This window comes from Amblyomma maculatum, chromosome 10 (assembly GCF_055883805.1).
Source record: "Amblyomma maculatum isolate TAMU_Amacu chromosome 10, ASM5588380v1, whole genome shotgun sequence".
NCBI classification, from domain to species: Eukaryota; Metazoa; Arthropoda; class Arachnida; order Ixodida; family Ixodidae; genus Amblyomma; species Amblyomma maculatum.
In genome coordinates, this window is record NC_139353.1 from 107,141,986 (window position 1) to 107,214,074 (window position 72,089).

Consider the following 72,089-nt stretch of genomic DNA (forward strand, 5'->3'; position numbering starts at 1 on the left):
GGTGGAAACACACATTCAGCTCTCGAGGGCCACTCCGGAGGTGAACAATCACCTTCTGCACCTCTGGTATGTGCGGCACAGCCTCGTCCGCAGATGGCGCTGCCAAAAACGTATCATAAAGCTCAATATTCCTATCGCCGAGCTCACCCAGCGAGCGGCAGAGTACATGGCCCAACTCGCTGACTCGAACTGGGTAGACCGCTGCAACACGAAAGCCAGACAAATGTTTAGCCGGAGCACGTGGCCCCTTTTCTGCGCCCACACTGACCCGACTCAATGTCGCGCCGAGACAGAAAAACATCTCCAACGAGCTATTCATCGCTTCAATGGAAATACATCAAAATTAGCATGCAAACTGAGCGACAGTACCTTTGCACTAGGCAGGACCTCGGAAGATCAATGTACTGGTATGCAGGTCCAGAAAACGCGGATCTAGATCAACCGTTCCAGCTGTACGACCTGAAGGCGACCATGGCTAAAATAAAACAAGGAATGGCACCGGGCCGGGACACGATAACTATGAAACTGCTTGCCAATCTTTCCGACCCCACCTACGAAACCCTCCTTGCTTTCATCAATTCGATTTGGCATGGTGAGGCACCTCAAGCAATTGAATTGAAGGCCGCCCTGGTAATTTTCATTTCAAAATCCAGCACAGCCATAAACACAGACAACCTCCGCCCCATCTCCCTCCCGTATTTTGCGGGAAAGCTGATGAAGACCATGGTTCGGGAAAGGCTCTCTGGGTTTCTAGAAAATAAAGATGCATTCGCAGACACCATGTTCGGTTTCCGACCGCAGAGGTACACTCAAGATGTTCTGCTTCAACTCGACCGAGAAATTCTCAAAATTGAAGATCTCTTCAACGATCAGATAGAACTCGCCCTTAAATTGAAGGAGGCTTTGGACAATGTAAAACATGAAATCATTCTGCGACGCATCTCCCACCTAAACTGTGGAAACAACATATTTCAGTATCTCAAGCAATTTCTCTCGAATCGACAATCTTTCATCCGACTACGAGATGAAGAACACGGCCCATATAAACTGGGAACGAGAGGAACCCCACAGTGCCCGGTTCTCTCGCCGTTACTTTTAAATCTGGCCATGGTGGAACTCAAGGCTTAGCTGGCGAAGGTCGTCGGCATCCAGCACGCGCTGTACGCCGACGACATTATCATCTGGGCCGCCCACGAATCGGTTGAAGACTATGAGGCCAACCTGCAGCCAACAGATTGTATTGGTCAGCGACGTCCCCGCTGACCAGCAAAAAACCGTCCTCCTGGCGGCTGAGGCCGCGAGTAGCCAATGTATATATTCGCCACTCCTTCATCGCGGAGGTTCCAGCCCCCGTTCCTCAGGCCTGCGTGCCAGGAGCACAGAGTAGGGGGCCTCCTAAATCCGTGGAAATTAAAGTTTGAATCAATCAATCACGCATATACGAGAGATTCCGACGTCGACCAAGCTGGACAGCGGACGTGCAATCGATAGGCTCCATCGACCACGAATGCTCGTGCCCTACCTCGGCCACTGGAGTTTGGATTTCCTCTGGGAATCGGCTCTATTTTGGAAGCACTCACCGTGGATGATCAAGCTTCCAAGGTGGGCCGAATGTTTCATTTTTGAGGCTTTGAAGAGCTTGGCAAGCCACGGCAGACGCTAGGCCTAGTTAGGCCTAGCAAACAAAATCACCTCCGCAGGTCGAGGCCGCTTTGCAGCTCAACAAAAATGGTGGAAACCGTGAGGGAACAGGCATAGACCTGCGGAGGTGAACGAGCCCGGTCAGTGGTTCGTCAGCAAGAGGAAAGGCGGTGCCACTTGAAAACGAGGCACGCTGCGCCATCAAAGTTCAAATGAGGGAGCGCGCCGCCTCCAAGCTAGCTGAAAAGCGAATGGCAGTGAAATCAGTTGAAAGGCAAATAGTCAAGATACCCGACGGAACTGATAAAATAATGCTTCGCCCACGGGAAGGAGTCAGCCGTCTACTTAAGTGCAACCACATAGAACTTGCTGAGTTGATCGCTCGCATCACGAACGTAAACATCAGAGAGGCCGCGGAAGACACCTTATCGGACAACACAAAACAACAATCCATCCTCATCGCAATAGAAAGCGAAGATCAGAAAAGGAAATACGTCGCACTACGCATCCTCGATTTCGAGGGCCAGAAAATTGAAACCACGTCGTATGTCCCTATGGCCGAAGACTGCGGAAAGACGGTAGTACATAACATCCCCCTTCGCATCATCGAGGAGGAAATACTTCAACGGCTCTGCACCGTCAAAGCCAACCCGCCCGTGCTAGGAGCCAGGCGCCTGGGTAAGAGCTCAACCACAGTCCTTATTCTGTTTCAAAAAACCAGAGGTTCCGAGGTGGGTGAAGCTCTCACTTACAGTGAAAAAATGTACTCTATACAGAGAGAAGTACGACATTTGTAACGCATTCGTGCGCCTAGGGCATCGCGAATATGTTTGCCCATATCCCAAGAGCACTAAGTGCAGATGATGTGGAGTGAAACGCCCGGACCTAGATCATACCTGCGAAGACAAAAGCCAGCTGTGTGTTAAAGATCATCCGCTCGGCGACAGAAAATGCAGAGAGCTATAAAGGACTCCCTATGAGACCGAAAAACGGCAATGGCAAAAGAAAATCGCCCGACAGCAGCAGCAGCAGCAGCAACAGGAAAACGAACAGCAGCAAACATCCAGCCCTGCATTAGAGTCTCTCCGTCGGAGTCGCCCCAAAGACAGACGCGGAGTCAACATATTGTGAAATCGTTGAGAATTATAGATTAAACACAAAAACTACTGTCACCAGCGGATAAGACACTAAATAACATAGAGGCGACCGCATGGCGGCGACTGCAAACTGGAAGTTTCGTTAACCCAGTATTGGCCTTTCACATACTACCAGGGGAACACGAAAATGATCTTTGTAAAGCTTGTGGGGAGAGGGGTACTCTCGGCCACATTATATGGAAATGCGTCGACTCCCCTGGAGGCGAGGAAAAGAAATTGGCAGTGGCTTAGGAGGGTTAAGCCTGGTAATGGCGAAAGCAATACCTATGGCTACGCCTAGGTTCAGCTGGTGGTGTAGCTGGTTGTGGTGCTTGTGGTTATGCTTATGGTTATGCAGTGACTCACTCTGACCACGGCATACGGTTCAACTATTGTTTATTGCGGGTTGCTACCTGGTTATTCTATGTATAACTAGTAGCGAGGCAAGGAGTGCAATGGCTGCACCGATATACTTGGTTGTAGGTGAGGTTAAGGCAGAATGTACAACTGCCGCTCCGGCACCGGCTGCAACGGCATTCTTTTATGCCAGCAGAAATGAAAGCATCCCTGGATACTGCGTTGGTTCCACCTGCCGTTACACCACCTCCTATAGCATCGAACGTTGCACCCCCGGCGGTAGCTGCGGTAGGAGCGAGAGTTAGGCCGCGGTTGGTAGCTATCGCCTCGCGAATTGACGGCGCGAGTTTTTTTTTTTTTTTTTTTTGTACGCAAACTTGCCATAAGGCATATTATATAAACTCATGTAAATGGCTTTCCGTGAGGAACCGGAGCAGGCTCCCGCTCTTAGCGTTGTCGGTGAGACATTTAGAAAAGTCCTCTTTCCTTGTTGTGGTTAGTCCCACTTCGTGCAGAATCTGTGTCCTTGATTCCCTTGCCCCTGCACAAGTCCATAGCAGGTGGCGAACATCCACTTCTGCAGCTGGTGTGAAACACTTTGGGCATGTGGTTGGTCCGATGTCAGCTTGCGATTCCCATCGGCATTTTACCGACGGGGTAAGGGCCGCCCCAGCTCTTATCCTTCTAAGGGAAACCTCCTCCAATCTCGTTAAGTTACGAGGGAGTTACGAGGGAGCTTCCCGTACTTTGAAAGATGCCCAGCCCATATCTCTCTGTACCGCCTCATTTGTAGTTTTGCCGTGGGCACCTAGTGCTAATCGTCCAACGGATCTATGATTTGTTTCTAATGTCCACTGTACCTCTGATTTTAGGCACAAAACCGCATTTCTATTTTTGCGGCAGATGGGATGACGGACGGATGGATGGATGGATGGATGGATGGATGGATGGATGGATGGATGGATGGATGGATGGATGGATGGATGGATGGATGGATGGAATATAGGAGCGTCCCCTTTGAAACGGGGTGGTAGCAGTAGCTATCGCGCTCATTTTTCTCCCTATAACTTAATTATTGATTTAGAATGGTTAACTAAACCATCATTCTATATATTAAATTTTGTTCCTACATTACTAACATTATGTCACTTCTCTGCTTTTAAGCCACCAATCTTCCAGTCGTTTTTTGCTAGTTTCCACCGCCAGTTTATCCACCTGGCCACTGTTATCTCTAAACCCCAGAGCTTCAGGAACAGTGATTGCGCCTGCACCAACTTCCGGATGGATACCATTACATTCGCCATTACATTCGAGTATAATATGGTCAATTGTTTCACGGGAGTTTCCAAATACAGCACATGCGTCATCTCCATTGTTAAATTTATTTTTGTAGCTGCATGTTCTAACGCACCCTGATCTAGCTTCAAAATGTAGGGCACTGCCTCTTGAGTTATCAAAGAAATCTTCCTTCCTGATCTGCATTTTCCTCTTTTGGTATATTTCCACACTCTGTTTCTTTTCCATCCAATTTATCCAATTTTTACCTTCTCTGTTTTTCACCTGTTGCTTAATGCTCTTTATTTCTCCGTCCTTGTTACTAGCATACTTTCTAGTTAGTTTTCTAGTTCTTTTCCTCCATTGTGAGTCAACGCTTTTTAGGTTCAGGTATTTAAATAATTTAGCTGCCCATCTGTTACTGTCCAATTTCCTCAGGCGTTCCTCATATAATATTTTACTGTGAGCTTCCCGTACTTCGAAAGATGCCCAGCCCATATCTCCCTGTACCGCCTCATTTGTAGTTTTGCCGTGGGCACCTAGTGCTAATCGTCCAACGGATCTATGATTTGTTTCTAATGTCGACTGTACCTCTGATTTTAGGCACAAAACCGCATTTCCGAAAGTACGTCCGGGCACCATAATTCCTTTCCAAGTACCCCTCAAAACCTCATACCTATTGTATCCCCACAATGCCTTATGCTTCATTATCCCGGCATTCCTTCGCCTTTTGGACTTACTCCGGCTCCGGCTGTAGCCTCCCTCACGGAGGGAGCGGGAGTTAGGCCGCGTTTGGTAGCTACCGTCTAGAAGGGGGCAGTGCGACGGACGGGAGCCGGCGAGGCGCAAAGGGCAACGATGAAAGCTATAGATGGCGCTACTTGCAGCTGGCGTGCAAAACTACAAATGAGGCGGTACAGGGAGATATGGGCTGAGCATCTTTCGAAGTACGGGAAGCTCAGAGTAAAATATTATATGAGGAACGCCTGAGGAAATTGGACAGTAACAGATGGGCAGCTAAACTATTTAAATACCTGTACCTAAAAAGCATTGACTCACAATGCAGGAAAAGAACTAGGAAACTAACTAGTAAGTATGCTAGTAACAAGGACGGAGAAATAAACAGCATTAAGCAACAGGTGAAAAACAGAGAAGGTAAAAATTAGATAAATTGGATGGAAAAGAAACAGAGTGTGGAATTATACCGAAAGTGGAAAATGCAGATCAGGAAGGAAGATTTCTTTGATAGCTCAAGAGGCAGTGTCCTACTTTTTGAAGCTAGATCAGGGTGCCTTAGAACACGCAGCTACAAAAAGAAATTTAACAATGGAGATGACGCATGTGCTGTATTTGGAAACTCCAGTGAAACAATTGACCATATTATACTCGAATGTAATGGTATCCATCCGGAAGTTGGTGCAGGCGCAATCACTGTTCCTGAAGCTCTGGGGTTTAGAGATACCAGTGGTCCGGGTGAATAAACCGGCGGTGGAAACTAGCAAAAAACGACTGGAACATTGGTGGCTTAAAAGCAGAGAACTGACATAATGTTAGTAATGTAGGAACAAAAATTTAATAAACAGAATGATGGTTTATTTAACCGTTCTAAATCAATAATTAAGATATAGGGAGAAAAATGAGCATGATAGCTACTGCTACCACCCCGTTTCAAAGGGGACGCTCCTATATTCCATCCATCCGTGCAGCCATCGCGGCGGCTGGAGGGGGCTGCATAGGGCACCAGTATAGCACCAGGCACGCGTGTCGCGTGAATTTTGCGTCACGTTTGAATTTTTATTCTGGTGCGATGCCAACATGACAAAATGTTTGCACATCAGAGATGCAAAGATGCATTGTTTTCTCCATCAGTACGCGCAAATGGTGTTTAGCCACGCAATTTAGGAAAAGCAAGCTTTAATAGAACGCATATCAGAATATTAACTCTGTACGCGTTTAGTTTTCACTTAAAGCTTGATAGCACAAGTGAACATGGACAACGAACACGGACAATTTAGAACTCTGACCGAGAGCTTTGGAGTTCGGCTCCAGCCGCGGCAAATATAATGAGTGGCCACAGAAAAAAAAAAGGACGTACTAGCAAATTGGTTCTCAGCGCGCTACGACACGCTAACAAGTAGACGAACGTAAAACAGGCAGGACGACGAACAGAGCGCTGTCTGTTCGTCGGGCTGCATGCTCCAGCAACATGCCGTTTATGGCTACATTACATGGAAACTGTAGCTCATAAATAATAGGTGCACTTGTGGATGTTCTGGCGCATCTCATATCATGCACTAAATATTTTCCATCACTGCTTTTGCGGGACAAATCCACAAGACCAAAGGAAACACTTCATTACAATTAAGGCAAAGAAATCATTTGCACAAAATGTCCACAAGAGCATAAATGATGTTTGTTTTATTAATACAATATACAAATGCCGACGTCAGAGCGACCGAACAACGAATTAATGGCTCTGCTTCAAATTCACTCTGTTTATAACTTCAAATGTTTCTGGCGCTCATTTTGAAGAGCCTTGTCCATTATTCAAAGAGTAAAAAAAATATGAATCCATAGTTAGCACCACCAACTGGAAACATTTTGCAGTAACCTCTTTACGGTGAACATCGCGCATCCCACTTGGTGGAGTTTGTTAGACTGCTGAGAAACTGTGAGACATCATGCACACTGAAAGCACAAAACGTTTTCTTTTTCTTTAACAAAAAATGTGAATGCGTCCCCTACTAACGCCGGCCACCATAGTTCTATATGCTACAGCCAGGAACAAACGTTTGGGGGAGGGATTTGTGGGAAAATTTTATTTTTTCGTTGCCTCGCTAGTGTGTCTTCTGATTTTTTTCCTCTGAATATAGCGTGCATGTCCCCTCGTGACTCCACAAATTTCTTTCTTCATAATTGCCCGACCACGGACGCACGCACGCACGCACACACACACACACACACACACGCACACACACACACACACACACACACACACACACACACACAAAACTCCACGAGCCAGCATCCCTCAAACTTTTGTCCCTGGCTGTAAAATAAGCCTCCCCTATCAAATTGTTGTGTGCACAGCGATCTTAATTGAATTTAGCTGCTGCCTTTGAGGCCAGAATCACAATTCTGGCAAGGAATTGTGCTGCTAAGCTTCTGTGTCACACATCCTGCCATATAAAAGATAAGCTGGCTATCCCTTGTTTCACCCTCATTATTGTGGCCTGAACTGAGGCACAGCTGAATAAAAGAGCCAGCATCACAATGCTCCCCGCATTGGTCCTCAAATATAAACATGTCCAGCGTATTAAAATATTATTTTCAGCTGTTGATCAGCAAAGGCATAGCGTAACAATTAAGTTTGACTTGAATATTTTTCTGTTTCTGTGGACGGGCAATGTTAAACTAGGGCAGATGATAGTTACGAGCAACTTCGCAGGTCTTGGGTGAAGATTTGTCTCGATCGAGTATTCTATACCGAAAAAGTTGTCGACTTAGTATGCCATGCGTTCGCAAACGAGACACAATTAGTCGTCAGCTCCTTGTCAGCACGTTTGATATTTCGCAACCTCGGTTCGCGTTAAGCTACATACTTAGGTGGTCTGAAAAGGGGGTTTCGGCTTTGCGCGCTTTGCACACGCTACTGCGCACGGGTGCAAAACATGTTCGCGCTTTTGCGCCACGAGAGCGCACAGCGTTATCTACTGCATAACGCAGGATCAGCTCAAAATCACCCACTTCGCACTTCAAAAGGATCACTGTGGTACATGTGCGACTACCAGCTTCGAATCGTTCGCGGTCCACGTGCAAACAAGCGCAGTCCACGCGTCCCAGGCCTCGCCCGCACCCGCGCTGCTGCGCTCAATCGCGCGGCAGCGGCTAGTTCCCCATGCACACCAGAGAGCTGCAGCGCTCCTTGCGGCGCCGGGAAATTTCATCGCGGATCGCGGCTCCCTCTCGCGAGGCGCGGATACGTCGCCCGTCACACTGCCCCCTTCTAGCCACCATACTACCGTCTACTACCGCCTCGCAAGTTGACGGCGCGAGTTCGATCCCTATTAACGCGGTAGCGTTAAGGAGCTCGTGTCGCAGAAAAGCCGGTGTCGGCTGCGTTGGCCGTAAACGATAAATCCCGGCATGCACTTCATAAATAAAAAGCACCTTCCAAGATGGGGCTGGGTGGGAATCGAACCACGGTCTCCGGAGTGTGAGACGGAGACGCTACCACTCAGCCACGAGTTCGCTGTTTGAAAGCGGTACAAAAGCGCTTCTAGTGAATGCGGTGTTGCCTTAGAAATGTGCCGTAGAAAGTTATACTGCGGTGTATATCGGTAATTATGAGCAGGTTACTTACAGAAGTCGCAGTTACACGATTAGCGAAGTACGTTTCCGCTACATTTCTTCTGCGCTCTGCGCACATGCAGAGCCATCTTGCGGCAAACACAGAAGAACCCCTCCTCGCAATGTGCGGCGCTGCCCCGACACGTGGCGCGGCACTCGCCCCTGACGTTTCGCCGTGCACCCTCACGGGTTGTAGAATCAAGCGTCTTTCCTTTCTTTAGATCACTATCTTCTCTCACCCGCTTCTCCCCTCCGGGCCGCGCCGGTACCGGTGCGAGGATGCCCCATTACCCTTGCGTTTAATAAGTTTTCTCGCTCTCTCCCCTTCCAACATCCAGCGTGCGTCACTCGAACAGTGGTGTTTAGGCGACGCGGCTCCTCTTTCCGCTCACAGCGCGATTGCTAGGTGCAGCGTCTGATGCCGGACGCCCCTGACGTGATCGCTGCGCCGTAGCGCTTCTGCTGGGAAAGCGTCCCCTGCGATGTGTGCCGAGCTGCTTCCGAGGAATCATGCTTCTGCTTGGTGCTCCCAAGCAATATAGAGGACGATCCCATCAAGGCGTCAGCCCCATGATCGCGTCCGCCTTCATGGCGCGTCGCTGCCCGGCTTTCTCCCTCCGAGACACCGAGTTCTTGGGTTCGTTCCGCTTGCTCAGGCGCACGTTTCGTTGCCGCGCCGAACGCTGCGTTGCTCGGCGCTCACCGCGTGATTCGTGAGTGCTAAGTCCGACGCGGGGCGCCTCATCAGTGATTGCTGCGCCATAGCGCATTGTCTTACACTCCTTGGCAGGTCGACGGGTGTTGTATTGCAGGGCCCAGCGCGCTCGCTTTTGAGACGCGTGTGATGGAAGCGGCGCCGTCTACCAGTGCCGATAGCTCTACAGTGTCTTGCTCATCAGTGTCTTCCTCGCCGGCGAGCACTGATGGACCATCGACTCAAGAGCATACCGAGCGAATGAGTGGGCGGTGCGAACGAGGTGCAATAATGCTATCGCGTTCCACTCTTGAAGGCGAAGCTAAAGCGTCCTCCTATTTTTTTTCGGCAGATGGCATGCCGTCACTCCCGCTGTAGCGCTCCTTCACGGAGGGAGCGGGAGTTAGGCCGCGTTTGGTAGCTACCGCCTCCTGAGTTGACGGCGCGAGTTGGGGCCCCTGTTTTTGCGCAGCTGTGCTTGGCTGCGCGCCAAAGGTCACGCTAAAGGTAAATGGTAGCTACCGCCTCGCTAAGCGAAGGGCTGAAAAGTGAAAGTAGTATTGCTTTCGCAATAACATCAATAGCAAAGAGAGCTGGGAAGCCCTGCTACGGAGCGAAGATCCCGCTCGGCAGCACCAAGCCGTCCTCCTGGGGGCCGAGGCCACTAAGAGAGAACATCTTTGTTTGCCTTTCGTTGTAGTTGTTGTTGTTGTTGTGGCTGTAGGAAGAAGGAAAAGAAAATTCACGGGCCAGCTACTGGCTCTGTAGCTGAGCCACCTCCGCTGCCTCGTGCAGGCAGAAGAGAAACTAGAGAAGAAAGAAAAGAAAGAGGGAAAGAAAGACGCGCACGGCAACAGCAGCCGCCGTCCACCACCGAAGCGGTGGCGGGTGCAATGACGGCCTACAACAGATAAAAAAATTCGGTGGCAGGCTAGCCCCCGCCTCAAGCGGCGGTGACTTCCTTGCTCCAGCCCCATCAGGGGAGTGACTGCCTTTCGTCGCGGAGGCTCCAGCCCCCAACTACTAGTCCTGCGTGCTGGGGGTGGGAAGATAGGGGCTTCTATTTAAGGTGTACAATAAAAGTTATCCATCCATCCATCATGCATAAAAGAAGCTAACCGCACCGAGCGTTCCATCCCTGTGTCCGTGCGGCGGCTTTCATTTCGCATTTCCTGGAACGCCGCATCGCAAAGCATATATAGAAATATACTAAATATACTTAGGTCACTAAATTAGGGTGACATCAAAGATGTGACGTTACCCATCTGCCGTCAGCTAGGGGACCAAGCGGTAACGAGTTTCCTCCGACGCCGCCGGGTGGCGCTTCTTGTCTAAAGTGAGTAACAGATGCTGCGCCTTTCATTTCCTGCAAATGAATTATAGAACACCTGTGAAGTAGTAGTAGTAAAAAACATTTATTTTAACACAGGAGTTCAGGGCGCGCAGGCTCCTAGGCCCTCGCACGGCCCCACTACACTCAAACGTTCATGTTCCTACGGTTCATGACGTCGGCAACTCGGTCTGTGGCGGCCTTTGCCGGACCGGGTCCTTAGAGCGTAGCAGGGTCTCCCATTCCTCCCAGGTGGTGAAGTGCTCCAGACCCCGCGAGGGAGGATCCGCCGGGCATTGGAATGGAATGAGTGCGAGGGTGGCAGTGGGGTGGTTGCAAAGGTTGCAGGAGGGTCGGTAAGAGTGGGGTGGTAACGGGACCTAATATAAGGGATGAGAGGGTTCGCGTCTGCAGGCGGCGCCATAGTGTTTGGTGGTGATTGCTGAGGGAGGAGTGAGGAGGGGGTAGATCTATCTCTCGACCCGGTAGGCCTGAGTAATCTCTTTAAACGTGTGCATGCGCTCCCGGGAGAACTCCGATGTGGGGACCGCCCGTGCCCGGCGTATTAGACCTCGGGCTAAGCTGTTGGCGGCCTCGTTGCCAGGGTTCCCAGAGTGCGCAGGCACCCAGATAAGCTCCACATGGCGGGGCGGGTTGGCAGTGGACGAGGTCAATATGCAAAAAGCAGAAACATGAACTCACCCACGTGCGAAATTTTGTAGTGCAGTTTTTGAGTCTGTGAGTACATAATTAGCTTCCGTGTGGTCAATTGCAAGGGCGATCGCTGCCTCCTCGGCCACTTCTGAGGAGGTAACAGAGGGGAGGGGGAGATATGCAATGGACTGAAGGGTATTGTTCACCGCGGCTGCCGCCGCCTCATCGCTCGAGCTTTGCGGCGTCCACCCACACGGCATCCGTCTCGGAGCCGTAATATTTGTGGAGCGCCTTTGCCCGGGCTCGGCGGCGGGGCTCGTGGTGTTGTGGATGGGAGTTTCGGGGAAGGGGTTTGACAAGAAGGTTAGAGTGGATAGGGCGTAGGGTGAGGAGGAGTGTGGGGTCGTTAGCTGGGATGTGAACATCGAGAGTTCTGAGGATGTGACGTCCAGTGCCAGTCTGTGTTAATCGGATATACTGGGTCTGTCTGTGGGCCTCCACAAGCTCCCCAACAGTATTGTGGAGACCCAGCTTAAGTAATTTCTCTGTTGAAGTGTTGAGGGGTAGGTGGAGGGTGGTTTTGAACGCGGTACGAAGCATCGCGTCCAAGGTGGAGATCTCTTCACCTCTAAGTCTGAGGTAAGGGAGTGTGTATAAGAATCGGCTGAGGATAAAGGTATGAATGAGACGACATAGATCGTGCTCCGTCATGCCCCTATGGTGGCCCGAATCTCTGCGGATGAGGTGCGAGATCGCACCTGTCACCCGCTTGAGTTTCATTATTGTGAGGGCGTTTCTACCATTGCTTTGGATATGAAGCCCCAGGACCCGGAGAGTGTCCACCTCCGTAATGGGGCGATCATCCAAAGCAAACGGTTAGGGGGGCGCTGGGATGGTTACGGGTGGTGGGGCGAAGGATGAGAAGCTCGGAATTCTCTGGGGAGCATGAGAGTCCGATGTTTCGTGCGTGTTCTTGTGTTAATGTGGCGCCGCTTTGTAGTGTGCCTTCTTTGTTGCCATCACTGCCGTGGGTGGTCCAGAACGTTATGTCGTCGGTATAGAGGGTGTGCCGGAGGTGTGGTATCGTGGTAAGTTTGCGGGCGAGTGAGATCATTGTCGCGTTGAACAGTTAAGGGGAGAGGACAGAGCCCTGGGAAGTACCGACCCCTTTAAGGGAGTAAGGAGGTGATGTGTGTGGGCCAAAGTGGACCTCAGCCGTGCGGTTGTTAAGGAAAGCTCCGATATAGGTGTGCGTACGAACACCCACATCAAGACAGGGAAGGGCTGTCATGATCGCGGTGTGATCAACTCGATCAAATGCTTTAGATAAATCCAAACGCAGGACGGCCTTTGTATGGCCCGGGATAGCCGGGTCAAAATGTCGGTGGTGAGCTGCAGCATGGCATCCTGCGCGGACAAACAGGAGCGGAAGCCGACCATGCTGTGGGGGTAGAGGTCATTGTCCGTCATGTGCTGAGTGTCTAGCCAGCACGACGCGTCCGAAAAGTTTTCCCAGGCACGAAGTGAGGAAGATGGGTCGGAGGTTTGCTAGTGTGAGTGGTCTATTTGGTTTAGGAATATATTGTTACGCCCTTAGCGTCGCGACGGAGACGTTCTAGTCGGTTCAGTACGCTAGGTACACACGGCTAGCGGGAACGACACAAGTGCCACCAGACAAAGGTCGAACGGGCGCGCACACTTCTTCTTCATCTTCCTTCTTTCTTCCTCCGTGCTGTGTTTGAGAACAAGTCCGTAACACTTCCTCCGTCGCAGGCGAAGCCCTCCGGGCGAGTCAATCGTCAGCACGAGGATGACAGGGTTTCAGACGCACGACGTGGGCAAGCTCAGTTCGTGAAGAACGTCGGCCACTTTTTGTAAGGCGCGCAATCCGATAGGTGAGGTCACTAATTGCCTCGAGGATAACATAGGGACCGATATAATGCGCGAGCAGTTTCTGACTTAAGCCACGCTTCCTTAGTGGACGCCAAAGCCAGACCATATCTCCAGGGAGGTAGGTGACGTGGCGATGGTGGTCGTCGTAGCGGGATTTAGAGCGCTTTTGTGAGGCGAGAGTTCTCAGGCGGGCTATTCGGCGGGCTTCTTCAGCCCGGCACAGGATCTCAGCAATCTCAGGTTCGTCATCTGTGGAGAACGGGAGGATGGTGTCGAGGATGTGTCGAGGAGACCGGGCATAGAGGAGAAAGAATGGACTGTAACTTGTTGTTTCCTGTTAAGCGGTGTTGTATGCGTATGTTATAAATGGTAGCACAGTGTCCCAGTCCTTGTGGTCGGCGGCGATGTACATTGAAAGCATGTTGGTGAGTGTCCAGTTGGTTCGCTCGGTCAACCCATTTGTTTGCGGATGATACGGGGTAGAATGTCGGAAATGCGTTTGGCACAAACGAAGGAGTTATTCGACAACATCAGCGGTGAACTGATGCCCTCGGTCGCTGATCAACACTCGGGGAGGTCCATGGCGCAGTATAACAAAGTACAGCAGGAAGAGGGAGACTTGGTGTGCAGTAGCCGATGGAAGGGCAGCCGTCTCACAGTAACGAGTGTGGTAATCAGTGCAGATGACAATCCAGCGGTTGCAAGAATGAGACTTGGGAAAAGGTTCCAAGAGGTCTACCCCGACTTTATCAAAAGGGGATCTTGGAGGCGTCACCGGATGAAGAAGACCAGGAAGAGTGCCGGCGGGGCGTTTGTGACTCGCACATTGAGCACAGCTAGCCACATACTTCTCAGTGGTTTCACGCATCCAGGGCCAGTAGAAACGTTCTTGGATGCGATAGAGCGTCCGCGCAAATCCGAGGTGTCCCGAAGTGGGGTCGTCGTGCATAACGCGCAAAACAGAGGAGCGTAGGCTGACGGGCACCACCAGAAGGTAGCGGAGACCAGTGGGAGAATAGTCCTTTTTGTACAAAAGACCACTCTGTATACAACAGGGAGAGGAAGCTGTAGGGTCCCTTGCAGCGGTAAAGAATGGTTGGAGATTCTCATCTTTCCTCTGCTCAGTGTGGAATGTACAGGTATCGGGGAATGGAGGTAAAACCGCAGCGATGTAATGATCAAAATTGTCGGCGTCACATTCCGTTGTGGGAAGCGGTAAACGTGAGAGACAGTCCGCGTCAGCGTGCCGGCGTCCACTCTTGTACGAAACTGTATAATCAAACTCTTGTAAACGAATTGCCCACCGTGCAAGACGGCCAGATGGGTCACGGAGGTTTATCAGCCAGCACAGGGAATGATGATCAGTGACCACTGTGAAGGGCCGCCCGTATAGATAACAGCGAAATCGCTGAATGGCGAAAACTACCGCGAGGCATTCTTGCTCAGTGATTGTGTAATTTCGTTCAGGTTTGCTTAAGGAACGACTGGCGTAAGCAATAACATGTTCCTTGTCGCCGTAACGCTGAATCAGCACAGCACCAATGCCAACACCACTGGCGTCCGTATGCAGTTCCGTTGGAGCAGAAGGGTTGAAATCCCGGAGAATCGGATGGGACGTTAGTAAAAACTTGAGCTGGCAAAAAGAAGAGTCACACTCTGAAGTCCACTCGAAGGGAGCGTCTTTGTGGAGAAGGCACGTAAGCGGGTTAGCAATGTCAGCAAAACGGGGAATGAAGCGACGGAAATATGAGCACAGTCCTAGGAAACTTCGGAGTTCCTTCACGTTCTGAGGTGTTGGAAACGATGCAACGGCCGCAGTCTTTTGAGGGTCAGGTCTGACGCCTTCACGATCGACAAGGTGTCCTAGTACCAAAATCTGGCGCTCATCGAAGCGACACTTCTTCGAATTAAGTACTAGACCGGCGTTGTTGAAGCAGTCAAGCACGAGAGCGAGGCGTTCGTTGTGCTCTTCGAATGTCCGGCCAAAAATGACGACATCATCGAGGCAGCACATACATATTTGCCATTTTAGTCCCCGTAGGATAGAGTCCATAAATCTCGAAAGTTGCAGGAGCATTGCAGAGCCCAAAAGGCATTACATTAAATTCAAACAGGCTGTCGGGTGTGATAAATGCCGTTTTTTCCTTGTCGTCAGGGTGCATAGGGATCTTCCAATATCCCGATCGCAGATCGACGGATGAAAAATATGGTGCCGAGAACAGACAATCTATGGCGTCATCGATCCGCGGAAGGGGATACACATCCTTCTTTGTTGCAGCATTCAGACGGCGATAGTCGACGCAAAAGCGAAATGTACCATCTTTCTTCTTCACCAGAATTACAGGGGCGGCCCAGGGACTGCATGACTCTTGAATAACACTCTTTTCCAGCATATCCCGAACCTGCTCACTGATGACCTGGCGTTCTGTTGGTGACACTCTGTACGGCTTCTGTCGAATTGGGTATGAGTAGCCTGTGTCAATGCGATGCCGGGTACGTGTCACGGGAATGCACCGTGAGCCGCTAGGCTCGGAAAAATCAAATATGAAAGAATACTTGACCAGTAAGGCCTCCAAAGCGTCACGCTGGTCCCTGGTTAGAGAGCGGCTGATCATCCGATGTAGTTGCGAGTCAGGGGCTGGAGCGGCAGCACTTTCGCCAGGTGCATCAGTAACCAAAGCCACCGACGGGGCGTCGTCTTGGCTACAGGTCGCAATCTTCATATTCACAGGCAAAACTACTGGTTGCGAAGAACAATTAATGGCCCAGAGCCGTGAGCAGCCCTTGACCACCGACAGTAGGCAATGAGGAACCAGAATGTATTTCTTTGCACAGTTAGAATGAAGCGGTGCCACTGTAGCGTCGAAGGTGTCGGAAGCATGGTTGGGGCACAAAACTGGGACGCACACCATAGACAAGGCTGGCACATTGGTATCCTTTGTTACACAGAACACATCTTCACGGACATGCGGCTTCTCTAAGAGTCCAGAAGGAAGGGAACCATCAACGCAGAGTTCCCCAGAGCGGCAGTCGACCGTAGCGCCACACATTCTCAAAACGTCAATACCTAGAATTATGTCATGCGTGCATCGCGAAAGCACTGCAAACTCCGCTGCGAATACCGTTCCACCCAGGGACACGGAAGCAGTACACATTCCCAGGGGACACAACACCTCACCACCCGCGCCATGAAAATTCACATTTCTGTCCCAAACAAACATAACTTTGCGTCCTAACCGCTTCTTAAACGATAAACTCCTTATTGAAATGGTTGCCCCGGTATCCACTAAAGCCATTGTCGCCACACCATCCACAAGCACATAGACCGCGTTCTTTAACATAACAACAGATGGAGGAATTTCTTCAGGCAGCGCACAGTCTCCAGCGGCCTGACCTCCAGCAGCCGCGCTGACTAGTTTTCCGGCAAAGGCGATGCCGACCGCCTTCGTGGCCGTGGTGACGGAGAGCGGCGCGCAGAAGAGGCAGGTGGTGGTGAGATACTTCGTTCGGAAGAAGGAGAGTTGTTGCGCGGTCCATTGGTCTGGGGATATTCATACGAAGATGGGGGCCATTGCCAATTAGAGTCGTAGAAACGGTTACGTGGCGGAGCATTTTGGACGGGCCGATCGTAACGGGTGAGTGGGCGGCTGCGGCAGTATCTAGCTATGTGCCCCTCAATGCCGCAGCGTCGGCACACGGGGGCTGTGCGACGAAAAACTTGTTCCCTGGAGTGCTCCGAGGAGACAGGGTGCATTGGGTAGCGAAACTTACCTTCAGGTCTTCGGGTTGGACGCCGGAAATAGCGAGCAGGTGGTGGTTGAGGATGGTACTCATAGTGCTGATCATAGAGCGACAAGAAGTTAGTCGGACGCGAGTCGTAGCGAGGCGGGTGACCAGGGCTATCGAACCTTGGCGTCGGGCTGTTGGAGTAAGCGTCCGCCTGTGCCGTATTGATAGAATTCACAACGGGCATCGACGGGAGCAAGGAGGGAGGCCCTCGAGAGCCGACAACGTCAGAGGGCAAAGATGATGGAGACCGTACAGGGGGCTCAAACCGCTGCAATTCCTCACGAACTATTTGCCGGATCGTCGACGACAAGTCCATGAAGTTGTCTTCAATGCTCGCCACAGATGGAACGTTGGCGAGCCACCCAAATTTTGGCGTTATGCTACGAGTCCTCAATGTCTCGAATGTGCGAACATGCCGAATGACATCACAGACAGCGTTCAGGTCACCTTTGGCAATTAGAAAGTTATAAACATCATCTGCGATGCCCTTCAGAAGATGTCCTACTTTATCTTCCTCGGTCATGTTAGCGCTTGCAGTTTTACATAGCTTTAGGACCTCCTCTATGTAAGTTGTGCATGTTTCCCCAGGTAGCTGAGCTCTGTGCGTAAGCGTGTGTTCAGCTCGCTTCCTTCGTGCAAGACAGTCACCGAAGCACTGCCGCAATTCAGTAACGAAACGGTCCCAGGTGGTAAGAGAGTCTTCGTGGTTTTCGAACCAAACAAGAGCGGTATGGGTTAGGAAGAAAACCATGTTTGCGAGCTTAGCGGCGGCGTCCCATCGATTGTAGCGGCTCACCCGTTGGTAGTGAGTCAACTACTCGTCAACGTCCTCGCCTGGCGCTCCCGAGAAAGTCCGGGGCTCCCGATAGTGATGCGAAGAACTGTTCGCTGCACCCGCAGGCCGATCTTCAGCCTGGATCACCGCGTCACCATGGGCTGCTTGCGGGTAATTGGCCGATTGCATGGCGCTGGTTTGCGGTTCGAGGCCCGCAAGGCGACGACTCCGGCGAGGCTCCAGTTGTGTCGGTGCTGTCTGTAGCGCCAGGGATCGTTACACCGCACCTCCACCACAATGTTACGCCCTTAGCATCGCGACGGAGACGTTCTAGTCGGTTCAGTACGCTAGGTACACACGGCTAGCGGGAACGACACAAGCAAGTTCTAAGAAGGGCCGGGTGGGAATCGAACCAGGGTCTCCGGAGTGTGAGACGGAGACGCTACCACTCAGCCACGAGTTTTTTTTTTTTATTTCCTGGCTTTGGTACTCAGCCACGAGTTCGATGCTTGAAAGCGGTACAAAAGCGCTTCTAGTGAATGCGGTGTTGCCTTAGAAACATGCCGTAGAACGTTATACTGCAGTGTATATTGGTAATTATGAGCATGTTATTTACAGAAGTCGCAGTTACACGAGTAGCGAAGTACGTTTCCGCTACACTTCTTCTGCGCTCTGCGCACATGCAGAGCCATCTTGCGGCAAACACAGAAGAACCCCTCCTCGCAATTTGCGGCGCTTCCCCGACACGTGGCGCGCCACTCGCCCCTGACGTTTCGCCGTGCACCCTCACAGGTTGTAGAATCAAGCGTCTTTCCTTTCTTTAGATCACTATCTTCGCTCACCCGCTTCTCCCCTTCGGGCCGCGCGGGTACCGGTGCGAGGATGCCCCAATACCCTTGCGTTTAGTAAGTTTTCTCGACGAGGTGCAATAACGCTATCGCGTTCCACTCTTGAAGGCGAAGCTTAAGCGTCTTCCAAATTTTTTCTTTTCCTTCTTCTGACCGCCACAAGAACAACTGCTTCGTGCTGACAGAAGAGAAAATAGAGAAGGACGGAAAAAGAAGAGGGAGAGAAAACTCTGGCACAGTAGTCGGGCGTCTTACCACTGCACCACCCCGGCTGCTTCGTGCTGACAGAAGAGAAAACAGAGAAGGAAGGAAAAAGAAGAGGGAGAAAAAAACGCGGGCTCCGCAACAACAGCCGTCGTCCACCACACAATGTAACCACCACATGGGGAGGTGGTTAAGGGTCGCAGTTCCTGGCCCTACGGGGCTGGGACGGTAGGTCAACGCCGCTTGCGGCGGGGGCTAGCCTGCTACTGATGTTTATCTGTGGTAGGCTGTCATTGCACCCGCCACCGCTTCAGTGGTGGTGGACGACGGCTATTTATGTGGCGCACGCCTTTCTCTTCCCCTTCTTTTCTTTCTTGTCTATTTTCTCTTCTGTCCGCATGAGGCAGCGGAGGTGGATTAGCTACAGAGCCAGTAGCAGGCCCATGCATTTTCTTTTCTTTCTTGCTACAGCCACAACAACAACAAAGCAGTGGCAGGTGCAACGACGGCCTACACAGATAACATTCAGTGGCTGGCGAGCGCCCGCGGCAAGCAGCGTTGCTACTATTGCTACTACTACTATTGCTACTATACTGCTACTACTACTACTACTACTACTACTACTACTACTACTATTATTATTATTATTATTATTATTATTATTATTATTATTATTATTATTATTATTATTATTATTATTATTAATAGTATAGTAGTAGTAGTAGTATAGAGGAAGACTCGTTTCACGAAGTTGACACTGAATTGTCTGTATGTAACGGGCGAATTAACTGGCTAAATATTTTCACAGTTTTAATTATTAATAATAATAGTAATTGATTCACAGGAAGGGAAAGGCGCAGTATCTGTCACACTTGTGTCTGTGGGCACCTGAACCGCGCTGTAAGGGAAGGGATGAAGGTGGGAGTAAACAAGGATAGAGAGAAAGAGGAGCCATAGTGGAGGGCTTCGGAGTAGTTCAGGTGTCCACAGACACAAGTGTGACAGATACTGCGCCTTTCCCTTCACGTGAACCAATTAATATTATTCTTATTATTATTATTAATTAAAACTGTGAAGATAATATTTAGCCAGTTAATTCGGCCGTTACCTACAGAGAATTCAGTGCCAACTTCGTGAAACGAGTCTTCCTCTATACTACTACTACTACTACTACTACTACTACTACTACTACTACTACTACTACTACTAATACCACTACTACTACTACTACTACTACTACTACTACTAATACCACTACTACTACTACTACTACTACTAATAATAATAATAATAATAATAATAATAATAATAATCATTAGCAGAGAAATATTACGTTGTGTATTATTATTATTATTATTTAGTAGTAGTAGTAGTAGTAGTAGTAGTAGTAGTAGTAGTAGTAATATTATTATAGGCTCTCTCAAGCTAGTGCCGCGTCTAATATAACGCCCATTGAAAAAGCATGCGCCGCTAATCGCTAGGCTGCTCGGCTCCTGGGGGCGGTAGATGCTAGTCGGAACAGCCCGCTTTCTTCGTCTCTTCTGTCGTTTTGTCCCTTGCGGAGCCACCGTACCGCGCAAACCCAAATACGCTGAGCCACCTCCGCTGCCTCGTGCGGGCAGAAGAGCAAATAGACAAGAAAGAAAAAAAGAAGAGGGAGAGAATGACGCGCGCCGCAACAACAGCCGTCGTCCACCACCGAAGCAGTGGCGCGTGCAATGATAGCCTACTACAGATAAAAATTCGGTGGCTAGCTAGCCCCCGCCGTAAGCTGCATTGTCCTAACGTCCCAACCCCGTAGGGCTAGGAAAGAACACCTCCGCTGCCTCGTGCGAGCAAAAGAAAGTACTGAGGGAAGAAAAAGACGAGGGAGAGAAAGACGCGCGCCACAACAGCCGTCATTCACCCCCTAGGCTGTGGCGGGTGCAATGACGGCCTAGCACAGAAAAACATTCGGTAGCTGGCTAGCCGAGCCGCAAGCGGCGTTGAATTACCGTCATTTCCCCGTAAGGTCACGAACAGCCACCCTTCACGAAAGAAAAGGAAGAGGGAAAGAAAGACGCGCGCCGCAACAGCAGCTGTCGGGGTGGACGACGGCTGTTGTTGCGGCGCGCGTCTTTCTTTCCCTCTTCCTTTTCTTTCTTATCTATATTCTCTTCTATCTGCACGAGGCAGCGGAGGTGGCTCTACTGTAGAGCCAGTAGCAGGCCCGTGCATTTTCTTTTCCTTCTTCCTACAGCCACAACAACAACACGACGCCCCGCCGGGGTGGTGCAGTGGTAAGACGCCCGACTACTGCGCCGGAGTACCCGGGTTCGAACCCGACCTCGGCGGCTGCGTTTCGGTGGAGGCGAAACGAAGAGGCGTCGTGTGCTGTGCGATGTCAGCGCACGTTAAAGATCCCTAGGTGGTCGAAATTACTCCGTAGCCCTTCACTACGGCTCCTCTTTCTCTCTTTCCACTTTCACTCCCATCTTCCTCCCTTCCCTTACGGCGCGGTTGCGGTGTCCGCAGAAAACAAGTGAGACAGTTACCGTGCCTTTCCCTTCCTCTAAATAAATCAGTTCCGCCACGCGACAGGAACGCTGGTGTGCCATCCGTTACACACTTGCCGGAGAAAGCGTGATAGATATTGCGCCTTTTCTTTCCTGTAAACTAATTATAATTATATGTAGCACTGCAACGAAAGCCGACAAAAGGGTAACCGTAGGAGGAAAATTATAGGATAGGAAGGGTAGGCTTTCGCCATTTTTCTCTTAAAGGGAAGCTGAAGTGGTTTCCGAATTGCATGAAATTCGGTGGTTAGAAAGAAGGGGTATTGTTATACATGTGTGTCAATTCTCTGGATAAGAAACACAAACATCGCTTGTAAAAACGCGCCGCGGTCACGCCCTCGTCGCTGCCGGGAGCGGCGGAGGCGGGGCGTCGAAACTGGGGAACAGGCGGCTGTGACGTAAATTTGGGAAAGCCGGCCGGCCGGCTAGGCCGGCCGCGCGTTTTACACTTGCTTCGCTCCGTCCCGCGATTTAGGTATCTACGGATCAGCGCTGTCGGCTGCTGGTGCCATTTGTTTTCTCCAGTTCCTTAATTCTGAATTCTGTGCTGAAGGTTCCGCGAGCTTTAAGATCCTATGAGGTCAACCAGCAGATACGCAGCTGTAGCGGAGTGGCGCTCCACTCCGTTCGATGCCTTCCGACTAGTGAGCCTGTTTTGCTGAATTGTAAAATAAACGTCGTTCAACGTTCGAGAATTGTGTTATGTCATTCGAAAACAAGCACTCCTGTGAGTGCGTGAAGCAACCGGTGGCTATCAGCCCGGTTTTCCGTTGCGCGAACTTTGGTGGCTCAGGGTGCTTTATAGTCTCCCAGAGGATAAGAAAATTTCGGCGCTGGAGGCCTGTGATGAAAAGTCAAATAAAGCTTGCCTTTGGAATCAACTGTGTTTTGCACTGATTATTTACATGCATATGACTATATTCGAATCTTGGCAGCGATTGCGGCCATTTGGGATTTCAATTTAATCAGCACAACTGAAGTCCGCAGCGGTTTGTCATTGTTCCAGAACCTAATTAGGCTAATACCACGACTGCGCGGTTGGCTTCACCGTCATTACACTTAACCGAGAATACCAAATTAAAAATTAAAACTCGTTTCGCGGCTCACTGTTGTTACACAGCTCGCCGCCCTTCTCGACTACGTCAACAATTACCAATTAGGTACAGCAAATGAAATGAATATGATAGGTAGAATGAAGCTGCATTTGCATTTTTGCATTAATCATTTATAAAACAGTGTGGATTGCCGTGCTGCTCACACGGCAACAGCGCGCTCAAGCATCGTCCGAACACAGCACTGCCTCCACATGCCGCGCCGGCCGCGCCTTCCGCGAGCTGTCCGTGGAAAGAAGGGGACAATTCTTGTACGTATACATTAGCTCATCTTCTGAGGCGGCACCGTGATATATGATATCTTCCTTTCATTGTGAGACAAAGCGATTTGCAGTAGGCAGTTCTATGAATAGCCTGTTTACTACAGCGGTGCTCGATTTCCAAGCGTTGTCTGCAGTGCCGCTGATGCGAAACACAATATCGGCCTAGCGACGACCAGGGAGTGAGTGCGCCTGTCCAGAGCGCTCTTCCGCCACGCTCGCTGCCTGCACCGTTCCGGTAAGGTCGCTTCATCCGGCGCTGCAGGCGCTGCGATTATGTCTGAGTTCATGATGCGGTAGAAGCCGGACAATTTTTGGCGTTACGCTGAACAGCGCACCGAGCAAACTAGCTGCAAAGATATATAGGACGGGCAGCTGCAGCTGCAGTACGCGTTCGTTTGTTGTTGCGCCGTTGGACGATACTCGAAAGTTGTATAAATGCGCTGTCGAATATGATTGCATCATATACAATGACTATTCCTTTTGTTGCTACTGAGACGAGCTTTACTGTGTAAAGGGCAGTTGTTAAAGCTGGCCAGCTTTTGCACTTTTCGACTTCTAATGTGCTGACTCTTTCGCTGTCGATGTACCGACAGCGTCTTTCGTAGCGTCGTTTTTTTTTCTTTTTGAACTGCTGGTTGCTCGAACGTGTACGGTAAGCGTTAGAGGTGTTTTACATTGTTCGAATAATCAATAATATTTTAGATCCAGCTCTCCAGTCCCCTGAAGCAAAGCGCACGCAGCAACACCGCCAGCGCCGGCCTCGCATACCCAACGTGACGGCATGATGTGTCCAACCAATTACAGACAACAGCAGCGTTTGCTTGAAGGGTGGTCCAGCTGGTGCTCGTTTTCTTGTGAAAACAGGCATTTGCGCTCCTTTCTGCCTTTTTAAAAGTACTATAGTCTTGTTCAACGGACCAAAAGACTATAAAATGGCGCATATAGCTCATTGTTTGTTTCAGCTTCCCTTTAGGAGACATCTAAGAGACCCTCTAAATTTTTTTTCGGTGCGGCTTCTGCGACGCGCCGCATACCGTCACCACTGCGCACGTACATAATTTCTTGACATACATAATTTTGGTTTGCTCGCCGATGGCGTCTCTGGGCAGCATCTGAAACCTGGCGAGTATCTAGGGCTAAGTGATGGCTGGCTGTCATGCCCGAGGAATGCAGCGAAGCCCACTGATGAACAAATTCAGCGCTGCCTCCTGTCGTCCGGCATGCGATGCGATCGCCAGTTGAGCAAAGGCCACCACTTCAAAGATGAGGGCTACATACGAAACGTAATGTGTCGAAACAGTCTTATAAATGGGATGTAAGGCAAGAAAAAGACAACGACCAATGCAACCAAAATAAGGAGTTAGTTTCATGCTACTATTCGAAGACTGAGGGCCCTTTTTTACTGAAATTTGAAGTAACCAGAACATCTGCATTAGTGAAGTGTGCTTAGCACATTTGTTTTTCGGACTTCATCTGGGCCCACCCACATAGAGGGCTAGGCAAGTTGTTAAGACTTTCTTTGGACTCCGCCCAGGTTAATAATTACGGCCCATGCAGTGCTCTAATGAGCAGTGTAAATGAACGAAACTGTGCAGTCATTAATAGCTTTGTACTTCTATCCCACTTCATATGTACTTCATCCCACTTTTGCAAAGTCCCTACGGGACTGCAGAATGTACAAATAAATAAAAACCCCAAGTTGAAGTGACTGCATCATTATGTTACTCTATTAAACTAGCACCTGATAACCCTCAGGTGCCCTGCTATGACTACTTCTTGTAGCAGAAGCAGCGATAAGATATCTGAGAAAAGAAAGTTTAGCAACACTTCTGGAGCCACATATCTGACAGTTTTTGAAACAGCCTTCTGGCTCTTCTCAGTCAGCATGCGACACTAAATGTCCATCAAATAATGCAGTAACACCTGTAACCCATCAAATGTCAATGCATTACGAGCAAATGGCGATTTAACTCAGAGTGGACAGTTCAATGCTGCATCGAAATTTATTGAACACTCCCAAAGGCAACCAACTTGGTGGTGCAAGTGAACAGCCATCATGATCTCTAGGTTCTGGCTTTGTTAACGGTCTTGCAGCCACTCAAGTTTGTAAAAAAAAAAAGCAGACCAAGGAAACAATATTAGACACGTAGAAACAAGCTTCAAATAATGGCAGGTTACTGACAGAAAAGTTTCTTCCATGTTTTTGTTTTAAGTGAAACTTTAGCTACACTCTATAGCCTTTTGGCGTGTGCACGTTTGTCCCCACAAGCATTGCTTTGGCAGGTGGTAGCTGACAGCTGACTCCTCTGGTTGCTTTTGTTTCGCTGTCCGCTTTGTCGCGCGTTGAAAACGGCCCAGAGCATTCACCCGCTTGGCCTAGTTACTCGAAAAGGTGAATGTCGTCGAGATAAAGTCAGGGTGCCGCGGTGACATGGAGGGCTTTCCTGCTCATTAATAAAAGGTTTCATTACAGCTTGCACAAATATTTCACCTCAGTATCTAGTTCGTACCTATTACAAGGTGGTTTCCGCACAGTCTTGATGCGCTCGACGGCTCTCAAAGGCGCCCTTGATCGCCCCAGCCGGCGAGCAGTTCTTATCCAAGCTTCGAGTCAAAGACGGCCTCGTGAATTGCTTGGAAAATGAACAAAGCCTAGACCGTTAAGCGTTGTGTATCGCAAAACGCTACCAAAGTAGTCGGTATCGTCAGGAGCATCGCACTATCCAACAACAACCACCAAAGCAACCACTGAAGTGCAGGCGCCGCGGGCAGCCGCCGGTTTGTTTACCTCACCAGTCCGCTTCGCGACCACGCCGCTAGGGGTTGAAAGCATGAGCAGTCGCGTCCCGCAAAAGGCCGATTACGCAGACTGGATTTTCTCCTCAGAAATGGGCTTGCTCCGTGGTTGAGGCGTTCGAGGAAGCGGCAAGTGAAAGGCGCCGCATGGTCACCTACAACGGACGTCCGGCGAGGTCAGCTTCGTCTAGGCATGAATCGTCTGGTGACGTCATGACCAGTCGTGACGGTACATGGGGCGCCCCATGTCGACCACAACTAGTATTTTATTGACCGCATTGAAGTTCACCGCCATACTATAATCTGTTTGCAGGAAAGGAAAAGCGCAGTATCTGCCATTCGTGGAATCTCGCTAGCGTATTGCCATTCCCTGAAAACTGCAGCAACAGAAGAGCCGGATGTCGTTAACAAAAAATAAAACACAAAAAAGGAAGTGAATAAAGCTATATGTTTTTTTTTTTTTAGTATGCATTGCAGTGCATAAACCAAAATGCATACACAATAAAATAGTTTGCATGATTAAATTTGCTTGCAGTAATCCTATGATCAAGCCTGTTGCATCCGTCGCGCCATCTTTAGTACGTTTAATGAAAACGATAAGACCGCATTTAAAGGCCGTATTTTCCGTCGCTTCTGTGGCGCAAAGAAGAGAAAATGTTGGATCAACTGTACTGAAAGGGATGCAACTTTGTTCAACTGTTGCACTCGCTAGATTGATAACGGTCACCTCTCAGAGCCTGTGCCAATTCCATCATCCGTGAAGCAGGGCTGTCCTATGTCACCGCTACTCTTTGCGCTCTACCTAGAGCCACTTTGTTTGAGTGTACTGCAAAACCCCGCCATCCGTGGTTATGTTGTCTTCAGTAGTGAAGTCAAAGTGCTTGCGTACGCCGACGATGTGGCGTTTTTCTGCACAGACAAACCCAGGATTGACAAAATTATAACCACTATTGAGCAGTTTGGCATTTAATCTGGGGCTCAAATGAATAAGTCTAAAAGTTCTGGTCTGTGGTTCGGTTCATGGGGAGCAATGCCGACTCATTATGCTGGGATTTAATGGTCTCGTGTTCCCCCTAAATACCTTGGAGTTCCCCTTCATGCATTCAAGTTTAGTGGGCGTTACTGGAAAGAGCGGGTCACGGCACTCAAAAGCTATGCTCAGACTTTTGTTCCGCACCGCCTATCACTTTTTGGTCGAGCAGAGGCATGTAACATGTTTCTGGCTACAAAACTTTATTATGTTTTACAGGTACTCCATTGCGCGAGGAATTGCATCCACAGTTTTCACGGAACGTTTGCGTCGTTCATATGGTCGTCCAGTTTTGAGCCTATGCGGCGCGATAACTTACTCAGGCCTGTTTCTGCTGGCGGACTAGGTTTGACACATCTCTATGTCAGACAGTTAGTTGCTCGTTTCTTCTTTTTCCGTAATAGCTCCCATCCAATTACCAGAACATCCCTGTCAACTAACCTTGTGAACCTTCTTCCAAACTTAGTGGTCTCTTCCAATTTTACCGATCGGCCCTTATTATTTGGTTTTATGAAAGACGTTCATGATTCAGTGCGTTTTCTGGCAGTTCGCTTCTCTTATGAGTACTTATTCTCTGTTTCACGGAAAAAATGTATACCAAGATTTAATTTCTATGTTGTTCCCGCTTGTCTTATATCGTGAACTCTATTCCAATAATATGAACATGACGTGTTAAAAAGGGCGCGCAAAATGCCGATCTCGCCTTCTACTAAAACGTTTTTCTTTAAACTTCATGCCCAGGTTTTGCCTGTTAAAGTGTGGTTTCAGAAAAAAAATATTAGCGTTTCTTCTGTTAATTGCCGGTTACGTGATACACCTGAAACCATCGAACACTGTTTTATTACCTGCAAAGATGCAATATTATTTTGGAACATTCTGCAAAGAACATTGAAGAAAGACTTTATTTTGAATTCCCACATTGTGCGTTACTTGATAACCACCGAACATGACCACGAAACCATTGACGTGATTTTCCTGCTTGGACTGCACAGCGTGTGGAAAACGTGTATGTTGGACCGGAATGCTAAACCTCTAGTCTCCTCCGCTGCTCATTTCGGCCAGATGGTACGCCAGCTTAGAGACGCTTACGAAGATATCGACTATCAACCGGACTGGCTGCCATTGTTGATGCGTTGTCTTTCCTTGCCACCGTTTTAGTGAAGTTGTGCTAAGTCGTATTCTAGTTGTGTGGTGTTGTGCTGTATGTTCCAATTGTACTTTTTGCCTCCAGGCTGATTACTGTGTAATAAATGTTTATAACTCTACGCTGTATTTAAAAGCATGTAATAAATACCATGCTGAAAAAAAAAGCTTATCGCGTTTCGCACGATGCCTTGTTCGAAGTATTGGCACACTCAAACATAGGGCGAGTGATTGAGGAAGGTGTTCGAATGGTGTTTGCGAACTGCACGACACGGATAATTGTGAATGGAGAGCTCACTGACAGCATTCGTGTGCTGTCGTTAGTGAGGCAAGGCTGCCCCTGTCACCCCTGCTGTTTGCGGCCTACCTCGAGCCACTCTGCCGGTCTATCATAAAAAATGAATGCTACAGTCAGTCAGGGCGAAATGCTGGCATATGCAGATGACATCGCTGTATTCTGTTCAAGCAGAGAAAGCATTCAAGAAGTTACTGTCCTTGTTGAAAAAATCTGCCGACAGACAGGCTGAGAAGTAAATTGGGAAAAAAGTGCCGGTTTCTGGCATGGAGACTGGGATGTTACGCCTGAATACTTTTCTCGTTTGCAATGGTAAAAATTGCCGACCCAGTATTTAGGCATGCCGCTTGAATCGTACCAAAATCCCACCCCTTTCTGGGCTGGCCAAGCAGAAAGGGCGAGAGAGAAAGCTGATTCATGGCAGGGCAAGCCGTTGTCAATGTTCTCACGCGCTTATGTGTGCAATGTTTTCCTTGTGGCAAAGATATGGTACGTAATGAATGTGCTTTCGGCGACGCGTGTTAGCATTCAAAAAATTCATCGTGTCTTTGCCGTTTTCATGTGGGCATCAACATGGGAAACGTGCAGCAGAACCAACCTCTTTCTTCCTGTTAAGGCGGGGGGCTTGGGCCTTGTGCATCTCCTTTTGCGACAGGTTGTCTCGCGTTTTTTTTTTTCCTTCGTGATCAAAACGACAAATTCTTGAGGACGGTCATGCAAGTACGACTGTGTAAAATGCTTCCAGAATACGTTGTCTGTTCCGGTGAGAATATGAGTGGCGCTTTAAAAGGGTACATTCGCGAATTTGTCTTGTCTTTCAGAATGTTGCATGCGCGTTTTTCAATGAAATACTTGAGCAAAGTGTGTAAGAAGAAGCTGTACAAAGATCTTCTGGATGTGACGATACCGTTGCCGATTTACCGTGCACCACACCGTGGGGGCGCCGGACAGGATGTCTTAAAGCGTGTGCAAAAGATGCCAGTTAGGCCTTCAGTTAAAACGTTCTTCTTTAAGCCACATTCCAACACATTACCTGTTAAAACCTGGTTACATGAAAGAGGCTTATTCGTTCCCTGGACAACAGACTGTCTCCTTTGCAAAAAACCAGAGACAATCGAGCACGTCTTTCTGGATTGCTGGGACCCAGTCTTTCACTGGGATGTTCTCCAGAGAACACTAAAGAAAGACCTTCCGTTAGATCCGTATGGCCTACGGTTCCTTCCAGTCGAGAGTGAGGGTATTTCCTTGGATTTAGTCATGGTGTTGGGCCTCCACAGCATGTGGAAAACAAGGATGCAAGGGCAACATGCAGAAGGGCAACACGCGTTCTGTACGCGAGAACTTTATCGAGAGTGTGCTGTTCCTTAGAGAAACGTACCGGGTGCTTTCTGATCCACCTGACTGGATCAGTGTGCTCGAAGAACTGGCTGTCCTCAAGAAATTTTAAACCTTTCGTGACAGCCGAAGTCTGGTTGTTGCGAGTTTTACCATTATTGTGGATCTTTTTTGAATTGATGTGAACTCAAAACAGGCAATAAAGAAAAAAAAAAGCGCAATGGATCCACACAACACCACGTACCTCATTGCAAGTTATGTGTTCGATTCCTGTAAGTACAGTTTTTTTTTTTAATCTTCAACATTTAAATAAATTACTACCATATTTCCTGGGATACGTTCCCCTTTAGGTTCCATAATACCAAGTTTTGTTTCCTAAAAGCAGGAAAACCAGCAGCGAACGCAGCCAGGATGTGACGGTATGGCAACGGTTAGACTGTACAATTACCTTCACCGTAATCAATTCATGTCTTCAGTGAGTGTATGTAACTTTTAGGTTGCGTTAGCAACAATCGCCTTTTAGCATGCTTTAAACTCTTTTTACGAACTTACGCCGCGACGATTTTTCAAGGTAACTTATTCAACGTCCCAAAGATGGCGCTACGGACACCACCGACGCATTACGCTCTTTACAGCAAGTAATTTTAGTTCATAAAACTATTTTATTAATATTGCACTTCAGTTTCCGTACTGCGCTTCATGCTGGAACAAAACGTAAGGTTGCGTTTTATTTTTCAGTGACGCACCCAGTACTTGCGCTGCTGCAGTTTTCGGGGAACTGCAATACGCATCTCGCTATCCTCACAGTAGGCAAGGGTAATTATGAATGGCGTTTCACGATCGAAATACATCTCCCTGGCCGTGGCGCAGTTGATAAAGCGCTGGGTGAGGGATCCGAGGGATGGAGGTTCGATTCCCAATGAAGACAAGGTTTAATATTCATTTTTAACTCTCACTCTCGAAAGCGTGACAACTCTGCTGACAACCTTTTTTCGACAACGATGAGGCAATAAAGGCTTCCGCCTTAAAACAGCTACCAAATCAAAACTGATTTGCAGAGCAAAATGAATACATATGAGACTTACCTATCTCTCGAGAAGTCGATGAAATATCCAGTTACCGCGAAAGAGCTCTTTACATAAGACCTCAAGCAGCTGCTTGATAGCATCTCGTCTTGCGGGTACCGCTTATTGAGAAGCCTTCATTTGAAAGCCCATGCTTTCTACGTGTAAGCTTGAAAGGATGAGAGGACGCCTCGCGTAAGCGCAGTCAGTACGAATATATACACGCAGTCTAAGGTGCGAGAACACGCCCTTTAATGTGCGCCAGCTTGCACAAAGCTTTGTTATTTACTCTGTATATTCCTGTGCGCGAAGTTTTACAGATTCTAATGAAATAGGTAAAAAACCTTTCGACATCAGTGTACTCAATGGAGATTCTACGAATGGAAAGCGGCGCTTTTCCCACAGTATTTATTGAATCTCTACGTATTTCTTCTTGATAACTGCTACGCTCATTTCTGCGTCTTCTGCACTTGCATACAGAGCGTGCCCACTATGTAAGCAGTAAACGCATAAGATTTTTCAATAAACCCAAATTATATTTAAAACACCACAGCCTCTAGCTATCAAACGAACGGATTTTGGTTTACCCTGTTGCTTCCGATTCTACCATAATTTTTAAGCGTATTCAACTTTTTGTGTAGCAGCTGGCCGATGTATATGCCTTAACGCTATCGTCGCATGGAGAAGTTTGTGCATGAAAACCAATCGTATAGAGGCACTCTTATATATTCCGCCACTTCCCCAAATATCTTTACCACACTCCAATAAGTTATCGCCAGCTGAGCAATAACGCTAGTGTAAGCTTTCCTTTATATAGACCCTGCTCTTATTACAACATTAACCGCGATACCTGTTCTCTTAGAGGCGTCACCATCAGACTTACACACGAACTGCACGGTTTAGACTCTCTCATATCCCTACAAATAACCTGTTCCCGTGCCCGCTGTATCTGCCTGATCCACGAAAGCGTCCCAATCTCATGCGCCTACCTTTATTTTCAAGTGACTTGTAGTATATCGATATCTGTGGACAGCATAACATGAAGCTACAAACAAAATTACATATATTGTTTTCGTTTTTCCCGCTTGCTTTTTAAACGTAAACTGTTACTGACAGTATATTTCGTGGTTTGTTTTCTTTGTGTCAATACTGTAACCATTCTTGCTACGTCTCTCATGTGATACCGCATATTTGCAAATGCAAAAATGAATTATTAAGCAAGAAACTAAGTATTAAATAATCTTTCTTAGAGCGTGAACGTTCGGAACTTAGCAATATATTAAAAATCACAGGGGGCAGACAATTTGATTTCAGTTGATCTGTAATGTTTCACGTCCCAAAGCAAATCAAGCAATTAGAGACGCCATATGGGGTTCTTTAACGTTTAAAAAGGCTTAGAAAAGTAAATTATGGCCAGCTACGAATTAAAGTTGTTCCACAAAATATTTTAGTGCATTGAATGTGGTATGCCCTGATAGAAAAGCAGTGCAATATAGGTTCTCATTTCGTCAGTCAATTGTGCTGACTAAAGTTAAGTTAAGTTAAATTGGTTCACAGGAAGGGAAAGGCGCAGTAACTGTCACACTTGCTCTGTGGACACCCGAACCGCGCCGTAGGGGAAGGGAGGAAGGTGGGAATGAAAGTGGAAAGAGAGAAAGAGGAGCCGTAGTGGAGGGCTACGGAGTAATTTCGACCACCTGGGGATCTTTAACGTGCGCTGACATCGCACAGCACACGACGCCTCTTCGTTTCGCCTCCATCGAAACGCAGCCGCCGCGGTCGGGTTCGAACCCGGGAACTCCGGCACAGTAGTCGGGCGCCTTACCACTGCACCACCCCTGCGGGGCTGCTGACTAGCTAATCCAAACCGAAATCTTAAATTACGCTAGAATCGGGGTATACCTCTCTGCCAAATGTCTGCCAGCCACACAAACCCACCACCACACCCGACGCGCTGAACACATCTGGATACCTGCGCACTCGGTATATTTCTGGCAACGAGGCTCCGACTCCATTTCCCGAAGGTCAAGAAACCGGACACAGGTGGGACTCGGAAGGAGGGGGAAGGGGGGGGGGGGGAAGAATTCTCGAAAGAGCGTATGCATGCCTACGCTGAGATCACCACACATTTCCGCGCCGAACGGCAATACCAACCACCACACTCCTTCCTTACACCAGGTAACAGAATCTCTGCTGATAATTGCAAATGAGAACCCTTCACACTCCCTCCATATCTCACGATCGATCCCGCCAACCTGCCTCCGCTGCCAAGCCCCTAAAGCGACAATGATCCATATCCTACTAACCTGCCCGGCGTCTCCTCCGCCCGGGGGATCGGTGCCACTCCGGACTTGGGAAGACTGGATGACCACACTACGCCCCGAGGACCCGGCAAAGCAAAATATAGTAGTTCGCCGGGCTGTCGACGTCATGGACAGATTGAACATGTACGTTTAAACGCGGTGGGGCCTATCGGAGACACAGGGGCCAGGGTGCCCCGAACATCCCTGAGTCTTCCTCCTCAAAATCTACAATACAATTCAGTTTGAAGATTGGTTTGGTTGTGTTAGTATAACATGTTTAACGCCCCAAAGCGACTCTGGTTATGAGAAACGGCGCAGAGTAGGGCTGGTGTGTTTTGCAGCGCTCTGACATAGCACAGGCAATATGAGCCTTGTTTTTTTTTTGGCTCACTGCTACTAGGGGCAGAAATGAATGCGCACCATTGAGTTCAGTAGTCGAGCGTCATATTCATTTAGTAATTGCGGCAGGGTGATTTCACTAATTGTTTTCTTCGCATGTTTCTTAAACACTTCACTCTGACTGTAATTTGGCAATTCAAATTTCTCTCGACAGTCTTTTTTGTTGCCATTTGATTTTCAATTTTACTTAGAAACTCAAATTACAACTACAATTCTAAAGTTCAAATTGTAATTCAAAATTATTTATACTCTTCATTATAAATTTAATTTAACATTCAAATGGTATTTTAAAATATGTATAGTTTCATTTATGATTGTCGATTATAAATTGCTGGGCACCATCGCTCTCCCTTTCTTTTACGCAGTCCCCTGACCCTCTTCAAAACTGCTGACATTGTTCTGTCAGTGACGTCATACCCATTCCATCTCTCACTTTTTGGCCCGCAACAAACAACGAACACTGCCAGAGTTTCGTTCAGATAACTTTTAATTGCTAAAAATATTTGCCTCTGAATGGGACGCAAGCGCTATAGTGGCTGCGATTCTGATTCACGTGGCTATAGTCAACATACTCCAGATTGGATTCCATGTTGACTCCTAATGGTAAATTGAGGAATATTGCTTTCTAAATACAACTGTTCGCTAGGTGAGGGCAAGAAGACTTGAATTGACAGACTACCAACTTAGAAAAGACAGATGTCGCAACATAATTGCTTTTTCGTAAAAAGTCTTTAAAGGGCTATACTAACGCCAAGAAATTAAACTAATTAAGGCAGTAAATAAGATCGCAGCATAATAAATCGCGCTGAAGGTAGAGCTGAATAAACTGCGGTTTCGTTTTGTAAACGGAACTCGGAAAGTTGATTTAGGTGAGAGAACAGGTGGAACACTATTTTACTGTGCACACCTGCCAACCACAATGAAAATTTGCAGAGAAAATCGAAATGAGAAAGAAATCTTAAAAGGACACTGAAGACATCCAAAGATGCTAGGAAAATCTAATAAACTACATTTGGTGACACTGTCGCCGCATATCCGGCAGCAAAAAATCGAATAATTGCTGAGATATTGCGATAAGAAGTTGAAGTTTTTTCTTGTTCCCGCCGGTCGAATTCAAACTGTTCCCTCCGACTACGTAGTCGGAGTTGAGTGACGCACACTATGACGTAAGCGGAGACTCCGTGATAGCTAGCAAGCCGGCGCGGCCCGCGGCGTCGCATCCCTCAAGGGCCAACATCGCAACAGCGTGCTCACAATGACGGCCACAGCCGAAATAGATAAAACGATGAAGGGAGTAATTTACCGAGTGATGGGCCCATAAAGGAAGAAAAAAAAACATAGAGCGCCTGTAATGCACAATACTTTACATTTTTGTCAAGCTTTGGCGCTCCTTCTTGCACTGTGTTTAAACTAACTGAGCCCTCGATCATCGCAACGCTTCCCGACATGGTTACATACAAATAAGCTTTAGTTACCACCAAAATAGTGTCCTCGCTACAGCGCTTGTCAGTTTTGAAAGTTCATCGCACTTTTTTCCTTCAAGGTTTGTGCTACAGCTTCATGTTCAGCGAAAATTACGTCCACGGTAGCAGAGCATGACCGAAGAGCCGGTGCCACTACATTTGCCAGCGCTGTGAAATTCCACATGTTAAAATGGATCCAGTGCACAATATAGTGCGCATAGGCATCCAGAACATAAGTTGCAAGTCGTGAGAGCAGGCAGCATGCTCCGATGGTCAATAAGTTGTAATTTTGAGACCGGTAGCAGAAACATTTTATTGTAAATGGGGCCATGACGTTAAGTGCAGAAATATTTCCAGGCTTCCTGCTGCGCGGCGTAGCCGAGCGTTTAGCGCCGAACGTTGGAGCGCCGAACGGCGAATTCGAATCTTACCGCTACTGGCGTTTTTTTTTCTACAAATAGATTTATTTTTTATCTTTTGTAATATATTTCTAGTGCTTAGTTTTTTTTAGTTTCTACTTTTTACCCGAGGCCTTTTTTTCGCCGGGTGACAAGCGCAATATATCGACGCTCTCCCAGGTATGAGCGGCAAGTATGCCCCTTTTGTTTACGATGCCTGCAAATAGCACGTTGAAGGTCTTGTTGACGCAGTATGTTGGTAAGATGTGCCATGATTTAGTGAACAGTTGAATGATAATGCGTTTTGCCTTCGGCACTTAGCATACGTATTCTTTTCGTGGCGTACGTAGCTGCAGTCGAGCGGTCAGGTCGCAGTCGCAGCGGCGACGGCGGCGATATGTTGGCGCAGAAGTGTGAACGAAGGAGCGTGTCGGCGGCAGCGGATTTCGCTCGGTCGCGCCTCCGAATGCTCAAATGGGAACGAGCCAAGCGCATCTGCTGCTTCAAGCTCGTAATTAAGGCGCTGCGGGTCCAAACAAACTATCCGAGTGCGCACGAAATGCCTGAGCCGAAACATTACCAAAACTGAAGTGGGCGCCTGTGGCGCCTCCAAGTATATTTTGTATTTGCCTTGAAACGTTTGTATTTCATCATGCCTATTTCGCTTAGATGCATACCCTGTAGTATCTGTGTTTTTGCCGCTCGGAGCATATGACGCACTTGCACGACGCACAGTATTTTTTCTTAATTAAAGGCTCGCCGTCGTGCACGCCAAAGCATCCGGACTTTGTTCCTTTAATGTACGCAATCAGATGCACTTCGTTAGGGAGCTTGATAATCGTCGTCTTCGTCCAACCGATCGCAACGGCAAGGAAACCGCCCGGCACAATAAATGAGTCTCCTGGAGGGTTCATGCTCGTTCACTTGCAGAGTGGATCGCTCTGGACGTAAAACAGGGTTGGTTCCTGACCGAGATGCGCATCCGATATGTAGGAGATTCACATGTGTCACCAAGTTGTTGATTCCGCAGAAATCGCGGCGGAGGCAGAAATGAACGTTGGAGATCCTTTCACAACAGAATGACCATTCTCTGCGCACCGAGAACCCTTTCACCACTGCGACCACATCCGTTCTGACTCCTGAGGCCAGAAACCGGCTACAGCTCTGAATCATCAATTGCCAGAAAAATGCAGCGCGTTTCCTGCAGGTGTGCATTTCGGCCGGGACAATGCCCTTTTCACGGGGTGTGTATATGTGACTCTCTGCCGATCTTCGTGGATAAAATCCTATAGCTGCACGGTTGTAGATGACGCGAGGAGGAAGCGACGCCCATTGCACCATGCCGGCGCCGCGGTGACCGCATTGTGCTCGGTAACTCAAGACAGACCACCCCCGCGCATAATGCGCCGCTCAAAGTCACAGGATACAATTCCACCTAGCTCTGCAGCATCAACAAACCCCTGGCTGCTTTGCCCTTTGAGATCCCTCTCTCTCTCTGCCCCCCCGCTCTCCTCTCTGCCGAAACCTGCACGCTGAGAGCGTCTCATTCTGTCACATCATCGAACAAGGCCCGCGCTACACGCTCTTACAATACGAAGATAGTGTATGCGTACGTGCGTTATGAGTGGATTGTGAAAACGCTCTACCTTCCCCCATACTGCGTGAACATGATATCAATCATTGTCCGCTCCTTTCCTACTTTCCGCTCCGAGGCCAAAAAAGGGGGGAAGCTTTCGCTTTCTACTAGCGTTGGCGTGGCCATTTCGTATGGTGTGCTCTCGCGTCGTCTGCTACACTGCCGCTCAATGTGTTTCCCGCCCGCTCCCGCATGATGGCGCCACATCCTCGCGCAAAAGGCGGATTCGCATTTGTCAGCCTCCGTGATCCCTAGCGCGTCACGTGATTTGTAGTTGCGATTTTCGGCTGTGGCGGCGATACCTGTATTTCTGTTCTTCCTCTTTACTACCTTATAACAGCTCTGTTTTCAGTAAGAGTGGATTTTTGTAATCAGGAATTGGCATTCTATCGATACAAGCCCACTTCAGTTTTCTCTTTAGTGTCCCTTTAATATATTTGCTCTGCACACGTGCACATGACATCGATTTTATGGTCTAGTCCCTAGGTTTATAGAAGTAAGTAAGGGCAGGGTAGGTATCACGTCGTGCGTTTTTTTTTTGGTAGAAGTCATGAAACACATTTTAAGCTTGTTATAAAAAAACTCTATTTATGCTCTCACTACACAATAAAAGCGCCAAAATTAACCTGACCAGTATCCACGATACCACTGGGGCGGGTTAACAAACCGCTGTATTGGTGAGCTCCGATGTTGAAACGTGCCGCGAGCGCTCTAATTTTCTTATTACAGGATTTTAGTCAGGAGTTGATTCTTCGCCAGCAACTTGAAACATTTATACTCACATTTCTCTGCCTCTTCCACCGACCAAGATCTCCAGGTAATAATTTCAAAGCACAATGCTATTTAAATGCATTATGAAGGAAAGATTCATACATCGCTTGTTTTTCCACACTTGTCACGGAATGAAGCAATGGGGATCTTGTAAACAGCTTACTGCTTTGGTATCTGTTCTCTACGGGGTAGCGTTTGAAAGCTATATTTGCTTTTTACTGCTATAGTTGTTATAGTGCAGCTCGATTGGAAAACATGGACGTGATAGAGAGGGTGGAGGCATCTGAATGGGTGTCACCCATTGTGGTCGTTAAAAAGAAAGAGGGAGGTATTCGTCTCTGTGTAGACCTTAGACAAGCAAATAAAGCTGTCGTAGCAGACAGCTTTCCCCTTCCTCATACAGAAGAGCTATTGCATAGTCTAGTGGGGGCAACAAATTTTTCTAAGCCAGACCTCGCATCAGCTTACCACCAGGTCATGCTTCACCCTGCGAAGCGGTGGCCTTGTGGTAGAGCATCCGCCTCGCATTCGGGAGGTACCGGGTTCGATCCCTGGTACCGCCGGTTACCCACCGGTTTTTCAATGGGTACAAGCTTTCGCCCGGCCTGGTGCTCGGCTCTTCTGGGGTGAAATGCTTGGGAAAAGGTGCCACGGCCCAAATAGTAACGCCGATGTGGCAGTGATTCGTTCCGCCATCGGACAACAATAAGTCCGCCTCGCGCGGCAAAAGCCCTTTATGTGGCCCTTTTACCGAAGCGGTGGTCTTGAGGTAGAGCATTCGCCTCGCATTCGGGAGGTACGGGGTTCGATCCCCAGTGCCGCCGGGTACCCACCGGTTTCCAATGGGTACAATATTTCCCCCGGCCTGGTGCTCGGCTCTTCCGGGGTGAAATGCTTGGGAAAATGGGCCTGGAACCAAAATGTGGGTTCTTATTTCTTACTCACGAAGGCCTCTTTAGTTTTAAAAGAGTGTGCTTCGGGCTGGCTTCCGCGCCCTCTTCATTTCAGAGTATGATGTCCAAAGTCCTGCAGGGTTGTAAGGGCGTGCTTTTCTATATCAGTTCAGTTCAGGCGTTCAGTCGTGTCCGACTCTTCGTGACCCTATTGACCATGTCACGCCACGCTTTCCGGTCTCTCACTATCTTCCTAACATCACATAATTTCATCTGCAGTGCCTCGAGGATGCCATCTAACCATCGCGTTCGCTGCCTACCCCTTCTCCGGCGACCCTCAACCTTTCCCAACATCAAATCTTTCTCCAGCGACTCCTCTCTTCTCATCAGATGACCAAAGTAGCTGAGCTTTAACTTTAGAATTTGACCCTCCAATGAGCAGTCAGGGTTTATGGTCGACAACATTGACTGATTTGATCTTCTGGCAGTCCAAGGAACTCTCAAGAGTCTTCGCCAGCACCACAATTCAAACGCGTCAATTCTTCGGCGGTCAGCCTTTTTCACAGCCCAACTCTCGCATCCAAACATCACAACTGGAAAGACCATAGCACGAGTTATACGGACATTGGTTGGCAGACTATTGCTCTGCTCTTTACTAGGCGGTCAAGGCTAACCATTGCTCTCTTTCCCAGAAGCAGGCGTCTCCTAATTTCATGGCTGCAGTCTCCTTCCGAGGTAATCTTGGAGCCCAAGAAGAGAAAATCTGTAACAGCTTCCACTTCTTGTCCCTTGATGCTCCAGGACTTGATAGGGCAAGACGCCATGATCTTTGTCTTTTTAATGTTCAGTTTAAGCAAAAACTTCTCACTCTCTGCTTGTACGCGCATCAGAAGTCTCTTGAGTTCCGCTTCACTTTCTGCCATTAAAGTGGTATCATCCGCATATCTAAGGTTGTTGATACGTTTTCCAGCAACCTTCACTCCAGCTGAAGACTCGTCCAGACCAGCCTTCCTCATGATGCACTCTGCATATAGGTTAAATAGGCAGGGCGACAGTATGCAGCCTTGCCTCACTCCTTTCTCAATCGGAAACCAATCAGTAAGACCATGCCCAGTTCTGACTGTTGCCTCTTGCCCTTCATACAGGTTCCTGAGGAGACAGATGAGGTGAATTGGAACTCCCAAATCTTGGAGAGCTTGCCACAATCTGCTGTGATCTACGCAGTCAAACGCTTTCGCATAGTCAATAAAGCAGAAGTAGATGGGTTTCTGGAACTCTCTTGCTTTTTACATGATCCAGCGAAGGTTGGCAACTTGGTCCCTAGTTCCTCTGCCCTTGCGAAACCCAGCTTGCACGTCCGGAAGCTCCCGATCCACATACTGCTGCAGCCTACCTTGGAGGATTTTCAACATCACCTTGCTAGCATGCGAAATGAGCACGATCGTGCGGTAGTTGGAACAATCTTTGGCACTGCCTTTCTTTGGAATGGGGATGTAAACTGACCTCCTCCAATCCTGTGGCCACTGCAGGGTTGTCCAAATCTTCTGACATAATGTATGCAGAATGTTAACAGCGTCATGGTTGAGGTTTTGAAGCAACTCAGCTGGAATTGTATCAATTCCGCTAGCTTTGTTCTTAGCAAGGCTGGCTAATGCCCATTCAACTTCACTCTTCAGGATTCCCGGCTCGAGATCAGTGACCACAACCGTCTTATGTTGGGTTTGCACATTCGGGTCCTTCTTGTACAGTTCTTCTGTGTATTCCTGCCACCTCTTTATCTCTGCGGCTTCAGTGAGGTCCTTGCCTCGTTTGTCCTTTATCACGCCCATCTTAGCACAGAAGCTTCCTTTGATATCTTTGATTGTCTTATACAGAGCTCTTGTGTTCTTTAATTGGCTGTTGTCCTCAACTGCTTGGTACTGTATGTTCAGGAAGGCATTCTTATCTCCCCTTGCTATTTTCTGAAAATCCGCATTGAGAACCTTGTATCTTTCTCTTTCCCCCATAACTTTTGCCATCCTCTTTTCCTCAGCTATTTGCAAAGCCTCTTCAGATAACCATTCTGCTTTCTTGCATTTCTTTTGCTTTGGAACTACCTTAGTAGCAACTTCTTGTATTATATCACGAACATCAGTCCACATCTCTTCGGGCTCTTTGTCTTCTAGATCTAATTCTTGAAATCGATTCCTCACTTCCACAGCATATTCTAATGGAACTTGATCCAGATTATACCTGAAAGGCCTTCTAGTTTTCTGCGTTTTTCTCAATCGAAGCTTAATCTTGGCAACAAGAAGCTGATGATCGGTGCCACAATCGGCCCCAGGCCTTGTTTTTACTGCTTGTATAGCGCTTCTCCATCTCTGTCGGCAAATAATATAATCGATCTGATTCCTGTACAGACCGTCCGGCGAAGTCCATGTGTACAGGCGCCTCTTGTTCTGTTGAAAATGAGTATTCGCTATGGTCAGGTTGTTTTCTTGACAAAATTCTACTAGCCTCTGCCCAGCTTCATTTGGCTCACCAAGACCGAACTTGCCTGTAATTCCAGATATTTCTTCTGGTTGGTTTCTGGGGTTTAACGTCCCAAAGCAACTCAGGCTATGAGAGACGCCGTAGTGGAGGACTCCGGTAATTTCGACCACCTGGGGTTCTTTAACGTGCACTGACAACGCACAGCACACGGGCGCCTTGCCTTTCGCCTCCATCTAAAAGCTGCCGCCGAGGCCGGGATTCGATCCCGCGTCTTTGGGAACAGTAGTCGAGCGCCGTAACCACTGCGCCACCCCGGCGGGGTAGATATTTCTTCACTCCCTACCTTAGCATTCCAGTCTCCTATGAGAAAAACGACGTCTGATAATGGAGTGCGGTCTAAAAGGCATTGTAGGTCCGCATAAAATCTCTCAACGTCAGCTTCTTCAGCAGTAGTGGTCGGTGCATAGACTTGGATAACTGTTATGTTGAAAGGGTGACCTTGGATCCGAAGTGAAATCATTCGGTCGTTTTTGGGGTTGTACCCTAGCACTGCTTTGCCCATTCTTCTGTTTACTATGAGAGCGACCCCATTCCTTCTCTTGGATTCGTGCCCACAATAAAAGACATAATGGTCGCCGGAGTTAAATTCTCCCATTCCGATCCACTTGAGCTTGCTGATACCCAAGATAGCAATGTTCAATCTGTCCATTTCTCGCTTGACGATATCCAGTTTACCTTGCGTCATAGATCTTACATTCCATGTTGCTATGTGATACATCTCCTTGCAACATCGGACTTTCCGGTCGCTTCCCGACACATCCACAACTGAGCGTCCTTTTGGCTTTAGCCCAGCCGCTTCATTCGTCCTGGAGCTACTAGGAATCGCCCTTTGTTCATCCCCAGTAACATATGGGACGCCTTCCAACCTGGGGGGCTCATCTTCCGGCGCCATATCATTAATGGTATTGTGACTGGCCATAGGGTTTTCTTGGCAGGAAATACTGGAGTGGGTTGCCATTACCTTCTCCAGTGAATCACATTTTGTCAGAACTCTCTGCCGTGACCTGTCTATCTTGGGTGGCCCTACACAGCAGAGCTCACGACTTCATCGAGTTTCATCGAGGAGCACATAGATAACCTTGCATCAGTACTTAGACGCATTAAAGAGGCAGGACTCAAGTTGAACAGGCGACCCCCAGACCGCTATGGACACTAAGTGCAGAAGGACTCGTTGTTCTGCAGTGAACATGAATTTGTCACTCTCCGCACGAATGTTGTTGAGTTTGAAAGATGTGGAAATTATTGAAGTGTATCTTGCTTTGTTTGTTTGTTTGTTTTGTTTTCTATATACTTTTGTATTAAGTGCTAGGACAAGCACGTTGTCGTTATTGTAAATATAATTCGGTAAACGAGCACTAACGTACTACCACTACTAAATTACTAACCAATGTAGCCGTTTTTATAAGGAAGGGAATATGTTGTATATTTGGTTTCGGTTCGAGTTTGTGATCACCGGCCGCCAGAGGCACCAGTGTCGCTCTGTGTATATAAGTGACTGCATGTTGAAATAAAGGGGATTTTCTTGGTTGCTTGGCAGTCCGTGTACCTCTGCGGCACACGCCGCTACAACAACACCCTTCCGAGATTCTATGACAGGGCCTTTTGCCGGTTCCTACAATCAACCCTCAAATAGCGGGTAAAATCACATTGTTTCCCGAAGCTACAACTTGAACTTTCAATTTGAATTAGAGCGCCCTTCTAAACTATGGTTCGAGTACATTTACGTGGTCGAGCACCAGAAAAGACTCTGCGTTGAGTTTCGAACCTGTAATCCTGGCCTTTAACATTGCTCAGTACACAGACAAAAGGCATTTCGCCTCCGTTGTAAATCTGTTGCCTTGTTTTGAGTTAAACTGTTCTGCTCGAGATCCAAGTCGAGCACCTTAACCTCTCAGTCACTGCATTAATTTACGAGTTCTTAAAAAGCGTTGCCGGAAAAAAAGTCATATTTGAATACAGACAGATCTTTTCTTTTATCACAAAATACAAGCAAAATGTTTTTATTCTAGCGCCTCTGTTTAGATTCTACAATAATCAGATGTTTGCAAGCTATTCAGATTGCCACTTTAGAAGGCAGCTAAAATCAAACAGCATCTGCCATAGCCGCTACCACATTCTTTCAGGTCTTTCGGTGTTAGGTCGGATAAGCTTCTAAACAAACACTGCGAGTGGTAATTTCATTTCTAATGCAGAAAATGTTCTAGCAGCATAGAAGAAAGGCAGTAGAAATACGGCTAAATTGGTTTCAGTATGGGAAATAATTATCTCTCTACAGTACCATTTGTTATACTCCACCATGATCTATTTGAAAGTGATGTGTTGGTGGTTCCCCTGTACCCCTGAAAAAGACTATTCAAATTTGAGGAAGCACCTTTAGCCAGTTCAACACATCATTCTGGTGATAAATAGCATAACATGGGTTGCTCACCATAGTTTTCCCGCGCCTTTCCTCTTGTCCACCAGGCCAGCTCTAGGTTTGATCAGAAATATGGAGCTCAGCCGCCGCATCCGTTAAAGAGGCTAGGACATAGTTCTATAGGGTTCCCTAAGTTAGCTTCAGCATTTAAACATATAGTTCCATCATGCCGCTACCCAATACCACTAAATGCAACTGCTTAGGCATGCAATATATTTTCGTATTAGTAACACTACGTTATCTGTATCATTTGAAGCGAAAGATGACGTTCGTCAGAGTAACGCACAGTATCACTGTTTGGAACGGAATTATCCCGTTGAAGTTTTGCGCTCCCCGTCACAACATACGGTGTATGGCATGGTGTTGCACAGCCTATTAAACAGAATTCGTTGTTCTCAGGGCTTACATGTGCTCTAAAGAATGTCAAAGAACATTTTTAACGCATTACCTCCACTGCCTGGACAGACATCGCAGAGCCCATTGGATTAGTTGCTTTTGCCGACAATGAAATGTAGCTTCTGTGACCATGATTTTATCCGCAAGCTTAGGCTTAGCTGGCGTACGCTATAGCCAACGTACCAGCACGTCAATTCCGAGGGACACTTTGGGGATTCTCAAAGGGAACAAAGTCAAAAACAAATGCAGGCGATGCCTATCTTTAGGTCGCGGCTAAGATTGCGAAGCACAATTTTGGACACAGACAGTGAGTTTGTGACCTCAGCGATAATACCTAATGTCTGTCGAAGTTGTGGTACCCGCATGTTCACAAGATTCGCACTTTGAAGCAAAGCAAGGTACTATAGCGAGCAAGAGTGGTATACTCCACGTGGAGGGTTCCAGAGCAACGAAACCTGCTTCGCATTGCCATCTACAAGCGGCATTAGGGATTGGGACTGCCAATGGGAGCCCTCTATTACCTGCAGTCGTGACGCTTCACTCATTTCAAAGTTTGATGTTTCAGCTTGCCTGAATGCTGAGCGGCGCCATGGCGATATGATCGCCTTCTTTTCATTTTGTGCCTTTTTTTTTCATGCGCGTTCGAGGCATGGCATGAGAGTTGGAGTGCGCATCGCATGACGCGATAAAATGCCCACGACCACGTGGCCAACATGTCGCGGAAGCTTCGCCTTTTTAGAATGGTATTCCCGGCAATGGACCACGAGTGTCACGATTACTATCTCACCGCGTCCTAAAGACTGGACTATTTTAACATTTATAATTGTGTAACGGTTTCTCTGCAGTGTTAGCTTTCGCACTTGGTTAAAAATGTACCGATGGTACCAGTAAACGAGAAAAGGCCTACGATTGAGCTCAGTATGCAAGATATGTCACGACGAATGATCTGTTGTCTAACTGAAAGAAGTAATAAAACTGTCAGCCGAATTATCAGGGCATAGAGGTATGAATAAAAAAAGCTACATGACGCCTAGATTAGCAGTCGGCTAAGATCGAGCAACATGGAGATGGATGCCTGATTGTCGCAGATGTGGTGGCATGTCCACTCATTATTGCCAAATATACGTCAGGCGCTAGATCTTAAAATCTGGTGCTGCACAGTTCGACGAAGACTGAGAGAGGCAGGATTCAGTAGCTACGTGGCGGCGCAGGAGCCATATTTGCCAGGCTTGCAAAGCACCAACGATTAGAGTTTGCGCATGCTGTGCACAAATGAACATTGGGCGACTGGAATGAAGTCATGTTCAGGAATCAGTGCACTTTCTCTACCAGGTTAGACCAGAAGCAGCATTTAACGCATCCCGTAAGCTTCAAGTATGCATGGAATTTTTCGCGCTTTTTAATTAGATGATGACGCCAGAAGTGGTCGAAACCGAAAAAAATCACTTTATTGTGCAAGTTTGTTTCTTTAAATTATGTACTATAAGTCAGAGTTTTATTATATGAGAATATTTTCATGAATTACATACCTATAAACCTGTTTTCTGCAGAGAGGTAGGTTACATCAAGCGGGTTTGCAATAGTTCTGGGTAAAGTTAAATTAACATGTTTTGGCGTTATTCTATCACAATCGCCTGGCCCCCTAATATTTAACGGCACACCAGAAGAACACGTCCATTCGAGAGGTGCTTGTGCTCCACAAGTAATGCTACTACAGAAATTGTGTTGCGACCCCAAAAACCAAATTCCCGAATCGCACAGCTAAGGTATGCTTAGCCTTAAGGCTTTGAACTTCAGTAAAGTCTTAAATATCTTGTTTTCTGGAATTTTCAATGTATTTCCTAAAAAGGCACTTTCCTCGTCGATGTCATGTTGTGATTTTTAAGCTTGTTGATCGCTCAAGCGGATATTTTCATCTAATGTTCAGTGAAGAATAAAGGCCGGAACCATAATTAACTAAGAAGAAGATGGCGAACCCGGACATTTTGAAAGCTCTTGTATAGCATTATTAAATTCTGCTGTCTGCCCAGATTTAGAATTACAGCGTCGAAAATTGAGCGCCAGAAAATACCTGCATGCTTCCAGAACGTAATCATTCTTAGACACAAGTAGCACGGTAAAGTTAATCATTTTCGCTGAGGTTATTTTCACCACGGGGAAATTTATTCAGCTGAAACACACTTGCTCCTTTCACAACTACGTTCGACATGCACTTTCAAACATTAAGGAATTGTTTATTATCTCACTATGCAATATAAAAAATGTTTACTTTTCATGTTTTTGATTATTTTAACAGGTATTTGCCACCGTGAATAGGCGACATCCTCTCCAGCGTGACCTGGGCCGTGATCCTATGGGGCGCAATAACAAAAAACGGATGGGCCCAATCGTAAGGTTGAGGAAAGCTTTTTGGCTGAAGTATACTGCGCGATAATGCGTGATACGCTTCTCTTATACATGCTCGATGGACCATTCCAAGATGGTGTGTTTTTGTTGCAGCATACCGGTTCCCTGTGCACACAGCGCGCTCAGTTTTCAAACATCTCAAGCAACTGAGCATGCATTAGGATGCTGGAAATGCCGGAGGCTAGCTAAGGCTTGCCACGGACTTCGATTTTGTTACCATGGCAACGGCACCGCCGCCGCCACGTGCCACCGATGAATTTCCTGGAGAAACACGTGCCCAGGTTGCCGTAGCACGCGCTCATGCCTCCGACGTCTGCAAAGCAAGCGCCTATACCTCTGAAGATTTCTATGCATCTGAAAGGATTACGCCAAAGTGGAAAGGAAAACAAACGATTCCAGCTACACCTTTCTCAACATTGAACAGTCGCAATTAGGGCACCTAGTACGCTGAATATATCTCAGGTTAAACTCCATGAAAGCCTTCAAGACATTGCCTCAGCAACAGACTTGGCGCCACATGAGCGATAGGCTCTGACTCTGCAAATGAGGTACCAGCCATATGTCATCCTTCTGAAGACCACCAACGAATTGATCGCACGAAAGGTGCGATCACTTACCTCGTTATCCATCCAAGCCAAAAATAATAACATCCAATCTTACATGATGGCCCCGGTGGCTTCGTGCCGGGGCGTAATACATGGAATCGAGAAAGGTCTTTCAAAGCCGAACATTTAGAAGGCCTTGAATTGTGGCGTGCGACGATCCTGTCCGCTCGTATGATGGGAAAGACCGAGTCAGTGCTAATAACTTTTGAAGGCGCCCATGCACCTCGAGAATTTCTGTTCCGTCGCGTCTTGTACACATGTAAGCCTAAAATACTCAATGCTTTGATGTGCAGCAGGTGCAGTAGATATGGGCATCGGCTGCTGAAATGCCCTCACCCTCCGACATATCAACGCTGCCCCACCTGCTCAGCCCAGCTCAACCAACACGTTCAACCACATCGTTGCTTCGCCTATTGCTTCTACTGCGGTGCAACGCACCCAACTTTTGACTACACCTGCCCTGTACAACAAGACCAAACAAGACCAAAAGAGCCGCAAAGCTGCATATGACCGAAGGAAGAGTCTCAGGGAATAGCTGCAACCTTCAGACCAAGAACAGAAAAAGTCATCTAATTCCCGGCATATCACTACAAAGCTACTATTTACTACGAGACAAACATTGTCTAGTCATCCCGGAAAAAAAGGATACAAACCCCATCCTCCTCCAAGTCACGAGGACTTCCCCCTCTATCACCGGCAAATCAGGAGACTGCACGACCCCCTCGGACCAATGTCTGGCATCGAGAAGTTCAGGAAAAGCCAGCTGCCCCACGTCCGCTTGTCAAGCCAGCTACGCTGCCACAACCGGGTAACCTGAGCCCGCTACTTCCCATTTCTTCTCGCAAACCTTTCTCTTACACATCTTCAGATTCCACACTAGTTATCACATCTGAGAATTATATGCCCCACATAAAAGACCGCAATGACCCTATTATCTAGTACCTTGCAGAAGAAATTTCCGCCATTCGCCAAGCATTCGAACTCATGTATACCCTCCTTAGCAATCTCCTTCAGGATAACGAACGCATGGAATTCCTGACTCATTCTCTCAAACGGCCCCATCCATCTACATCCACTGAAGCAACTGCTGTATCCTCTTCCGTCCCTCCCGAGATGCGTGCTAAAATAGCCTAAAATGGCTGTGAACAATGACATAAACATTGTACAGTGGAATAGCAGAAACTTCAGTACCAATCGAACACCCTTTATACAATGGCTCCTGACTTCACCCTCAAAGCCTTAGGTTATTCTAATTCAAGAATCACGCGCTTTTAAAAGCATTTTGGGCTACCGTGCGATGCATGCATCGCATGACAGCGATTGTGCCCCATTAATGAGCACTTATATTCGTCATGACTTCCGATTTGAGGCCATTGGCGTCCTCTCTCGTCTTGACCGTCACCTCACGGCATTTACTCTGTACTGTAATCACTCATCTCAATCTTTATTCATTCTCAATTGTTAGAACCCAAATAGACAGCAGATGCTTTTCAAACCGCTCGTGCACTTTACTTCAACGTTGTTTCGACACTCCGACTTCTTGATCCGCACGTTGTTTGGGGTTACCCACACACCTTCCGCCCTGCACGCATATCTAACGATACACTAAACGGAGCTCAATTAACTGTTTATAATACCCCATACTCCATTACACGGGAAAGTTACAGGCACCAACAATCTACCGTGCCAGACCTCACAGTTGCCGCCGACTGCGAGATGTCGCCTGGAAGGTTGCAGATGAAAAACAAAAACTGCTCAGCAACCCTTACATTATATAAACCATTATCCCCAGCCATACCCGTCCCCTCAAACGTCAAATGTCTCACAAACTGAAATACCTTTCGAACTATTCGCGACACCTTTCATACTACTGGCAGTCTTCAGAGCTCGACAAAAGCTTTCAAGCATGCCCTGAATCGAGGTACGCAGAATTCCACTTCAGCCCCGTCAAATAATCCGGACCCTTTTCTTGTACGCATCTGGAAGAGGCGGCAACGGCTCTTGCGCATCCTTCGCACTCAGCCCAACAATTTTCGCCTATCTGAGCGTGCCACCGAATTGAAGCGACAGATTCAATAACACTGCGTTACTCTTAACACTAATCAATGGAATAAGAGTTTTAACACCGTCAACGGCACACTAAATCTACAAAGGAATTGGCACTTATTCAGAGAACTCCTAGGGCCTCAACCGGCTCTTGTTCCCCCTCTGGGGAAGCACTATTCGCAACTAGACACGGATGCGTTAACAGCCCATCTCCGCGATCTCTACATTCATCATCCCCTAACTAGTATTTATCCTCTGTACACTGGTGCTTTCAATACAGAACTCGATGGGCCGTTTACACTCTGGGATCTTGACTGGGTGCTAGAACAGCTAAAGCGGAAGTCAGTCCCAGGTGAAGACCAGATTACGTACTTATTAATTCAGGATCTCTCCGACAAGGACAGGGAACCATTCCTGAGCTCTATAAACTTTCATTGGGAAGAAAGTACACTCCCAGCATCTTGGAAACGATCAGTAACCCTAGTTCCAAAGCCAGGAAAAAGCACTGCGATTCAAAACCTCCGCCCAGTTTTTGTAACATAATGCCTGGGAAAAACCACGGAACGGATGGTGCTCAATCGACTCGAGGCTCATCTTGAATCCACAGAATTCTTTCCCCCTGAAAAAATTCGCTTCCTAAAAGGTCTGTCCATTTAGAATTTCTTTTTTCTCCTCACGCAGGAATTTAGCCGTCCACCCTCTTTCCAGATACAATCCATAGTGGCCCTTGATGTGCTTAAGGTTTTTGAAAGCCTTGCCACAATCCTCTATTAAACATCCTTGCCTCTACTGGCTGCGGTCCAAAGATGTACGGCTACCTCACGGCACGTTTCCGCGACCGCACGGCCACGTTTCGTCTCCCCGATTCTATATCTGATCCTATCCCCCTTACACGTGGTACTCCTCAGGGCGCTATTCTGTCACCCACCCTGTATAACCTTGGAACAGCGCCCCTATCTCATATTCTAGCGTCTATTCCAAGCCTAAAACATATAATCTATGCAGACGACCTTACTTTTTGGTGCACTGCTGGGTTTCCTGGAACAGTAGAGGAGGCCCTACAACAAGATATCATGAAGTCGTTAGTTATCTTGATAAAGTACGGCTATTTCCAGCACATGAAAAATTCGAATTGCTGGTGATTGCAAAAACTCGCTATCAACGCCAACATCAAGCTCACAATGGCAGGTCAACCCATTCCTCGTGTATCGTCCTGCCGGATCCTTGAACTCCATCTCGATGAGTCAACTAATCAGGTAAATGTATTTACAGCCGTTAAAGTTTGCAATCACCTTACGCATCTAGTTCGAGGCAAAGTCTATAAGCACGCCGGGCTATGTGAGGGTCAAGTCAGACAGCTAGTGCAAGTATTAGCACTTACCAAAGTTTTATATACAATTCCTTATCTTACTCTAACCTGTCGCCAAAGACATAAGATTGAGGTTGCGCTTCATATATTGTACAAGGCTGGACTTAACATCCCTGTACATACATCCACGGAGCACCTATACTCTACGGGGCTGTTCTTGCCCCTAGGAGACCTAAAACAATAACGTCAAGACCGGCAATTGGCACATCTTTCTAGCACCAAATAACAACATTGGATACTACAGCAGGTTGCACTCAAACCTATCGACATCCCTATGATTACTCTTCCTTTTTCACTCCCGGATAACTTCAAAAAACTCCCATTCCAAAAAACGTAGCACCCGATACCAAGCCAGGTAGACGTTCCACTCGCGTTGCAAATCATGTTCACCCTACAGATTCCACGATCGTCTGCACAGGTGCATCCCGAGCTAACGTCGCAGCGGCTGTTTACTCAATCGAGAGCTGTAACGATGTAGTAACGCAACCCTTGGTCCTTACATGGATCCTCCTCCTGAAGCGACTCCAGAGACCCTGCCTGGTGGCCAGTATTCAAGACCTCGCACGAGCACCCCCTAACCCTTCAGGATATGTCATATCATCATCATCCGCCTGACTATGCACCCACTGCAGGACGAATGCCTTTCGCATATTTCTCCAATTAACCCGGCTCTGTGCTAGCTGCATCCACTTGACCCCTGAAAACTTCTTAACATCATCCGCCCACCTAACTTTCTGCCGCCTCCTGCTATGCTTTCCTTCCCTTGGAATCCAGTTTGTTACCCTAAGCAACCATCAGTTGCCCTCTGTTCGCACTGCGTGTCCCGCCCATGCCCCTTTCTTCTTGATTTTCACAAGAATGTCAGTAACTTGAGTTATTTCTCTGACCCAAACTGCACGCTTCCTATCTCTTAATGTTACATACCCCTACCATTTCTCGTTCTTTATACACAGCTTTAATACAGGCTATACGCGCCATTCATGCGAGTCGCATTCCTGAAGAAATGTTGGTTGATCTGCACAGAGCTCTCACCAAACTACGTCCCAACACTGTCACACTAAGGTGGATTCCTGGTCCCGCTGGAATCCCAGGCAATGAGGTAGTGCAACTACTCACCCGCGAACTTAACACCGGGTGCCTAGGATTACCTGGCCTTATCCACCCACGTGGGATACTACTCCTCACTGAAAAAAAGAAATCAATATTCACTATTACATTATTAGACAAACTCTTCATACAGTTCCCATTCCTGATAAATGTCTCACTACCACGCAAATACGCATTTTTAGACGCATACAACTAAATGCACTGCTTACACCTGCCAGGTCGTTTCTATACCGAATCCTACATTCCCCCGCATGCCCAAATTGTTCCGAACACTATGCCAACTTAGAACATAGCATGCGTGGTAGACGTAGCCGTTATAACAAGCAAAACTGTTTATTTATACATCAAGTCGGTGCAACAAGCAAAACTGTTTATTTATGCCTCAGGTAATGGCGCCCGTTTTCGCTCTGATTGGCGCGGTCGCCCATGCCGGGGTCTCCCGGTGGTCCGCCTGGTTAGTTTGCCGTTTGGGGCGCTGTCGTCAATGGCGCCCACAATACCCCCCTTTCTTTAAAGGCTTGATCTCACAGGTCCAGGCGTTCTGGTCGCTTACAAACACGTCCACTTCTTGTGGTGCTCGTGTCCTGCAGCGGTTGCAGGTGTCTTGCTGTACACCTTGCTTGTCCTCTGTCGGCTTGTACAACGTAGGACCTTGGTTCTGATGTTGGCTGTGTTACCACGCCGTGTGATGCAGCTCCAGCGAGGATGCGAACCGCCGTGCCTGGTGCTAAGCGCTCTCGGCTCCGTACCTTGTACCGGGTGTCGTATGATCGTTTTGCACGAGCTCTGTAGGCTTCATTATTTTGTCTGAATTCGCTGTCGTCCCACTTCGGCGTTAGCAGCTTCGATGTGGTTGGTACTGTGGTGTTCAGACGACGACCCATTGACCCATTAAGAGTTCTCCTGGTGAAAACCCTTCCACGGTAGGTGTGGCCCTGTAGGCAAGGAGCACTTCGTGCATGTTGGAAGACTTCCTCAAAAGCTGCTTTGCTGTCTGCACAGCCCTCTCAGCGATACCGTTGCTCTGCGGGTATAAGTGCTTAAGGTTGTGTGTGAGGCTCGCCAGTGATGCACTAGTTCTTTTAACTCTGTGGAAGTGAACAGCAACCCGTTGCCTGTGCGTATTGTCCGTGGAACACCGTACCGTGCAAACATTGGCTTCAAGACTAGGGCTATGTTTTTATAGCGGTACTCGGCAGCTGTTCAACCTCGAAAAATCGGCAGTAGTATACTACTACTACAACATCCTCTTTCCCCTGCAGCGTGAAGAGATCCATGCCGACTGTATCCCAAGGGTGTGCTGGCAATGAGGTTAGAAGCAGGGGTCCTGTTTCTGGCTTTCTGTGCTCTCTGCAAGTTGGACACTTTTCCACGTAGTCTTCAATGTGCCTGGCCACCATATGCATTTTCTTGCCCTCGCTCGGCACCTCGTTGTGCCCAAGTGGCCTGCATGGAGTTTTTCCAGAAACTCGACTCTAATGTCTGGCGGGATGATTATTCTGTCGCCTTTGAATAGCAGACCATCAACGAGCGAAATCTCACTAGCCACCTCGACGTACCTTTTCAGGTGAGGTGACAGCCCATGCACACTTGGCCATGATGTAGTGCAGAAGGCAGCCACCCTGGAAAGTGTTTTGTCTGACTGGATGCTTGCCCTGATTCTGTCCAGCATTTGGTTTGAAGCAGGGAGCTGTTCAAGTGCTAATTCTTCAAACTCGCGCACGGCACTCTCGAGAGTTGTTTCTTTGTCTGCTGGTTTCCCAGATGGCTTCCGGGCCACAAGGTCAGCTGTGTACAGCTTTTTGCCGGGATTGTGAGACATGGTGCAGTCGTACTCCAAAAGGCGCATCCTGAAACGTTGAAGGCGAAGACTCAGCTCGTCAAGTCGTTTAGTCATCAGCAGCGGTATCAGCGGCTTGTGGTCCGTTTCCACGTAAAAGGTTGATACCAGCAGGTATTTGCGGAAATGTTCGTAAGCCCATGTGATTGCCAGTGCCTCCTTTTCGATTTGGGCATATCATTGTTCTGTATCCGTAAGGGAGCGCGATGCACATGCCACAGGTAGGAGCTTTTCGTGCGACTGCTGTAGAAGTACAGCCCCAAGACCGTATGAGGAAGCATAGTTAGTGAGAATGGGCGTCCTGCTTAAAGCTTGCTTGAGTATGTCAAAACTCTGCTGCTGAGCTGGGCCCCAGTGCCAGCCGGCGTCTCGGTGGAGCAAGTCTCTGAGAGGTTTTGTAAAGTCTGCTAGCTCTGGAAGAAATTTCGCTAGGGGGTTTGCAGAGCTCAACAAAGTCCTGACTTCTGACACATCACATGGGGCGTCGAGCTGGACTATGGTCCTGACCTTTTTCGGGTCGGCACTGAGTCCTGTTGAGTTCATGACGTGTCCTAAGAATGTTACTTCTGTCTGTCGAAAGGAGCACTTGTCGATGTTTAGGGTAACAACTGCATCTTCCAGCTTTCTCAGCACCAGCAAGTAGGTTGGCGTCGTGTTCCTCAGTTGTCTTCACTGAGACAATGATGTCATCTTGTAGAGAACTCACACCATCTAGTCCTTCGAGAACACGGAACATTTCTCGTTGGTAGAACTCTGGCGCTGTGGCGATTCCGAAGGGAAGCCTCAGAAACTGGAACCTGCCAACTGGTGTAATGAAGGTTGTGTATTCGCGAGATTCCTTGGACAGTGGCACCTGCCAGTACCCTGCTCGTGCATCTAGGCGGCTGAAAACTGTTGCACCTGCTAATTTTGCAAGACACTCGTCGACCGTAGGCATGAGCACACGTTCGCGTATTATTTGTTGGTTGAGTTGACCATAGTCCACGCAGATGCGCAGCTCATTGTTCTTTTTTCTTGCGACAACCATTGGAAAACATCACTCGGTTGCTCGCTCGATCTTCTGGATGACTCCCAAGTCTTCCATCCTTTCTAGTTCTTTCTTCACAAATGCAAGCAGTGGAAGAGGCACACGCCTAGGATAACTGACTGCGTATGGCTCAGCATCCTTTTTGACTTTGATGCGGTACTCAGTCTTCATGACTCCAAGCCCAGACGGTAGCTTTGGGTATGACGCCAAAAAGTTGGGGACATCAGTTGATTGTGCGAGGGTTTCGTCTAGCTCAAGAGGGCGCTGTAGAATCCCGAGTGATTTTACAGCTGGTCGACTGAGCAGCGATGTTTATAATCCTTTGATGATGAAGACTGCTTCTTGGAATTCAGTGTTGCGCAGGGTGACTGTTGCATCGATGTAGCCAACAGTGGCTATCGCTGTCTAGCCTGGGCTTATCAACAGCTGTTGCTTGGACTTGATGGGTTCCATGGCGGTTCTGTGTTACTGGTCGTTTGCGATTGCAGTCACATCCGCGCCGGTGTCGACCTTGAAGGTAAAAGGCAAGTTGTTCACGGTAGCAGAAATCCTCCATAGCATGTTCCATCCCACTTTGATTTCGCCTAGATATAGCTCTCCGAGATCTTTTGGTCGTCGGATACTTGAGGTCTCGTCCTTCGGCTTAGACATGCAGACGCAGGCGTAGTGGCCTTTTTTCCCACACTAGTTGCACGTCTTGTCTATCTCGGGACACTGTGTCTTCGTGTGGTCACGCATACCACACCACTTGCAGTGTTCGTCTCCCGTCTTGAGTGTACGTTGAGGGAGCGACTTGAAAGGTACATTCGCTTCGTACAAGGCCGCGTACTTCACTTCTCCCATGCCGAGAGCTGACTATTTGATGGAGCGAATTTCATTGTGTTGAAGTTTCACGCTCTCTGAATTGCGGGCAGCTGTGATTGCTTTTTCGAGAGTGAGTTCTGCGTCAAGCTGCAGGCTCTCGCTGAGTTTTACGTCTCGCAAGCCGACCATGAGCCTGTCTCGAATCAGTTCGTCTTTGAGAGTTCCGTAATCGCATCTTTTGGCCATCTTGAACAGTTCGGTCGCAAATGCGTCGACGTTTTCATGCTGCTCTTGTTTCCGAGAGTTCAATCGCGCTCTCTCATAGATGACATTTTTTCGAGGTAGGAAATGCTTTTGAAAAGCACTCACCACGGCGGAGTATGATGCCATCTGTTTGTCTGTCAGTTTCAAAGCAGCGAGCATATCCTCCGCTTCTTCGCCCATGCCCATGGCGTAATGTAATGTGTTTATTTGCGTCGTCCTGTCCGGTCCTGTCAGATCGGAGATGAGTCGGTAGCGTTTCCACCTGCTGTAGCGTTCCCACACGATGGCACCCATCGTGTCCAATCTTCGGGCTTGCGGAAATCGAGCTTTGTCGGCAGTTCCACGGTGAGCGGGTTGAACGTCATTCTCGGAGTGCCGCTCGCGCGCTCTTCGTTCGCGCCGCGAGTGTCTGGCGTGACGCTGCGGCTGCTTACGTTCGGCTCGCTGTCCTTCTGGGTGTCACGCTGCGTTGGTAATCACGCCGCTGCCACCATGTGGTAGACGTAGCCGGTATACCAAGCAAAACTGTTTATTTATACATCAGGTAATGGCGCCCGTTTTCGCTCTGCTTGGCGCGGTCGCCCATGCCGGGGTCTCCGGTGGTCCGCCTGGTTAGCTTGCCGCTTGGGGCGCTGTCGTCAGTGGCGCCTACAACATCATGTTTTCGTGTCCTGTCTCATTTAAATTACCCAACTTTCCACATCCTCCTCCCCCAAAGTGGCGGGCTTGGTTAGCACCTGACCACCTGAAAGATCAGCTGGCCTTGGTGACCCTGGCCCAGGATATTCTTGGACACTTTGTAATGCATTAAATAAATCAGCTTCCTCCTCCGCATTTCGCGGTACACTACCTGGGCAACTGAAGCGCTGATGGCCTGTGGAACATTATCAATGCAGAGTGGAAGAATGCTGAGGTCCCGAACAGACCTTGTCTCCGCCCTCTACGGCTCAAAGCCGACACATGCATCTGGAGTCATCTAAGTTGGAGGAACGTTTACGAAGTGTTGGCACTCGCTTTGACAGCAACAAGCTTAGTAAACTGTGCAGGTTTATTTCTCAGTGTGAATGCACTCATTCTGTATAATCATTAAATACATATTTGAGAAATCAACCTGACTCTTTATTGAACCAGCAGTGGTGAAACTCCGTAGATTATTTCATGCACTTACCCCTGGCCACTAGAACCAACCTGCTTTTGTCTGGAAATGTTGTCTGTGATGAATATTTAGCAAATTACGCAAATAATATCGAAGCAAGTATATCAGTTCCGTCATGAACATTTCTTTTAGTTTAATAATTCTTTAAGCATCTGTAAAATGCAGTGTTAAACCAAAATGGATGCCGTAGGATGTATTTCTGCGATTAGTTGGTTTTGTTCGCGCACTTATAACTCGGACAACTTTCTTGAGATTCATTCCAGCGAGATTACAAATGACCCGCTATGCCATCCTTTGTATACTGAGCTCAACAATCGGACTTCTCTCCTTCAATGTAGCGTCGGTGTCAGGTTAATAGAGTAGAAAGGCAAAGAAACAGAAACCGTGCACAGTTCTAAATGTTAAAATCATTCAGTCGTAAGTTCACGGCCTGATAGCACTAACACTCATTGGATACATTCGATTACCATTACAAGATTGTCCGGGACTGACTGTTCACATCTATCTAACGTTCTATATTCCACGGCGAACTCAGAAGTCCCGCCCACCAGTAACGCTGCCAGACCGCCGGCTGTTTTGACTCCGATCGTAGTCTGAGCACGTTTCGTGTTCCCGCATACTGTATCTTGTGCTGAACAATGGCACAATCTGTCCCAGCTGCACGACGTTTGAATCTTGCGTCTTCGCTTTCTCGTCTAGGATTTCTCTAGACGCGGAAGAGTCCACAGCGCCCACCACAGAGGGTTTGTCAGTACGTCCGAGAGGTTCACTTGTATCGTGATTTTTCCGGCGCGCAGGTCTGAAGCCGTTGCAGGTGAACCGTTTTGTTCTGGAGCACCTAACGCTTGTTGTAACTGTCTTTGAAAACGCTTTCTTCTGCTTTCGAGCGAAGTAAGCTGGGCTTTTGGAAGAATTTCGTGAGCAGCAACGGCAAGAAAACCCTGCAAAACTGAGGTCAGTAAAACACTTCACATTCATGCATGTCACTGTCCCTTTGACAAAAGCACTGATTCATTCGCGTCTCTATTATCTGTCTTTAATATTACACATACACCAGAAGATAAACGTGTGCGTGGCGTCACTCCGAAAGAGCTGAGTCGTGGTGACTGATGGTAGGCATCCTCTGCTTGCAAAGGAAGAGAGCTTGCAAGGTCATGAGACAAACACGCTGCTTTCAGCGGAAGCCGAGAGCTGTCTCAAGACTGAAACTCGAATGTGCCCATTGTCGCCAGTCACGAATATCGTGATAAAATGTACTCCTTCCGCAAGTTGGTGACGCCCACGAGGGCATTTTATCGCATCATGCCATTGCGCGGGCCGGCCATGGAAAAGAGTAAATGCTAGCGTAATTCCCACTGAAGCCTGCGTATCAACTCTGAGCGAGGCTTTAGTTTCTCGGCGCCCTCTGCGAACTGTGCGGCAAAGCAAACACGTGACGTTGTTACGTCTCTGTGACGTATTATTTGTACGAGATTTGATATTTAGTACTTTGGGAAGAAAAACAATGACAACGACGATGGAGGCAGAATGATGCTGGAATAAGGCCGAAAATGGACACTGTAACTGTGCAGCCAACTTTACTTCACACAGATTTCTACTGTAAAGTTTTGCGTTGTTACGGCATTTTGACCACCTTACCAAAGCATCGTTCTGGCTCCGTCATCATTAGCCTAGTCTTTCGTCGCGGGTCATGGTCTGGGGCTTATTTCTTTGGGCACTTTTCTTCATAAAGGGCCTTCAAGTGAATACGGCAAGCTCATGAATAACCATGCCTTGAGGGAGTTCACTAAGGGCATAAATGAGTGAAGCTTTATTGCATCGAAAGCCTGGCTTTATTCATTCAAGATTACTTACATAGACGCGTCACGACAATGTAAACCTTGAACTGTGTGAAAAAAGTGTAAGCGAAGGAATGACTCTTCGAAGGTGCGTTGCACCCGTTGCACGGGGCCGCATGCCTTGGCAGCTTGAACGAGTTCAATCCGGGATCACAACGCTAAGTGTGCCCCTTGTGCTGCCGCCGGTCGCCCATCAAATCATCATGCGGGACACGTGTCGTGCTCTATTTTCAATGAACTCTCGGACAAGATCCGCGCGCCTACTAAGTATGGGCCGTGCACGGAACATACGTACAGTGAAAATGGCACACAATAAGGAGACGCGTCGGTCTGCAGCCTCCGACGTCATAGCCTTGCAATGGAACTGCCGTAGCTTCAGATGGAAAACAGCATCACTCCAATTCTACATTTAGAACCACGCAACTGCTCCGGATGTCAAAGCCCTTCAGGAAACAGGCTGCTCGCCCAATCTGACAGGATACAATACCACCTCCCTATCCGTACGCAATGCGATTCTCCTCAAAAACACTCACGGCCATAGACCATACACTCAGCAACTAAGTAATTGAGAATATGCTCACTGAAACACTCCCGCCTAAACCAGACGCCCCCAACCTTTTCATAACGAACGTTTACGACCCACTCCGAGCCAAAGGACACGGCTTCCTCACTCTTCTGGCCGACAACAAACGAATATCTGGGCCACATACATTGATTGTAGGTGATTTCAACACCAGACACACAGCCTGGGGATACCTTAAAGCAGTCCTAAGGGCCCACGTCTGTACAACGCTTTTATTCAACACATCCTAACCCTCATCACGGACCCCAACGCCCCCACCCGAATCGGCACTAGCACCACCAGAGTCATCACCCTAGACTTTACGCTGACCAACATTCGCTCTCCCATTCTACAACGTACTATCAGACACACTGGGAAGCATTATATTATCCAAACTCAAGTGCAATATGACGCAAAGCAGTTCACATCCAAGAGTAAGCATCTCACTAATTGGAAAGAATTTCGAGAGCAATTAGCAATAGTTACTCCCGAGCATAGCAATCCCCCGCTGGACACCTGGGTAGATAACCTCCTGTCTACACTCAAACGCATCACTCAACACATCAAAAACAATCCGCAAGCCCCCAAATCGATCCACATCAGCATCTCTGGGAGGCAAGGCGAAGCCTCGTTAAGAGATGGAAAAGACAACGACACAACAGAAAACTCCGCATCCGAATCGTACATATTACTACCGAGGCCATAGTGTATGCAGCCAATCTGGCAAACTCCAACTGGCGAAACCTCTGCAATAGCCTTCAGGGTACTTTAGGCACACGAAAAACTTGGAATATTATCCGAACACTGCTCGACCCCACAGCCACCAAGCAACAAACAGCCATCAACACGTACCGCCTCATTCGTACTACAGCACAACAGGCACAGACATCCTTCAATACCTCACACAGCGATAAAATTTCCGCCCTCCCACCTTCTTCCACGCCCCCATTCCCTCCCCCACCTAACTCAAGGCTGGATGAGGACATAACCACCGCGAAAGTACGGGCTACCGTCGTCACATCACTCGTAGCACCGCACCTGGGCACGCCAAAATTACATACTAACTTCTTCGAAACCTAGATGATACATCTCTTTCTCAACTCACAGCTTACTACAACCTACACTGGAGGGAGGGCACTTTACCGGCCTCTTGAAAACAACGCTGCAATCAACTTCATTCCTAAGCTCAGAAAACCCATTTCTTTAGACAACATACCTCCCATTTCTCCCACAAGGTGTCATGGCAAACTCTATGAACACTTAATCCTTAGACGGCTTCAACCTGAACTGCAATCTACCGCTTTTTTGCTCATTCTCAATAAGGCTTCCACCCACATCTCTGCACCCAAGACATTCTACTTCGCCTGAAAGAGACCGTCCTAAACAATGCCCTCCATAAACATGCCACATGGGCCATACTTGCACTTGATATCCAAAAGGCATTTGACACCGTGGGCCGTGACCACATTCTGTCTAGCCTTGCCATAACTAACTGCGGGCTACGCATCTGGCGCTGCGTTGAGGCATTCCTAACCAAACGCATGGCTCATATAATACTCGGGTCATAAACCTCCCCATCATCTATTTACCCAACCGAGGCAAACCGCAGGGTTCAGTCCTCTCACCCGTCATCTTTAATATCGCCCTAACTCCCTTAGCTCGGATACTCAAAACTGTACCTAACCTTCAGCACGCAATACACGTAAACAAACTCACACTATGGACTACTAAGGGTTGCCCTGGCCAAGTTGAACATACTTTTCAACTCGCTACAGACGCCATCCACACATAAACACAGGCTATAGGTCTTGCGTATGCACCGCAGATATCCGAACTCCTATCTATCAAGCCTTCCCCACATGCCCCAACCATCATCGTACTCGTTGAAAACGCTCCAATAACCAAAGAACCTCGGCCCCGACTGGTGGGTCTCCACATTAAAAAGCACACTAGACCCACCTACGCCATACACCTCCTGCAGTGCCAAATCAACCAGATCACACATCTCATTCGGCTCATTTCAAGCCGCAATCATGGCCTCAAAAAAAGACACTTTAGGACTCGTAGACGCCCTTATCGTTAGTCGACCAGCTTACCACCCCCCTACCACCGCATCACCAAACCTCAACTCAATAAACTTAACCTCCTACACCGCTTAGCCAATAAAGCTGCCCTCCCTTTACCTCGGCATACCTGTATGAGTCGGTTCCTTCAATTATAGGCATTCATAACAATGTTGAGATCGTAGAGGCGCACCTCTCCACCCAACAAAGTCGACTTCGCACAACATCTACGGGAACTCATCGCTTGCGCTCAATGGGCTATAATACCCCTGATCTCTCACTCATATAGCCATCTCTCCGCATCTGCGGAGCTTCCTCGAGCTCAAACCCCTCCCACGAAATACGGATCCCGAACACCACAAAGGCTGTTGCGCAGCCCGTGTCTTATATTTTTCCAAGCAGTATTCTACACACCAGGACATTATCTACACGGATGCCTCACACAATCCGGACATTTCTTACATCTGCACTGCTGTTTTGACGGACCTTCGCCGCTCAACATTCAAAGTCGCCTCCATCCACTGCACTAGCATCTCCGAGGCCGAATGCTTGGCCATTACACTCGCTATTGCACACATCAGTCAGTTGCAGACCCAGCACACCACAATATGCACAGACTTCCCCCAAACAGCATATAGATATCTCCTGCGAGGAACCCTCCCACACTCATCTGCAAAAATATTGATACGTTGCAAGGTTAGTCCACGAAGGTTAGTCCAGGCTGGCACAGCACACAAAAACACAGCAGCGTCGACCTTATTCTAGCATCAATCGTTGCTACCACTTTGTCTTCTTCTGTGTCACTGTTGCTGATCGTTGTCATCTTCAACTTCCAGCGATGCAGGGCATATATGTCACACTACCCCCCCCCACGAAAAGCACAGTACCGGTGCGCACTAGGATGAACTACTACAGGGGTAGTGCAGCTTCATTCGGGCGACATGAACAATCTCGGTGCGTGGCATAGAGGACTGTTGTTGCGGATGTACAGGGGCGATCTCGTATGTCACGGAAGGGACTGGCCGTAAAACACGGTACGGTCCTGCGTAAAGTGGCAAGAGCTTCTCACAGAGCCCTACTTTACGAGCGAGAGCCCAGAGCAATACCAGAGAGCCATGAGAGTAGTGGTCATCCCGGTGGCGAGAATCATGGTGCCGTTTTTGAGAACTTTGGGAGGAAGCTAGTCGGTGGCGAGCGATAACATAGGCGGCGTCAGCTCGGGGGATGGCGTTACGAACGTAGGAACTGGTGTTAGCGGTGGGAGGCAGTACGCTGTCAAACGGAAGGGGAGGGTGACGGCCGTATAGAAGATAAAAGGGTGAGTAGCCCATTGTGTAGTGACGAGAGGAATTGTGCGCGAACGTTACGAACGGCAAAGTAATATCCCAGTCACGGTGATCATCCGAGACACATTGACAGCACGTCCGTGAGCGTGCGGTTGAGGCGGTGACGGGGCAAGAGACTGAGGACGGAAATGTGGGCGCCAGTGTCAATAAGGGCAGAAACTGAGACTCCGTCCACACGAATGTCAATGAGACTACATCTGGGTGCGAGGGTCAGTTCCGAGTTGACAGTCCGTGTTGGTAATGCAGCGTCACTTCCGGGCGCTGCATTCGCTAGTTTCCCGAGTAGGTGCCGGCATATGGTTGGGAGGAGCCGCGACGAGGCACCGGTGAACGGGATCGATGAGCCCGGGGAGGTGGAGATCGGTTGTATCGACGAGCAGTTGGGACGGTTTCGGTGCGAGATTCATCTGGTTGAGGAGGAGAGTGTGTAGGTCGATCATAGGCGCAGCGGAGCTCCTCTGGTGGGGCGGCAAAGCTTCGAGGTCCATAGTAATACGGACGGTTAGCGTTGTAATATAAGCGAGAGGTGGCGAAAGTACGGCTACGGCAATACCGCGAAGTGTGGCCGGCTCGACAGCAAATGAAGCACATTGGTCTGTCGTCTGAAGTGCGCCACTCTGCAGGGTTGTGACCAAGGTAGCGACGTGGGGAGGCTGTGCTGGTGGTTGTAGCAGCCACTAAAGGAAGAGGGTGCGATGGTGGCGGGGGCGACATGGAGCTAGAGGAGAGCCCGACGTTCGCAAGTTCCTGGCGGACAACGGCCTGTATCATGGCAACGGTGTTGGGCAGCAGAAACGAGAGTGGTGCAGGAGTTAGGGCCTCATGTTCTCTGCGAACGATCCGTGTCACGGTCGTGGGATGGGAGGGTTGGTAGAAAGGGGCCAGGTCATCGCAGGATGAGGTAGCCGCCGTGTTCGGAAGACGCTCAAAGCGATGTACACGACGTCTTTGTTTAGCCTGCTCGAATTTTCGGCTGACTTTGAGCACCGAGTCGACGGTAGAGCAATCCATGCAGAATAGGATGCGGAACGCATCATCCGCGATACCCTTGAGGATATGCCCTACCTTGTCACTTTCCGGCATGGAGGTGTTAATCTTGCGACACAACGCAAGCACATCCTGAATGTAGGCGAGGTAGGACTCCGAGGGGGATTGAACACGAGAAGAAAGTTCCGCTTTTGTAGCCAGAGCGCGTCCAATTGGTTTCCCGAACAAGTCCTTAAGCTTGGGCTTGCAGGTATCCCAGGTAACGAGCTCTTGTTCGTGGTTTTGAAACCATGCTCGAGCTGTTCCCGCCAAATAAAAGATGATGTTAGCGAGCATGATGGTGGCGTCCCAGTGGTTGTTCAGGCTGCAGCGCTCATACTCATCAAGCCAATCGTCAACGTCTGGATTGTCGTCGCCATCAAAGGTGGGAGGGGGGCGAATTTTTGTTAGAACAACTGGCTGAGCCGATGCTCCCGCGATGGTAGGGGCTGCTTCGGAGGTCATCGTGGCTGTTTGAGACGTGGTTGTGATCTAAGTTAGGTGGCGGCCGTTTCGTAAATCCCGCTTTTGGCAGCGTAAATGGGTTAATCGGCGCGTACGGGGATCTTGATTGACCTCGACCAAGATGATACCTGTCAAGGTTAGTCCACAAAGGTTAGTCCAGGCTGGCACAGGACACAAAACACAGAAACACAGCAGCGTCGACCTTATTCTAGCATGAATCGTTACTACCACTTTGTCTTCTTCTGTGTCACTGTTGCTGATCGTTGTCATTTTTAACTTCCAGCGATGCAGGGCATATATGTCACAATATTATCTACTCCACCTACCCCTCGCTATCCCGTCACCATCACACGGGTTCCTGCGCACGAGGACATCCTCGGAATAGAGCGCGCTCATGCGTTTTCCCCGGGCGCCGGTGGATGGCCTCCCCAATCCTCCATTATACACCACTCCCAGCGTACCTCTTAACTACATTGCAATTTTTCACTACTATCGTCGTTGCCGTGCCGCGTACCCGCCACCACACCACACAGTTTCTAACATCGACAGCACATACTGGCGATAACTCCAGAACTTTCGTTCCAATCTCCTCAATTTGCCCACATCTTTCACTCAACGGACTTCCCACCATACTGCACCACATGCAACGTCACCCCATCCACCCTCTACCATTACCTGTGGGAATGCCCACATCCCATCCGCGTTCCTCCCGTCAAACACTCCACCCCCTTCTCCTGGGAGCTGCCCTTCTAGCCACGCAACCTGCAGATCAGTTGCGGCTCGTCGAGCGGGCTAAGCTAGAAGGAATAGCCAGAGGACTCCGCGACTAAAAGGCCCTCCTGGCAGTGATTACATTTTTTTATCAAAATAAATTTTTTCCTCCTCCTCCTCCACCGTTCATTCGTCTGCAAAGGCCTTCATCAAATCCTCGTGCTAAAAAACATGACCTCAGCGTAAGTCTCAATTTAGACACGATGAGATAGTAAAATTATGAGAGATTTTGTGAACAAACAAAGTACCTATTAGTGTCAAAGAAAAAAAAAAAACAAAAAACAAGAAACGAAAAACTTCAACGCTAGCGTTCGAACACCCAGCTGTAAGAGGTTAGGTGAGAAATTGAAATGGTAATTGCTACTACTTAGAAGTTAATGCGTCTGAGAAGGGAAAATAACTACGGTACAGCTTCGCTCCCTACCACTAAAATCTCGCCCTGTTCAAGGTTTCATTGTTTTCGTCGTGCTTCATTTATCGCTGAGAGGAGTCAATGTAAGGCTACAAATTTACAAGTTCGGCTCTTAGCATATCTACAAGCTGAAGCACATTCAGTGAACGTTAGTGCAGTAAGGCACGCAGTATGCCAAAACACGCAGCAAAGGGAGCGGAACGGAAGGCTTTGCGCAATGCGACGCGCGTCCTTGGGACAATGAACTCTCACCTTCAACGTTCAACTAAAATAGATGCAGCGAGACGCCGGTCGTGCAGATGTGCATCTGTAAAACAAGCCGCCCCTTTTGCAACGTGCCTGGGAGGCGACCTGGCCGAGCTGAGCCGCCGAGCTGTGACGCAGCATTGTCCCATCGTCCGAAAATCCGCACAAGCGGCGGCAATCAGTTTCTCATCGAGCACGCACAGTATTCGCGTTGCTGTAAAGCTCTACCAAAACCAGCAGAACGAAATAGACTGTCACGGATAACCCACTTTGCGCTCAGCACGCAACGTTGAACGTTGAACCTGTGCCGATGACGCCCCCCCCGCGAGGGGGAAAACGCTTTGGTCTGAGCTTTGTCTGAGTCATATCTGAGCTTCGCGCAACTACGCAGCGGATACTAAATGGTCGGGAAAGGTCGCGATATACAAGTTAAAATATTATAAATAAGACACGTTTTTATGACGAAACTGCATTCATTTCTGCGATGATTAATATATTTACTTTCTAGTTTTTTGCAGTAATCTTATTTTTTGAGCTTTAATATTTTTACACACATTTTGCAGGGCCCTTTCAGTTGATGCCGCTGGCAATGGGTAGTTTCTCGCGTTTTTTCCCAAGTAGCGCGACCTATTGTTGTGTACCATGTGCTGCCCTACTGAAAAAACTGCACGTGAACTGTGTGCCGCTGGCAATAGGTAGTTGCTTGCGTTTTTTCCCAAGTAGCGCGACCTATTGTTGTGACCATGTGCTGCCCTACTGAAAAACCTGCACGTGACCTGTACAAGAAAGTTTGAGAGCGAATGAGAATGTAAAAGAATATGTGAGTTCTTGTGAGATTAAACATGGATTTATCAGAGCACGTAGAGCCACTGCGCCGGAATGCATGAGAATGTACAAGTTCTTGTAAGATTGAATGTGCACATGAGCGAGCTCACAGAAGCACGTAGAGCCCCTGTGCAAAATTGAATGAGAATGAGCTGGTCACGTATTTGTGCTACCTTGTAGAAGCACATGGAGCCAGTGCGTGAACAGATACTCTGCGAGAGCATGCAAACTACGTGGCAATGTACATGCTTGCATGCTAAAAAATTAGTCGTTTGGACTGTGTAGCTCCAATATGAAAAAGGTCAACGTTAGAGCTTTCATCTAATGTTACTTCATGATTATTTTCAACAGGTACACTTTTTCACATTTCACAATTTTGGTCTTGGCTTGCAGCATATTTTCAAAATAAGTAGAAAAGTGCTTGCTTCCTTTCGTTATGCAGAAATTGTTATATGACAACAAGCACGCTGAGCAACAACTACTCGAAATATCGAGCTCACAGTAAATCAATGTCAAAAGCGAGGTACTTCAAATAGATTTAATAGCATCATTTGCTTCTCTTTTAACCATTCATTTCTGAATGTTGGACGCAGCCATAGATGCACGACAAAGGCTGTATGCACAACGTTGATGTGTTGCCTGCCAAGTAGATGAGAGTCAAAATGGCGGTCGAAATCACCCTTACATTGTGTTTTCGATATGAATGGAGGCGACGCACTATAACTGCACACTATTACCACCATCAGGCATCACAAGTTCATATAAAGAACTGGTTTGGAGTTTCATCTGTAAAAGAAAAAGTAAATGTGATAGCAGAAATGTGAAAGCCAACTCCAGTACTGAACTTCACGAGCTCATGTTCACTTGTAAAGATGATAGAAAGACAATTCTCAAACGACTGAACAGCACTACCAGATGGGATGGGAGAGAAGATGACAACAATTCTGCTTCTTTATCTCCCTCACTATCTGAGAGCACTGTTCACACAATTGACTCATTAAAACCAACCAGCCTGACTCTCTTTTTCAGCACAAGGATAGGCTGAGCAAAACAGCTGCTACAGCCTTTTGAGTTTTGACTTGCACATCTACATTTATATATGCCATTTTTAAGTTTCCTGAGACTATAACAAACATTTGCTGAGCTGCATTACTCTGAATTGAAGCTTTCTGCTGCGTAATGACACTTGAAAATGTCCGTCTCATTTCAAAATAAAAAGAAAAAAGAAAGGATTGAATCGGTGATCTTAGACTAATGAAGAGATACACAAATCCTAGTACGTCATGAGCGGTGATACCAACAGTATGTGTTGAATCTTGAAGCTGTGCATACTATACACATATATGCTGAATCATCAAATTGCGAAAAAATGCCTTTTAGATTTAGCTACGTCACACTAGATGCATTGAGGAAAGCTGCAAGTGCTACTCTACGAATATATGTTGTGCAGTTTCCACCAGCAGAGCATAATTATTAGGCTGCATAGAAAGAGCAGCTTGGTTGCTTTAGTTTCTTTACTGTATGCTGTAGGCCACAGAGATAAGTTGAAATATTTGTATGGTCGGATTCTTAATTGAAGTAAAGAGCGTGCAAACACCTCTCACTGCCTTCACTCGAAGCTTGACCGGTAAGCTATTTTTGCATATCGCATATCTTTCCTGACTGAGAGTTCAGGCTTTCATCCAACTGTCCTTGCTTTTGCTATAGGCAACAGGCATTAAAAATTTCGTCACCATTCATAAGTTAAACATTGAAGTAGTGAGGCGCATATCACACAAGAAATGATCGCTCTCAGGTGACCAGTTTGAGCTGACAGCCATAGGTATTGCACCCATAAAGAAACAGTGGGCGAGCCGAATAGGGCTCGCCCACTGTTCTTTATGGGCGAGCACAATTCAGCGTCTTCTGTTTCCAAACAAATCACTTGATCTGTAAAAGGCCGTATAGTCTTCCAATATTAACAAACAAACAATTGCCACTGTAGCTGTTTATGATCAGGAGGTTTCGCACAGAACTTCGCAATAAATTTGGTCCAAAGCTCCGATTCGCCAAATCACAGCACCGCACATCTGAGGTTAACCGCGGTCAACCTGACGTCCATGACAAGCACGCAGTTGGTTTGTCCAGCATCGCGAGAAAAGAAGCGAAACTCACGGTGGTCTTTCGCTAGCACTGCTACATTTCTGAATGTGCAAACCACAGGCGCGCATACACGACAAACATGCAACGTTAGCGCGCAGATGCCCGACATCGCGCTTGCCACTGTTCGGCGAGTAGCAAAGCCGTTAAGTCAGCGACTTCCGAAACCGAAACAAGTCCAAACCAGACGAAGCAGCCGAAGCGGATCGAAGTGCTAGCCATAGCCATTATGAGTTGGTGGCGTCGCGCCTTTTTCTCTTGTGTGCTGCTGGGGGCCTTGCTTCTGGCGGCTTCATTCTCGCGAGATATACGAGGCACAGAACGCAACAAAATAGCTCGTGCGATGTGAAGAAGCGTGGTCAGGTTCTGTGTATACCTGGGAAAACGTGTGCTGGCGTGCCCGACAAGTAGTGCGTTTCCTTTTTGCGCTTTCACTGCAAACACTACGCTTACGGTGGGACTATTGGCGGGCGGCCACCACCCGACATACATTTGACATCTCGGAGGTAAGTTAATTTCCATCTTTCCTGTACATTCTCCTGAAAACTTTGCGCAGAACTGAGGATGCATGCCAACACAGCGTTTGTTTGCAAACACCAAGACGCGCATGTCATTATAACATACGGTTGTTTGCTTTTGACAAGGGAAGGGTGAATGCGTTTGCAGTGTCTTGGAAAAGAGACAGTCAGTGCCAGAGGCTGCACGGTCAGAGTAGAATATGCCGTACAAATCATCGCTAGTAAGCTCACTGCGGGGTGCACGATGCCGGCGCTGTACTGTGATTCAGCCTTCGGCCAGAATTTAGAATGGGCCAGTTCGAAGTGCCTCGACCCGGGCCTTATGTTGCGCTGCAGTTGAAAATCCGGCACTTGTGGAGTTGCAACTACACGGATTGAATAGCGGTAAAACCTACCTGCGTTACAACAGGGCTAGTTCATTATTCTTATGTTCCATAAATATTGCGGATTATGAGATATGGAGCCGGCGAACACGCGGCGGCAGTAGATTCAGCAGCAACCATATTTAAAACTCCATGTCGAGCCTTGGGTAGTAGAAGGGAAAACATTTTTGAGCTATTTTGAATTTTTTCACCTGTATTGGCTTGACATTTTCTTTTTCATACTTTGTTGTGACTGAAGTAATCCCCAAAAACTACTAAGCGTGTATAAATGACAACACCAAACTCAGACATTCAGTCCAGAAATGTCAATAAGGTGTAAAGGTAATTATGCATTCAACACTGCCAATAGTATTGATTTTCTTGTCTAATGATTTAAAAATGAAGCGAAAAAAAATGTGGCTTAGTGCTTAGATGCCCCATTGGCATCTTCTCTTTATGAAATCGAATCAAAATGTGCAGTTTTTTCGTACTCAGTATACCACTGATTCATCACAGATGTGGGAATATGATACTCATGCAGATTTCAAATTGAGGAGTGCAAGCAGAATTCCAAGCAAAACAAGCCTTTGCTTCTTAAAGTATCATTCAGTTGGGTTTTTTTATTTAAATTTATGCATGTTTTGTAGAAGCAACTGTAGATGTTGACATGGAATTAGGGATGTGTCAGGATCTAGATTATGGATGGCTACCACATTGATGTATTCCTTGGTTGCCACATGCACTTCCAGACATGGTTTGGACAGTCACATTACATTCTGCATTTGGCTTCTTTTTACTTTTTTGCCAGAAGCAGGCTTTCAAAATTCATAATTGATCGGATGAGCATGTTTTGTCATGATAAAAGGTTTGGAACTTCGAGAGCATTGGCCCGTCATGATGCACAAGGGGCAGACTGCTTACTGCACCGGTACCACTATCGTCTTAGATTCCTAGATATCACTCGCACTTCAATACAGAATACATATTTCTGGTCCGAATCTGCACATTCTTCAGTTGACATAATGGGAGCTAGGGACAAACTTTTGCCGTTCTTGGTGCACTGCTCCTATTTCGTTTAAACAGCCGCCACATTTTTTGTAACTCGAGTTGGGGTGCAAGCACTGCATGTTCACAGGGTGGTGAGGGAGCAAACTTGGTGCCACTGTGAAGGCCATGAAGAATATGCTGACGATAGGCTCCCTTTAGACTGACTGGCTTGCATTTCTCTGTGTGTTTTGTATGTGCAAGGGTTCCATATTGTGACACATATATTGCTTTGATTTCATGTTGAGGTGACTGGCATGATTAAAAAGTCAATATGATGATCGAAGTCTTCAGAACATGCTGCGATTGTACTCCCGGCTTAAGTTGCAGACATGGTTTGCTGGTTATACCTTTGAGAGGAAATATAACAGATGAAGCTATGGGCAGTATTGGTATTCCAATCTAACCACCCAAACGTCACTGTTTACTGGAAACAGATTGTTCAAGCTACCAGCCTTCCGCTTGTTCACTCGTGCACTGCAGTGAAGCGTATTTACACCTCACATGGCAGGCTCAGGGGCTCGTTCATCGCCACTGTACTAGGTTAGACCTCCAGTTGACTCGAAATGCCTTTATCCATTGCCGTGAGATAGTGTTTAAACAAAGGCTTGATGACAGACATACTGTTTGCTCAGCCAGGAAGTAAAGAAGAGTTAGCATAACATTTCTTACCAGTTACATTATCTTTCACCTCTGGATTCGTGTTGTGCCTGCTATGGGCACTGAATTCTTGGTATGAGATCAGAGGTTCCTGCAGAATCGCAGACTTTTGTAATGCTACTTAAATATGAGCAGATCGAGGTGATAGATGAGAAGACTTTACTGATGGTGAATTCCAATCACAGGGTTTGGTGACTTACAGAACATTGTTTTCTGCTCTTTTTCGAGTAACTGTATTCCAAATGCAGATCCGGAACACACGTCTCATCTTCCCAATGCAGATGGGGAGCGATTCCTGAGCCAAGATCGGTCCATGGAAGTCTGGACTGCTCTGCCGAAATCAACAGAACAGGCTAGAAGTTTGCTGCACCTTCCATTTACAGTAGCATGCTCTGCTGCGCTGACTGTGCCCTCTGTGCTCCATAATAGATGATAATTACTTGTCGCTGCTATGAATGCTAATTGATGTGATGAACTAATGCTTACTTTTCAGGACAGCAAGTCTAGCAGCAGTATTATGCAAAAATCTTTTTTAAAGACCTCAGCTCGGAGTGTGACTAGAAGACTATGTGTGGAAACCATCTTTATGAGCTATTCATGAACTTAAAGCCATTCCTGAACTCTGAAACAGTGAAAATGGTGAACTGTGACTTCCTTTTATTTGAGAATAGTGCCAAAGAAATTTTATCCTGGCCCGCACTCGGCTATACGAAAGAATGGCATAAACTGTTGATGTCAATACCACTCCAAGAAGCAGCGGGAGAAATGCAGACCTATTACAGGTTTAAAAACAGCTGGCAAGTGTAGACGAAGCACGGGCTAGCACACAGAATAACAGGTAATTCTACAGCCAGACCATGGGCACCACCTACTTGTGCTGGCATGAGTTCCAAACGCAGAGTCCGGACATAATCTGTACTGAATGCAGGTGCTCTTTTGCGGAGCAGGCACACCGCTCGCTTCTGGGTTTGTAAGTCACTGTATCTGCGGAGGAAAAGCAGGTGAGCAAGTCTCTGCTGGCATATGTCGCACTGCATGCTGTCATCCCTTTGGCTTTCAATATGTGCTAGTGACAGGAATGCTCAGAGCACAAGTAGGAGTAAAGATAATGATCTGCGCCATTATGTTAATGCCGAGATCTTAGCATGGGCAAACATCTCTTCGCATCACCGCGAAGGTTGCTAAGGCTCAGTTCCATGTACGAGCAAGCTAGTACAATGCGGGCATATGTCAGACAGCTCTTTAGCTATGGGCTTACAGCAACTGCTGTCATACCGTTAATGAGAACTCTTGACTAAAAAGGCAACATTTTACGAAGTAAATGATAAGAATGACATTTTGTTTTATTGAACAAATCTGGTGGTCACAGTGAAGAACACATGCCATGGCTGTTATATATGCCTCTACTGCCCCATTTGTTAAGCAAGCAGATTGAAATTCAC

General features: G+C 47.9%; 1 pseudogene; it reads left to right on the forward strand.

Moving 5' to 3' along the window:
- The first annotated feature begins 27,002 nt into the window (after positions 1-27,002).
- Positions 27,003-27,860, forward strand: LOC146177201 (uncharacterized; annotated as a pseudogene).
- Positions 27,861-72,089: the final 44,229 nt, after the last annotated feature.